General features: G+C 39.8%; 1 long non-coding RNA gene across 1 annotated transcript; it reads left to right on the forward strand.

Annotated features, from left to right (window-relative positions):
- The first annotated feature begins 2,563 nt into the window (after window positions 1-2,563).
- LOC121820150 (uncharacterized) lies at window positions 2,564-29,203 on the forward strand. Its single transcript, XR_006060577.2, has 2 exons — window positions 2,564-2,617; window positions 25,710-29,203. It is a non-coding gene; the product is annotated as an uncharacterized LOC121820150 (long non-coding RNA).
- Window positions 29,204-72,089: the final 42,886 nt, after the last annotated feature.

Below are 72,089 nucleotides of genomic sequence, written 5' to 3' on the forward strand. Positions count from 1 at the left end.
CAGCTTCAAAATAAGGAAAGGGGATTTGTAGGTCAATTTTTCTCTAAGTTCTCTAGAGCTTTCACAGTCGATTATGGTGAAAAATATAAATAACCAATACATTTTATAAATGAAAAGAAAGAAGATATTAGAAACTGAAGGCTCTTGAGCATCATCATAAGGTTAAAGGTTTTTGAGCATGATTATAAGATTCTTTATGAGTCTTGCTCAAAAGTCTGTCAAGACTAAAAGAGGGACTAGGGTGACCGATGTCCTTGAGAGGCATATATAAGCAAAGAACTTAATCCAATCATATTTATTAAATACAAAGTATGTGCAAGTATTTTGTTAAAACTAGGACTATAGCTGCAAACAAGGTATTTTCCTTACATTCCTGGGTGCCTCTCAACAAAGGTAGAAAAAAACAAAACAAAACAGATGATATGTGATCAAAGCCATGATGAGTTGAGGGTGAGGGGGCGAGGAGTGAGGCGGGGGGCAGGGAACCCAGGCTTAAAGTGTCAGGAAAGACTCTGCAGAGAAAATGTAGATGGTGACACAAGAGTTAGTTCAGCAAACAGTAGGAAAGACTGTTGGGAAATTGTTACAACTGATTAAACAATTTCTTGCATTCTATCTCTGTATGACAACCGTCAGTTAAATAGGTGGGCATTTTAATGGCCCATTCCAGGAATTAAAGACAAACTTACTAAGCAACCCATCTTTACTTCACCTTTACCACAGAGAAGTGCTACCCTGTAACAATTTTAAGCTCCTTTACTATATGCTACAGACTAAATGTTTGCACCCCCCCAAAACTCAGATGTTGAAATACAATCCTCAGTATAATGGTATTTGGAGGGAGGGGTCTTTGGGGGTGATTAGGTCATGAGGGTAGAGCCCCAGTGAATGGCAGTTTTGTTATTGTTTAGTGGCTAAGTCCTGTCTGACTCTCTTGTGACCCCATGGACTGTAGCCTACTAGACTATGCTGTGCATGGGATTTCCCAGCCAAGATTACTGGAATGAGTGGCCATTTCCTTCTCTAGGGGATCTTCCCAACCCAAGGATCAAACTCACCACCCCTGCATTGGCAGGTGGGTTCTTTACTGCTGAGCCACCTGAGAAGCCCAGTGAATGGCATTAATGCCCTCATAAAAGAGACTCGGGTCTTCCCCGGTGGTTCAGCGGTAAAGAATCTACCTGCAATACAGGAAATGTGGGTTTGACCCCTGGGTTGCAAAGATGCTCTGGAGAAAAAAATGGCAACCCACTTCAGTATTCTTGCCTGGGAAATCCCATGGACAGTGGAGCCTGGATGCAACAGTCTATGGGGTTGTAAGAGTTGGACAGGACTTAACTAAACCACCAGCAAAAGAGGCTCCAGAGAGTGACCTTGCCACTCCCACCACATGAGGACACAAAGAGAAGGCCAGGACATCTATGAACCAGGAGGCAAGCCCTCACCAGACACTGAATCTTCTGGTGCCTTGATCTTGGACCTCCCAGCCTCCAGAGCTGTAAGAAATAAATTTCTGTTGTTTATAAGCCACACAGTCTATAATACTTTGTTACAGCAGCTCAAATTGACTAAGACATGGTGTAACATTCTGAAGAATAAACTTTTCAAGCAATGCAGTGGAGAGATGAAGGGGCAAAGAGAGAGATGGCAGAAATAGCATTTTCCTGTTCTGTTAAAAATCAGATGAGGAGAGAGTTTTCCAGTAAGACAAAACATTTGACTATAAGAAATAGCAATACCTAAGAAGACCTGTTGAAGACAAACTAAATTAAAAACACCTGAAAGGCAGGATTGCATTCTGTCAAGATATATACAAAAAGATTGATATTTATAAAGTAAAACTGATAGAATTAAAGGGTGAACAATATAACAATACTTAAAATCTTGCAAGAAACTTTTAAAACAGGTCAGAGACTGTGTCTGATCACTGCTACTGCAAGAGGCTTTGAAGATAGAAGTTTCAAATGTCAGACATAAGAATGCAAAAGCTACAAAAAGGTTTTCATGGAGATTTGGTAAACAAAAGAGAGAGAATTAGATGAAACAAGAAAGACTAGGACTTAAAGATCTCTATAAAAGACATGGAAATTTTTCCATACACTTATCAAAAAGCATTGGCAAAAGAAAAATCAGAAGGATAAAACATGTTAGAAATTTACCCAAGAGTTAATTCCACAAATGTGGAAAATTTTAATATTGAGTTTAGAAGAAATACATGCATAATATTTCTGGAAATTTTTATTTTTAGTAAGAGCATTTCCAATAAAGGAATATAGACATTATATGAAAGAAACACATTTCACAAGTGAAACAGTTTAGAAGAACAAATTCAGTAATAAGTGTGAGAACATTTAGCAGTGTATGAAGTATAACACCGATGTATTGTCATTAAAATACATGCTATTTGATTCTCAGGTATTTATAATCTATAAGTAAAACTTGTCATGTACTGTGTAATAGTGCATGGTGGGAAAAAAATGAAAAAGGCCGTGTCTTGTAAACCTCAGATAACACAATGATCAATTATCAAAGCATAAGCAAACAACACAGCCCATCTGCAACCACTCAGAAAGTCAAGCTTCATCAGATCAACAGTTGCAAGATAATGCTGCTTCTGGTAAGACACTTACTTGTTTATTAAAATAAAACTTCCTTTCAATAATTCCTTATTGTTTTGGTAGTATAACATTATCTTCAAGTTAAATTCTAACCAATAGAACTTTCTTTTTTTTTTTTTTTTAACTGGAGGATGATTGCTTTGCAGTGCTCTGTTAGTTTCTCCTGTTTATCAAGATGAATTGGATATAAGCATACATATATCCCCTCCCTCTTGTGCCTCCCCACCCTTCATCCTCCACCATAGAACTTCCTTAGATTAAAACATAGTCATGGCATCTTTGGTTTTCTTCCCCATTGCATTTTTCCTAGCCTCCCCTCTTTGTATCAGACTATACTTCTCTCGTATCCAAGAATAAAGACAGAAACACAGGGATGGAGGGTCTAACCATCTGATTCATTCAGTAGTATCTATTAAATTGCTAATTATGTCAAGCATACAGTTCAGGTACAGGAGAAAGCAGAACAGGAAATACAAGGTCTCTGTTCTACTAAACCACTAAATAATAATCTACTAAATAATAAATGAAGATGGAATGATAGGCAGGTAGGTAGATATAAATGAGAAGAATATTAGAGGTGAAGCTATGAAAAGAATTAAAATAGAGTGACCAGAAGACTATTTCAAATGAGGTGGTTAGAGAAAGCCTCTCTGAAGAAAGGCCAAATCTAAAGTATAAGAAGGAATCAGCCGTGTAAAGATTGGGAGGAATTAATTCATGTAGTGAGGAAAGAGGGCACAGGTCCTATGGTGAGCAAAGATCACACTTTTAAGAAGTACAGAGCGGGACTGGAATATCCCAGAATAGAGGATGAGTGGTACGGTGGGGTTGAGGAAAGATCACATAGGGTTTTATAAGCCAGAAAAGGGCATTTGGCTTTTATTCTAAGAGTAACGTAAAGCATTCTTGTTCAGCTGCTAAGTTGTACCTGACTCTTTGGCGGCCTCATGGACTGGAGCCCGCTGCCCCTCTGTCCATGAGGCTTTCCCAGATAAGAATACTGGAGTTGGTTGCCATTTCCTTCCCCAGCATCTCTTCCCAACCCAGGGATTGAACATGGGTCTCCTGGATGGGCAGGTGGAATCTTTACAATGGAGCCACCAGGGAAGCCCAATAGAAAGCACTGCTGGGTTTTGAACAAAAAAGCAGTAGGATGCAGTTTAAATTTGTTTTAAAAATGTTTCTTTATTTATTTACTGTGACAGGTCTTAGTTGTGGCATACGGGATCATTAGTAGCAACATGCAAACTATTAGTTGCAGCCTGTGGGATCTAGCCTCCTGACCAGGGATCGAACCAGGGCCCCCTGCACTGGCAACACTGAGTCTTAGCCAATGGATCCCCTGGGAAGTCCTTGGTTCGGTTTAAATGTTTAAAAAATGACCCAGGCTGCTAAGTGGGACAGAAGAGGAGGCTTGAAGACAAAGTAGGAGGTACTTTCAGTGTTCAGGTGAGAAAAGATCCAGTGACGCCCCTTGACTGTTTATAGAGCAGACAGAGGAAGGAGACAGTTTGGGAGCTTCTTAAAGGTATATTATCCAGTCCCATCACTTCATGGGAAATAGATGGGGAAACAGTGGAAACAGTGGCTGACTTTATTCTTCTGGGCTCCAAAGTCACTGCAGATGATGATTGCAGCCATGAAATTAAAAGACACTTACTCCTTGGAAGGAAAGTTATGACCAACGTTGACAGCAAAAAGCAGAGACATTACTTTGCCAACAAAGGTCCATCTAGTCAAGGCTATGGTTTTTCCAGTAGTCATGTATGGAGTGAGAGTTGGACTATAAAAAGGCTGAGCACCGAAGAATTGATGCTTTGGAACAGTGGTGCTGGAGAAGACTCTTGGGAGTCCCTTGGACTGCAAGGAGATCCAACCAGTCCATTCTAAAGGAGATCAGTCCTGGGTGTTCATTGGAAGGACGGATGCTGAAGGTGAAACTCCAATACTTTGGCCACCTGATGTGAAGAGCTGACTCATTGGAAAAGACCCTGATGCTGGGAAAGATTGAGGGCAGGAGGAGAAGGGGATGACAAAGGATGAGATGGCTGGATGGCACCACTGACTCAATGGACATGAGTTTGGGTGGACTCCGGGAGTTGGTGATGGACAGGGAGGCCTGGCATGCTGTGGTCCATGGGGTCACAAAGAGTCAGACACGATTGAGCGACTGAACTGAACTAAAGGTATTTTATTAGGAAATATATCATTTAGTGCAATATGTCAAATTGAGATACACCAGAATCAAAATAAATTCTAGAAAGTATACAAACATCATTTGCCCATAGAGCTTTTTGTCACAGAGTGTCTTGCAGAGCTAAAGTTTGGCTCAGACCATAAAGAATCTGCCTGCAATGCAGGAGACCTGGGTTCGATCCCTGGGTTGGGAAGATTCCCTGGAGAAGGGAATGGCAACCCACTGCAGTTTTCTTGCCTGGAGAATCCCATGGACAGAGGAGCCTGGCAGGCTATGGTTCATGGGGTCGCAAAGAGTAGGACACAGCTGAGTAAGAACACACAGTGAAAACTGAAGAAGCTACTCTTCATCATCTAACTTGCATATTGAACAACAGACGCATTACCAGTTTTGTCAGAGCAGCAGAAATTATCAATTGGAAGAACTGGTGTTTTAGATTACCCCTCTGAGTCCAGTTTGGTGGCCCCAGGATCAGATATATTAAATTATCAAAATTGATAAAAGCATATTCTTTGGACTAGTCAGTGAGATCACACAGGTGATTTTTATAGTGATTTCTTGTTTTTCAGTAGTAATTAAATTCTTGTGACTAATTCTTTAGCTTATTGTTATTTTCTGTTTTTTAAAACCATTCCATTGCAAAATAATTTTCTACTTATTATAAAATTAGACTATGGTAATTATAGACTAGAAGCTCGCATTTAGTCTGGTCTTATGTAGTCTTAGAGATATGCTCAGTGGTGTTTATATTTTTGTCATGTTACTGTAATTTCTTTTTGAATTGTCATAACAATTACAATTACAGGTAGAAAAGTTGTATTATTAAACTTAATATAGGAAATATAATTTTTATATTGGGAATCTGAAACTTTGTAGCCCCTAGTTTCCCCTCACTGAAAAATATTCATTTTTACAAGATAATATCTGATAATACAAATATTCTGAGGAGCCCAATTGTCACAATATAAACATTACAGTAAAAAAAGTTACCATATATTACACCAAATGAATCAGCAGGTACACGCTATACAACCAGGAAGATTATTTATCTATAAATACATCATCAGGCATATATTAGATTACAACTTCTGAAATGTAATCCGAAGACATGGAAACATAAAGGCATTTGATGACACGTAAACTTATAGCCAGGCTTCCCAGGCGGTGCTAGTGGTAAAGAACCTGACTGCCTCTGAAGCGGACGTAAGAGGCAGGGGTTTGGTCCCTGGGTTGGGAAGATGCCCTGGAGGAGGGCATGGCAACGCACTCCAGTGTTCTTGCCTGGAGGATCCCTTGGACAGAGGAGTCTGTCGGGCTACAGTCCATAGGTTTGCAAAGAGTCAGACACGACTGAAGTGACTTAGAATGCTCGAACAGACTTACACCCATGCATCCTCATTCAGGTTCTGTTGGAGTTGATGCTAGATTTGACCAGCACATATGTGTACTGCAATGGCTCAATCCTTGGGATGTTGTTAACACAGAAAGAATTCAATTAATGCTAGTTCCACACACACCTCCCCCATTTACTTGATGAGGGCTTCCCTGATAGCTCAGAGCAGTTCTCCTGGGTTCCCTTACCCTACTGCTCTCCACCCGGGTGCCCTTTCCCAATAAAATCTCTTGCTTTGTCAGCACATGTCTCCTCGGACAATTCATTTCCGAGTGTTAGACAAGAGCCCAGTTTCGGGCCCTGGAAGGGGCCCGCCTTCCTGAAACAAATGGTGACTCTGGTGGGGACTCTTCTTTGCTGAGACTGACATCCTGACCACTCGGGTACTCAGGGGCCAGCTTGCCTGCCAATGGACCAGACCCAGCGGCCGCAACTGGGACCCTTTTGTCCCTGGTTTCCTCCTGGCACGGACAACTGGCCAGAGTGCCCCGACAACTGGCCAGAGTGCCCCGACCAGTAAGGAACAAGAGACTTTATTGACCTCTCTCCCCTTCCCCCTCTATTTCCTCTCCTAACCCTTCCTATCCTTCCCTGTTTTTCTAGTCCCCCAGTCCTGGATGCAGGAATCTGGTCGAAGGGCCCTCAGCCTGAGCTGAGGATTGGAGACTGATCACCTCCTCTTGGCAGAGAACTCAAATTCTGCTTCTGGTCTGGTCTGATTTCTGGTAGGGCTGAGTTCCAGTCCTTCCTTCTCTGGAGGCCCAGGGAAAAGTCCCATAACGCCTGGGCATCTGTAGGTGGCAGGAGACGTCTGTAAGGCCACTCCTTTCGCACCCCCTTCCTGCCTCCTCCCCCTTCTTCTTTCAACCTGGCTTCCTTTCCTCCCTTGAAATTTTTGATGTTAGTACTTGGATCTGAAGTTCTGTGTCTCTATAGGAGGTTTTCTGAGAGACTGTATTCTTGTATTTAAAGGGCTTCTCTGGTGGTGCAGAGGTTAAAGCGTCTGCCTGCAATGTGGGAGACCTGGGTTTGATCCCCTGGGTCGGGAAGATCCCCTGGGTCGGGAAGATCCCCTGGAGAAGGAAATGGTGACCCACTCCAGTATTCTTGCCTGGAGAATCCCATGGACAGAGGAGCTTGGTGGGCTACAGTCCACGGGTTGCAAAGAGTCGGACACGACTGAGCGACTTCACGTTCCCTGATAGCTCAGTTGGTAAAGAATCCACCTGCAATGTAGGAGACCTGGGTGTGATCCCTTCCCCTGGGTTGGGAAGATCCCCAGAGAAGGGAAAGGCTACCCACTCCATATTCTGGCCTGGAGAATTCCATGCGGTCACAGAGTCGGACACCACTGAGTGACTTTCACTTTATTTACTTAATGAAGAAATGTTTGAAAATGCATAAAGAAACTTAGAATTTGATATTACAGTGTGTTCAGTAGTTTGAAAGTGTTCAATAAAGTCATTCTAAAATTCCAAAAAGATTTTTTTTAAACGGTCTTCAGTCATGTACGTATTACTAAAGTGACTCCTTTCTTAAAAATCTTTTCACCACCTGCTCTTAGATACTTGTATTTCTTCTCTTCATTGCTTGGTTTTTTCACTTCTTATCTTCTATAAAGACAAAAATCATCTTAAGCAACTAAATAAGCACTGTGACTATGTTAACCACAGCCACTAATTTGCTGACACTGCTTCCATTGAGAGATTGCCTTGGTCCCCTCCCTTTAAGTTATGGTGGGTTTTTTTAATTACTTTTATCAATATAGTATGTTGGACATGATACTATGTGAGTCCCAAGGCTAGTTCAGAAGAGACCATGCATGCAACTTCCCCCTGGACTCAGGGAACACTCACTCTTAACGAGCATTGAGGTGCCTTGTAAGAAATCCAATTACAGTGACACTTCCATGCTAGAAAAGCCACATGTGGGCGCTATTGTTGGCTATCCCAGGTGAGCGTAACCCTCAGACACCAGACAAATGAAGAAGCCGTCTTGAGAGTGATCCTCCCACTCTCAGTAGTTCTGGCCCTGACGTCCGAGTTACCCCCAGCTGTTTCTGAGTCCTTCTAGCTGAGATCCCAAACTTATGGAACAGAGAAGAGCAGTCCTTTCTGTGCCTTTCTGAATTCTTGATCTTCAGAATCCACAAGGATAATAAAATGGTTTTTACTCCACTCAGTTTTGTGGCAGTTTGTTACTAGCAGTCACCAACTAGAAGAAGCATTTTTAGTCACTGACATCTCAACATTTAACATTTGCAAGCATGTGTGCTAAGTTGCTTCAGACTCTTTGAGGCGCCATGGACTGTTGCCTGCCAGGTTCCTTTGTCTGTCCATGGGATTCTCCAGGCAAGAATACTGACGTGGGTTGCCTTGCCTTCCTCAGGGGATCTTCCTGACCCAGGGATCGAACCTCTTAAGTCTCCTACACTGATAGGTGGATTCTTTACCACTAACACCACCTGGGAAGCCCCTCACTTAATGTTTGTTGTTGTTTAGTTAGTTGCTTAGTCATGTCTGACTCTTTGGGACCCCATGGACTATAGCTGGCCTCTGTCCGGCTATAGCTCCTCTGTCCATGGGATTCCCCAGGCAAGGATACTGGAGTGGGTTGCCATTTCCTTCTCCAGGGGATCTTCCGAACCCAGGGATCAAATCCATGTCTCTTATGTGGCAGGCGGATTCTTTACCACTGAGCCGCCTGGGAAGCCCTGCATTTAATGTTTATCAATGGCCTAATGAGGAGAGATTTATTTCAGGTTGGATGAATTTCTCTGATTCCTTCTGGAAATCAGGTTTTGCTAGAAGTTGCATTGCGGAGGCACTGGGCAAGATGCTAAGTATATCAGAATTCTAGGCATGAATAAGCTGAGAGGCAGCAAGGAAGATAGAGCAAGAATGAGAACAAGAAAAAACAGAAGCAAAAAAGGGAACTTCAGATTTTTTTTCTTCAACCTAATCTGACTACAAAGATTGGTGTCTGGCCCAGAAAGTCACCTTGAAATAGCAGAGGAACCTTGGTTTCACCCAGGGAGTAACCTAGTTACTGAACACAAGCTTCACTCAGCAATTATTTCTGGATGACAGAGAGAGATGGTTTATTAATTTAGCATATTTGTCGTAATCACTAAGGACTGAAGTGTAATGTAGCCTAACTTTGTGAAATGAAAAAAAGTCACTGATACTTCACTTTTCATAAACATAAGTAAATAGTCAGACATAGTCAAAGACCCCTCAATCTTGCGCAATATAGAGACATAATTACTTCTCAGTAGCTTTAGAAGCCTCTGTAGAGAATGCCTATAAAAGGCATACCTGAAAAGGTAAACTAAAGGGAGGAAGGTGGAAGAGAACTTAAAATTGCAAAACTAAGCCTCTATGAAACACGTGTTGCATGCTTTCCTCATCCCAAAATGGAAAGATGTAGATATAATATTTTCTTGGAAAGTCTTTATGTGACCATTTCATTCTCTTTATATTTCATGATCCTTTCATTTTAAGTTAAAGCTATTTAATACAACACAGTCTATTTTAAAATCAAAGTGATTATTAAACAATTATGCCCTTTTAACTTCCACACACTCTCTCCCTTCCCTTGTTCATTGCAACTTCTTGAAAATAGTTTACACTTGTATCTGCTGCCCCTACTCCCCTTACTCCTCATCGAGGGTGTTTCCCTTGCAACCTTACTGTGTTCCTACTGTTGGTGGAAACTGCACCCATTGGGTCTCTTCCCAGTTGCCAAATTCAATGAACTCTTGGTGCTTCTAAGATTTAGCATTTACTTTTGTTGCCTTTACACCTTCTTATATAATAATATGTACATGAAAGTGAAAGTGAAAGTGTTAGTCACTCAGTCGTGTCCGACTCTTCGTGACCCCACCGTCTATAGCCCACCAGGCTCCTCTGTGCGTGGGATTCTCCAGGCAAGAATACTAGAGTGGGTTGCCATTTCCTTCTCCAGGGGATCTTCCTAACCCAGGGATCAAACCCAGGTCACCTACATTGCAGGCAGATTCTTTACCACCTGAGCCACAGGAAAGCCCCTATATGTGCATATCAGTATATATATATATATATATATATATATATATATATATATATGATTTTTACTCGGTAACAAAGTATGCTCATTGCAGGAAAAAAATAAGTGAAAACTATACTGAAGAGTTTAAAAAGTCCTCTCCTCACTATCCCTCCATCCCACTTGGGGGAACCAAAGCTCATAGCTGAACTCATCAGACCAGACATTTTTCTGTGCCTATCTAGTATATAATCTAAAATTTTAAGCCCAAATTGAGAGGATTTGAGACCAAAGAATTAAGTACCCTTTACCGTCCTTCTTCCTGGCCTTCCTGGTAGCTCAGTCAGTAAAGAATCTGCCTGCAGTGTAGGAGGCCTGGGTTCGATCCCTGTGTCAGGAAGTTCCCCTGGAGAAGGAAATGTCTACCCATTCTAGTACTCTTGCCTGGAAAATCCCATGGGCAGAGGAGCCTGGTGGGCTGCAGTCCATGGGGTCGCAAAGAGTCGGGCACAACTGAGTGACTAACACTTTCACTTTCTTTCATTCTCAATCTTACTCTTCATTTCGGAAAGCCACTTATACAAATTTATGTTGCTTTTGGTGGTCATATCCATAATGGTTATATTTATTCATTTATTTGTCAATTTAAACTATATCTGACTGCTACTCCTACCATGAAGAAGGAGGAGTTATGCTGATGAACCCTGCTTTCTCACCTTCCTATTCCCACTGAGGTTTTATATCTCAAACTCTAAAGGCATATTTTTATTTATTAAGTTTTTAAAACTTGCTAATGTGTGTTTTCAAATAAAACACAACCTTCTTTCTTGACATCCGCTTTAGGCATTATCTCATGCTTTTTAACATCCAACCTTATATCATTCATCTTCTCCTCTTAGAACTAAAAGTAACTAACTCTTTTGCCTGCTGCTGCTGCTCAGTCGCTTCGTGTCCGACTCTGTGCAATCCCACAGATGGCAGCCCACCAGGCTTCCCCGTCCCTGGGATTCTCCAGGCAAGAATACTTGAGTGGGTTGCCATTGCCTTCTCCCTTTTGTCTGCAGGTTAATCAAAAAAAAAAACAACAACAACAAAAAAACACAGCATTTACAGTATTATAATTATTTAAATGTAGTTCCCTGAAAAATCGAACAGTGACTGGATAGTGAGTGGAGATGGAGATGGCAGGGGCCATTAATTTTGTTCAGCTGGAAGGAGTACAAACAAACAGGGACAGGGGCAAGGCACATTGCTTATGTTTGTTTATTTTTATGATTCTATACTTCCTTTTTATCACCAAAGTCACTTAGCTTCTTAATCATGTTTTATTACAGGAAATTATTTTTGGAGCCATCTTATTCTCTGTTCTAATTTGCACCCTAGACTTCCTACATCACTGTCATCCTGAAATTATTTTTCTTTTTATAAAATCTTCTGCTACCTATTTTTATTGATATCTGTTCTAAAAGAAAAATAACATAGCAAAACATCTGCTCAGTACTCTTAAGATTGTGATCTAGCATTTGAAGTTTTCCTCCCTTGGACTGACTGGCAGAAGACATCTCATTTTTAAGAAAATCTTCTAGAGGTTTAATCATCTTACAAGTTGTGTTGGAATAGATTTCTTTTCATGTAGAAGTTGAAGTGAAAATTTGGAATCTCAAATAATAGGTAATATTGAGTAGTTGCAATTTTAATATTTGGAAAGCATTAATATTTTATAATAAGAATGAAATTTTACTTATTACTATAATAACAATAATATTAATAACAATAATAACAAGATTATTAGTTCATTCAACAAAGATTTATCAAGAACTCAGTGTGTTCCTGGCAGTTTTCCATGTTTGGGGTATACAGCAATGGAGAGTGGAGAAGGCAATGGCAACCCACTCCAGTGTTCTTGTCTGGAGAATCCCAGGGACGGGGGAGCCTGAGCTGCCGTCTGTGGGGTCGCACAGAGTCAGACACGACTGAAGCAACTTAGCAGCAGCAGCAGCAATGAAGAGAGCTCCTTGTGAAGTTTATTCCAGCAGTGAGGCAGAGGCAAAAAATAAGAAGCATAAAAATAAATAGTTTGTTATGTAAATCAACTCTTGATTGATGCTGGAAAGGTGGGATAGAGAGGTGGAGGATGGCGGTGGAGTTTTTGGTAGGCCATGCTCTGGGTGGGGGCTCCTGCTAGAAAGGAGACTTGTGTTTTTTGTTGTTGTTATTTGCTGGAGTATAGTTGCTTTACAATATTGTGTTATCTTCCATGTACAGTAAAGTGAATCAGCCATATGTATATACATATCCCCTCCCTCTAGGGTCTCCCTCCCATCTCTTATCTCCAAAATATACAAATAGCTTATGAAGTTCAATATCAAAAAACAATTCAATCAAAAACTGGCAGAAGACCTAAATAGACACTTCACCAAAGAAGACATACAGATGGCCAAGAGGCAGATGAAAAGATGCTCAACATCGCTAACTGCTAGAGAAACGCAGATCAAAACTAAAATAGGGTATCACCTCACACCAGACAGAACGATCGAAAAAATCTACAAACAATGAATGCTAGAGAAGGTAAATTTGTTTTTTAACCTTGTAGAGTTTCCTTTCTTCATTTTAATTTTTTAATTTCAAAATAATCACAAGGTTACAGAAAAGTTGGAGGCACAATACAAAGCATGTTTTTTCTTGATCTATTTGAGAATAAATTGCTGACTCATTGTTCTATCATTTCTGCATGCTACAGTGTACATTTCCTACAAAACAGGGATATTCTACTATACAGCCATAGTAAATGCATCGATACAACAGATCAGATATTGTGTTTAATGGATCTCGTTTTTTCCCTCTTTCTTCCATTCCTTTGTTGTTTTGCTGGATACACAGAAAGTAAGTCTACCAAAGAGAATGGCTGGATTTTACCAATACAACATTGTAAGGTAAAAACATAAATTAATAAAATAAAAATGTCCTTATTTTATTGGAACTCTTAATTGATAGTTTGGCTGAGCGTTTACTTCTAAATTATACATCACATTTTTCTCAGATCTCAGCCTTCGAGTATGCAATGTCTCTGATGAGAAGCTGGTTCCCATTTATTAGAGGCAGTAGTGGAGGATTTGAGGATCTTCTCTTTACCTGAATCTCTGTCGTTTTCAGATGTGTTTTCTGTTCTTCATTCATGTCCTCTTCATTCTGTGTGCCCTTTCAAGCTGAGGATGCATGTGTTTATATCTCAAAAATATTTTTTCCCATTATCCCTCTGATAATTTCCTTAAAATACTTTCTGAAAAGAGGGAAAATCCTTTTTCTTGAAAGATGGTAGTTCTCCTAGATAGATCCTCTAAGATTTTAAAGTCTTTTTCTATACAATCTAACAATTCTAATTTTTTAGCCTAATTTCCAGATTTCTTCAGATTTTTATTTCAGCACTTTTTATTTTTTCTTAATTTCAGACATTGTATTTTTAAATTTCCAATATTTCTTTATTGTTCCTTAGTATCTGTGTGTTTGCTAAGTCACTTCAATCATGTCTGACTCTTTGTGACCCTATGGACTGTAGCCTGCCAGGCTCCTCTGTCCGTGGGATTCTCCAGGCAAGAATACTGCAGTGGGCTGTTATGTCCTCCTCTAGGGGAATCTTCCCGACCCAGGGATCAAACCCTGCATCTCTTATGTCTCCTGCGTTGGCAGGTGAGTTCTTTACCACAGGAGACATGGGTTCAATCCCTGGGTCAGGAAGATCTCCTGGAGAAGAAAATGGCAACACTCAATATTCTTTCCTGAAAAATCCCATGGACAGAGGAGCTTGGCAGGCTACATACAGTTCACGGGGTCACAAACAGTTGGACACGATTGAGCAACTAAGCATATTACCACTACTGGCACCTGGGAAGCCCCTCTTTAGTATCTATGAAGATATATATATATAAATTATATTCTGTGCCCTGAATAATCAGGGTTTTTTAAGTTGATTCCTTGGTTCATATTGGCACTGTGCATATGTGTGTATGATTATTTTTCATCAAATATGATATTTGTCCATTTAAATTCATAAAGTGGACTGCTTACTTGGCACACTTTGCTGACCTGGCTTCCTTCTGCTGGCATGCAGTCCTCTTCCCCACCTGCCCTCTCTTCAGAGAGTGGGGTGGACTCTGACCTCTGAGCTCACAGACAGTTTTCCTTCAAAATGCATGAACAGATAGCAGGGAACAACTAGGCCCACACTACCTGGGTTTTATTATATTTTGGAAATCCCAAACCAATGTCTTTGACAAGCGACACTTACAGAAGAGGTGCTACCTTGTATAACCTTTTAGAGACAAACATTGACCTCGATCTCTGAGCACTACCCCTTCATGAAACTGAACTTTGACCTCCAGGTTGGGAGCATTTTGGAGGCACCACCAGCAGGGAGCTTGGTTTCTGCCTCTATTGCAGCTTCTGTGTGTGCACATCCGACTCTGCTCCTGCCCCTATATCCTTAATTCATCATGTATTTTCCATCTTCCTGAAATTCCTCAAGGCTAATTTTGTGTACGTCTCTGCATGGTTGGAAAACTGTTATAAATTTCTTATCCTTGGTAATTTTAAATTTTATTTCAATGGGATTTGCGGAAGGACAATGTCCAACCTGCCACCTTGCAGTGCAAGTCTCACTTCCTCAGTCTCGATGTCCTCTGCTCCCAAGCCGGCTCTCTACCACTGCTCTGATATTTATTTGTCCCACTCAGTGCTGCTTTCTTTTCTTTCGCTTCTCCTTTAAGGTTGATGCTCCATCCCCCTCTCCTCCTTTTCTCTTATTTATTCTCAGTGAACAATTTTCATCACTCCCATGGATTCAGTGATCACTTACGGAAGCCAGTGGACCCTTCTATACACCAGCTCTTATCTCTCTTCTGGACTGCAGTGTTGTGTTCTCTGCTCACTACTGTCATCAATACCATGTTAGTTTTTCCATCCTATCAGGAAATAGTATACAGTCAGTCATACCTTAATCAATCAGTTAGTTAACTAGTGAGTGCTAAAGGATTTAGAACTGGTTTTAAGATAATCTTCCTACTACACCAAACTATTAACCAATTATTGTTCAGCAGTTCATCAATAACTGATGAGTTATTTGTTCATCTTGGTATGAGATCAACTCTGGGGCTTATCTTTACCAAAAAAAATTAATATAACCTATTTTCCAGTGATACAATATACTCAAACTTCACATATGTCTCCTCAAAAACTGGAGGCTGCAAAGCTTGAAAGGAGCAGAGAACCACACCTGTTTTCAGTTTCCAATTATAATGTAGCACTGTAATTCTATTTCTAATTTCAGTTATTATAATTGAACTTCTGTTATATCAAGCTTTTGGAGCTAAATACTCAGAGCAGAAGTTTTCACTTACCTAATTGGCTACCAATGCAGGAACAGATTCAATCCATGTGTCCCTAAGTAGGTATGTGTTTCTTTGCCAGTCTTCCCTTTGTTTTGGCTTTAAATTATCATTGTTAAGCCTGATTTCTCATGGAAGAAAAGTTAATAACAGTTACTCTTCTAGTCTGAGCATTTCAACTTTAATAACTTTTGATGCTGGGCACAGATTCTATCCAGTTTTGTTAAGATGAGGAAAAAATTCAAATTAGCTAAGATTCCCCACAACAATGGATTCTTTAGATGCTGAACAACAAACAGATAAATGAACAAAAACAAGGTTCTTTGTTCACATGGATCCCTAATAGCGTGGTGGACTGTAGGCAGTGACAGCTCTTATTCTAACTTTAATCATTAATGGATCCCGTCGATCTGCCCTCAACATTCAGCGGTTCCAGGAATGATTACACACATATTGTCCCAATCACATCAAAAACCTTTCTTAAATTTGAGAAACTATACGCAGATGGAATTTTCACAGATCTGGAATCATAGGTCAGCATTTCTCTGGACAGTCAAGATAGAAATCACTTCACATGAATAATAGTAGTAATAATAAGCTAAAGTATGTTGAGTGCTAGTCACTACTCTAAACTCATTACATAGAATATTCCATTTAATTTTTGCAGTAACCTTTGGGGTCGTTCTTATCATTAACCCATAAAGAATTGAGGCTTAGAAAAGTTAAATGTCTTACCGAAACCATTTCCCCAGTTCCTAAATAATTGAGCACCGGTAGTCTGATAATAGAGCACACTTTTTTAACCTCTAGGCAAGGATATCGAACAGATTTCATCTTGTATGTAAACTGTGATTGATAGGGACTACATGGGATTGCTGTTGAAAAAACTTGGCTATGTGACCAAGTTCCAAAATGATCAATGATGTCAATGACGAGCACCTTAGATTTCTGGGCCATATTCTAGGTACTTGCTCTCCCGAGGGATGAGAGAGAGAGAGATTGACCAATTATAAAAACCTGTGTGTTTATAAACAACTCTCATAAAAAGCATCATTTAGCTTTTAGGGACATTCACAGATTGTACCAAATCCTGCCAGCAACTTGTCTTTCTCTATGCTCGTTCATAACAGAAAAACTACTAGTGATTTGAATTTTTGTTCCACTTTATTTTCTTTCTTGCACACACGGATGGAGTTTGTTTTTCTGTAATTTATCTGTTTGGCTGCGTTGGGTCTCAGATGCAGCATGCAGGATCTTCGTTGTGTCACGCTGCCACATCACATGGGATTTTTCACTGGGGCCCATGGATTCTCTCGTGGCGGCTCGAGGGCTCAGTAGTTGCAGCAGGGGGCTTTTAGTTGCTTCATAGTGTGTGTGATCGTAGTTCCCTGACCAGGGATTGAACTCACATCCCTGCAATGCAAGGTGGATTCTTCACCACTGGACCTCTGGGTAAGTCCTTGTTTTTGTTTTAAATGAAAGTAGTAGTGTAAGGAAGAAAAAGAAGACACAATTTGCTTAGAAAACTATCACTTAGATGATTGAATCAACTGTGTTCAATTACAAGGAAATTTTTTAAAAATAGAAATGATTTTTAATTTTCTTTTCAGAAGGCTCAGATGTGGTAACATATAGATACTTAGGATCTAAATGTGGTGGGATCATACTTCTGTGATATTTACCCATGTTCCTTTTTTCCCTCTGGCATTTCTTACTCTCCTTTTCCCTAATTTGAACACATTGTCTGCTCCCTGTTCCTTGATTTAAGGGAAGTTTTTCTAGTTTTTGTTTAAGAGATTTTTAAAAATTAAAGCTAATTTTATCCAGATTAGAGAATCTTTTCACCAGCAGGGGAGACAGAGGAAGACGGAAGGGAAGTCGAATGAGAACAGGAACCTCCCTGGATCTGAGAGCAAGGACTTTGTGCCCTACTTCTCAGAGAAAAGCCCAAGGGAGGCAAAAAGATCTGAGATATTTTTATGATACATGGAAACAAAAGCTACCTGGATCCCAGGGAAAACTTCGAGAAACAACAGTCTGTACTTGTTCTAAGAGTTGTTTATAGATACACACTCAGTAATCAGTCTCCCTCTCGCTAGGTAGACAAGTACCTAGAAATGAAAAGGCTCTGTGACACCTTCAATTGAAGAGAAGCCAATGTCTCAGTATGGTTGAGGCAAGCAGAAAGATTTCAACATAGGAAAAAGAGCCCCCATAGCCAAACAAGGTACGCGTAGGAAGCCAAGGACATCTCTGCAGCAAACCATGTGGAGTGATAGCCCAGGACCAATTAGGATAGATCGCTCATTTGCTGTCTCCATGGCAATAGGACACAGAGATCACATGGGTTCTTTTCCCCAATGTCTTGCATCCTTTCCAGATTCTTAGATGTATCCCTAAATATATGCCCTAGAGAAGTGTGAAGGAGAGGAAATCCCAAATTTGCAGAAATATTGGGCTTCCCTGGAAACTCAGTGGGTAAATAATCCGCCTCCAATGCAGGAGACCAGGGTTCGACCCCTGGGTCAGAAAGATCCCCTGGAGAAGGAAATAGCAACTCACTCCAGTATTCCTGCCTGGGAAATCTCAGAGAGGAGCCTAGCAAGCTACAGTCCATGGAGTTGCAAGAGTCAGACACGACCTAGCAACTAAACCAACCCACCATAAGAGAGAGTGCAACATAGAGTCAGATGAATTACATCATCGTTACACACAATTTTATAATCAGAGAGTCAGCCTTGCTATACCTATTTTTACAATCTAAGAAATGATTAGGAAGAATGGGTGTTCATACTATTTAATGATAAGATAATTTATCAGCTTAAAGAGACTGAATTTCAACAAGTTAGATACTAAAAAGTAAAATTAAACTTGAATATTAATCAAGTAGTCTAGTAAGGTAATACTAGATTATCAATACAAAATGTGAAATCATATTCATGATAAAGTGGAGCCCATGCCACTCAAGGACATAAACATTAGACCGAAGAAGGCAATGAAATGTTTCAGTGAGAATTCATCCCTGAATTCTGCAGTTTGTTTAATCTTGCTTTTCTATACTGTTCTTTAGCATATCCCATGTCAAATACTTCAGGGCTAATGCAAACATTTTCTAAACCTAAACTTCCACATATGAGAAAGTTTACTTCCTGAGTACAACTGGTTAAGTCCATTTAGAGGAATTCTTACTCAGGTCACAAGTGTCTACTTAAGGAATCAAAGTAATAAATTACTGAATAAGAGCCCTGTGACATGTGCAAATATACATGCCTCAGGTACCAACACACGGAATAATTTAACAAGCCCTGTCTACAGAGCCAAGGCAGAGAGAAGAGGGGCTCAACTGTCAGACGTATTTTCAACCCACCAAATTCATGCAGATGATTCCAAATAGTCAGGCCAAAGAAAACAGCTCTCCTTGCCTAGTTGGAAGAGACTGGTTAGGGCCATTAAAACTGCTAAGTACTACTTGGTTGCCAGGAAAAAAAAAAGAGTGAATTTGTTAATTTTTGAGAGCAGGAACTCAATTTTGTTTAAAATATCCAATTATCAAAAAGAGTCTTTAAAAAGCAACATAATACTCAGGCATTTTGACACCTGCCCTTCTGCAGACACAGGAACATGTTGCAGATAACCTAAGTTCTTAAGGATGCAAAACCTAGATAATGTACCCAGATGTACTTTTTGTTTCGTACTGGAAAAAAAAAAAAAAAAACCTTTGGTAAGATTTTGGCTTAGGTGGGCTCATCTCTAGATATAATCATGAGATTATAGAGTCTCCTCCTAAATCATGACCCTTTTCATGTAATGAGCATCTGGCTATCTTCTAACTGTGTGAGTGTCTCAACCGGCTCACCTAAGTATTCATACCATATGGACTATTCATGTTCTGGAGCAATGTTAGACACTTATAGTGATACTTCTCAAACTCTCTTACTGAAATAATTTTAATGACAAGCAAAGTAAGAACTCTATAGGCACACCCAAGAAATATCATCCACATGCTGAATTTCTTCGAATTATTTTCTTTTGTTTGACAATTCGTGAACTATCTCATTCTACTCCATAAAATTTTGTATTAGACCTTAATATATTGCAACACACCATGTATTTGTGTAAATATAACACAGTAAAATTTACGTCTCAGAAAGATTTACTGTGTTGACCCTGTGATTTCAACTCATCGGTATATATTAAGACCATACACTAGCTTGGTATGCAAGGCTTTGGAGTAACTGAAAATTATTAGTTTTAATCACAGTCTTTGAAGAAAGCATGAATAGGCTGTCATTTGAAATGCTAATATGATTGAAAAAATATAGATTTATTTTTAAAGTTTTCAATATTGATATTTATGGAATATTACATTAATCCTAGCTTATTCAGTGGCACAAATAAATTGCAATTATTGGTTAACATTTTTGGAAAAAACAGAGAACAAGGGTGATACAGACTGTCATTGTAAATATGGCATATATATATATATATGGGTTTCCCAGGTGGCGCAAGTGGTAAAGAACCGTCCTGCCATTGCAGGAGATGTAAGAGACGAGGTTTGATCCCTGGGTCAGAGGAGAGCATGGCAATCCACACCAGTATTCTGGCCTGGGGAATCCCTTGGACAGAGGAGTCTGGCAGGCCACAGTCCATAGTGCAGCAGAGTCGGACACGACTGAAGCGACTTAGCGTGCATGCCCATGTACATATATATGCATACATATATTTGTATACTTATGTATACATATGTATATATATAAATATATATTTACATTTTTGGCCACATCTCTTGGCATATGGAACTAATTCCCTGACCAGGGATTGAACCTGTGCCCCCTTGCATCTTAATCACTGGGCACTGGGGAAGCTACAAATCTGGTGTATTTAAACATTTTTTTTTAACTGATTTATGTTTAGTTGTGCTGAGTCTTTGCTGCTGCGAGGGCTCTTCTCTAGTTGCAGAGAGCGGGGGCTACTCTTCATTACAGTGCCTGGGCTGCTCATCTCAGCGGCTGCTCTTGGTGTGGAGCACAGGCTCTGAGGCACAGGGCTTCAGTATCAGGGCCTGTGAGCTCAGCAGTCGGGGTCCCGGGCTCTGGAGCACAGGCGCAATAGTTGTGGCCCAGGCTTAGCTGCTCTGTGGCATGTGGGAGCTTCCTGGACTAGGGATTGAACCCGTGTCCCCTGCATTGGCCAGCGGGTTCTTCACCACTGAACCACCAGGGAAACCCCAAATCTGGTATATTCTTGATTCCCTTCCAGAAGCAGCCACATTTATTCCTTGATTCCTTATCCCTCGAACCTGTTCTCAGTCAAGAGACAGCCATCTTACTCAATGAAACAAATTCTAATGAGTTGTAACTGCTGATTAACATATTTAAATTTAAAAATTATAATTATTGTGTGTTTCTGGTTATAAAAATCATCTAAATTATTTATTAAATTATTAAATATGAAACTAGAAATAAAATCACACCCTGTCATGGAAATTTTGCACACATTTATCTTTTCAGGTAGATAAAGACCTAATATTTCACATTCTATTTTGAAATGTTTTGTCTCTAATAGGGCAAGTCTGTAGATGCGAAATTTAGAGACAAACATGCTTTTTGGTAGACCTCAAATTAGGCATTCTTAGGTGACACTAATGGTAAAGAACACGCCTACTAAGGCAGGAGATGTAAGAGATATGGGTTTGGTCCCTGGGTTGGGAGATTCCCTGGAGAAGGGCATGGCAACCACTCCAGTATTCTTGCCTGGACAGAGGAGCCTGGCAGGCTATGGTCCATATGATCACAAAGAGTTGAATACAACTGAAGAGACATAACACACACGCACAAATTAGGCAAACTGTCTCCCCATTAAAGATATGGATAAGACTATATATGGGAGAAGAGATTTATTGGAGAATAAGATTAAGGGCACTAAATTTAGAAAAGTTAGCATCTTCATAGTAAACTCATACAGCAATGATAATATACGGATTAAAGTAAAAAATCACAATGAAGGAAAAGTAATCATCTTATTTTGTCTACCTTTAAATACCATGCATGCATGCTCAGTCACTCAGTTGTGTCCAGCTCTTTGAGACCCCATGGACAGTAGCCTGCCAAGCTCCTCTGTCCAGGGAATTCTCCAGGCAAGAATTCTGGAGTGGGCAGCCATTCCCTTCTCCAGGGATGTTCCCTATCCAGGGATTAAACCAGGTCTCCTACATTGCAGGCAGATTCTTTACTGTCTGAGCCACCAAGGAAGTCCAACTACTGTGCCTACTGGCTAATATATGTCAATCCTACCTATCACAGATAATGCTAGTTAAGCCCCCAAAGCTAGTCACCTCTTCTTCTAGAATAATGAAACCCCCAGTTTTTAACCAGGGCTTCCCTTGTGGCTCAGCTGGTAAAGAATCTGCCTGCACTGTGGGAGACCTGGGTTCAATCCCTGGGTTGGGAAGATCTCCTGGGGAAGGGAAAGGCTACCCACTTCAGTATTCTGGCCTAGAGAATTCCATGGACTGTACGGTCCACGGGTCTCAAAGAAATGGACACAACTGAACGACTTTCACTTTCACACGGCCATCTAATATAAGCTCTACAGTTTCCAGCTCCTTTGCAGCCTCGTGTGGCCAGATACCAAGTTTCGTCAATGAAATGTGAATAGGAGCAGTGGTTACAACTTCAAGGTAGTACAATTTTCCCTGTATTTGGGATTCAGTAGTGGGAGTGAGTCATTCAGGCCACGGAAATGGGGACAACATTCCAGGGAGGCTAGAACAAGATAGCAAGAACCTGGGTCTCTGACGTCTCGTGGAGCCCTGATGCCTTCCCAGAGCAATCCCAAAACCAGGTTTTATGCGAATGAGAAATAAATTTCTATGCACTTTGCTGCTGCTGCTGCTGCTACATGCAGCCAAACCTAATTTCAAAATAATAGCACCCCCTTTTAGACTAAGGAAATTGAGGCACAGATATGACTTTTTCTCAGTGAGATTTAGCACAAAGGATAACATAGCAAAGGTCAATCCTGATCTATTCATATTCAAAACCCATGCTCTATTCACGGTCTTCCTACATTGCCTTCTCAGACAATGTCCTTCAGAGAAACAAAAAGCATGGAGAACAAAAAGCAATTATGAGAGAAAGAAGATCATAAACTTTATGAAGCAATGAGTGTCATCAAAAGAAAATCCAAACAAAAAACAAATGGAAAGGAAAAAAATGAAACAGATTTAATGTGGATTTTTGCCAGTACCACATGACTTGGCAATTTGAATTACGACTACTTACAGGAAGTATTAGAAACTTTCCAAGAAAGGAATAGCTCCCATAAATGATGGATTCAGTACATTTTGCTTATTTGTCAGTTTTGACAATAAGCGTAAATATTATTTTTTTTTGGCTCTTATAATTTCTGATTTTAAATGACACAGAGCATCATACTGAGATTCACAAAATATATCCGGACAAAACATCTGAGAAGTGCTGCCAAATACTGGAGGAGGAAATGGCAGCCCATTCCAATATTCTTGTCTGGAGAATCCCACGGACATGGGAGGAGCTTGAAGGGCTACAGTCCATGGGCTTACAAACAGTCGGACATGACTAAGCACGCACACACACATTTTCCAAAGACAGATCCCGTTGTTTCCAGTGCTCAGGGGCCCTCCTGAGCACTTTCCTGCCTGATCAATGCGTCCATCATGGCAAACAGGATCTCTGCCCAAACAATCACTTCTGTTCTTTGAATACACTAAACTGTCTAGTTACTAATGGAGTGTCACACTTTAAAAATTAAGATATTTCTTATATGGATCTAAGTCTAGGGTCTTTTCTTTCAAAGTATCTAGAAAGAAAACAAAGTTTCCTACCATTCTACAAAAGCCATATTTTATTTGAAAGGGAGTCTTTCAATGAAACTGGAGGGGGATTTCTTCCATTCATGGCTCATTAATGTAAACAAAATGAAAGAACACAGATGTCATTTGCTCTCTAGGTATATTTTACATTGTTTAGGAGAGATCAGCCTAGAAGTTTTTTTTAAGAAATGAGCTTCGCCCTCATTTGTAAAATATGCAGCATTCAGTTCTATTTGTTGCTGTTCCGTCACTAACTTGTGTCCCATTCTTTGTGACCGCATGAACTGCAGCACGCCAGGCTTCCCTGTCCTTCACTATCTCCTGGAGTTTGCTCAAACCCATGTCCATTGAGTCAGTGATGCCATCCAACCATATCACACTCTGTATCTTCAATCATACCTCCTGCCTTCAATCTTTCCCAGCATCACGGTCTTTTCCAGTGAGCCAGCTCTTAGCATCAGGTGGCCAAAGGTTTGGAGCTTCATCCTCAGCATCAGTCCTTGCAATGCATATTCAGTACTGATTTCCCTTAGGATTAACTGGCTTGATCTCCCTGCAGTCCAAGGGACTCTCAAGAGGCTTCTGCAACGCCACAGTTCAAAAGCATCAGTTCTTCAGTGTTCAGCCTTCTTTCTGGTCCAACTCTCAGATCCGTACATTTCTACTGAAAAAACCAAAGCTTTGACTAGATGGACCTTTGTTGGCAAAGTAAAGTCTCTGCTTTTTAATACGCTGTCTAGGTCTGTCTGTCATTTAGTTCTCCTTTCTTCCGTGGAGCAAGTGTCTTAATTTTGTGGCTTCAGTCACTATTTGCAGTGATTTGGGAGACCAAGAAAATAAAATCTGTCACTGTTTCCACTTTTTCCTCATCTATTGGCCATCAAGTGATGGAGCTAGTTGCCACAGTCCTAGTTTCTTGAATGTTGAGTTTTAAGCCAGCTTTTTCAACTCTCCTCTTTCACCCTCATCAAGAGGCTCTTTAGTTCCTCTTCATTCTGCTACTAGAGTTGTATCATTGGCATATATGAGGTTGTTGACATTTCTCAGCAATACTGATCCAGCTTGTGAGTCATCCAACCCAGCATTTCGCCTGTTGTGCTCTGCATAGATGTTAAATAAGCAGGATGACAATATACAGTCCTGACTTATTCCTTGGCCAATTTGGAACCAGTCTGTTGTTTCACGTCTGGTTCTAAGTGTTGCTTCTTGACCTCCATACAAGTATCTCAGAAGACAGGTAAGGTGGTCTGTTATTCCCATCTCTTTAAGAATTTTCCAGTTTGTTGCAATCCACACAGTCAAAGGCTTTAGCATAGTCAATAAAGTAGATGTTTTTTCTAGAATTCTCTTGCTTTCCCTATGATCCAATGGATGTTGGCAATTTGATCTCTGGTTCTTCTACCTTTTCTAAATCCAGCTTGTATATCAGGAAGTTCTTGGTTAACATACTGTTGAAGCCTAGCTTGAAGGATTTTGAACATTACCTTGCTAGCATGTGAAGTGAGTACAATTGTATGGTAGTTTGAACATTCTTTGGCATTGCCTTTTTGAGTGATGGGAATGAAAACTGACCTTTTCCAGTCCTGTGGCTACTGCTGAGTTTTCCAAATTTGCTGACATATTGACTGCAACACTTTAACAGCATCATCTTTTAGGATTTGAAATAGCTCAACTGGAATTCCATCACCTTCACTAGCTTTGTTCATAGTAATTCTTCTTAAGGCCAACTTAACTTCACACTCCAAGATATCTGGCTCTAGGTGAGTGACCACACCATCATGGTTATCAAGTCATTAAAACCCTTTTTGTATAGTTCTGTGTATTCTTGTCACCTCTTATTAATTTCTGCTTCAGTCAGGTCCTTACTGTTTCTGTCCTTTATAGTGCCCATCTTTGCATGAAATATGTCCTTGGTATCTCCCATAAGAGATATCTAGTCTTTCCCATTCCATTGTTTTCCTCTGTTTCTTTGCACTGTTCACTTAAGAAGGCTTTCTTATCACCCTGCTATTCTCTGGCACTCTGCAGTCAGTTGGGTATATCTTTCCCTCTCTCCTTCGCTTTTAGCTTCTTTTCTTTTCTCAGCTATTTGTAAGGCTTCTTCAGACAATTTGTTTGCTTTCTTACACATTATCTCTAGTAATAAATGTTTTCAACCTCCAATATTTTTTTCATTTTGGATATAGCAATAAGAGTATCACCAGTAGGCTTACTTTGTGATTACATACTTTTATCTCCATAGATGAGAGCTGATCCACAGAGAGAAAACCACTAACTGAAATTTGACATTGCCTCTCCTGTCACAAAGACCATGGCCAAAGTCAGAGCTTAGTAAAGGAATGTAAGGCAAAGACATTCTTCTCTTCTCTCCACAACTAGCCCCCGAAGTGGCCTAAATGTAAGATAATTTGTTATGGTATGGAGGAAAATATTACAACTTTATCTTTTATCTAAGAAGTGGCAAGAATACACAGAAGAACTATACAAAAAAGATCTTCATGACCCAGATAACCACAATTGTGCGTCACCTAGAACCAGACATCCTAGAGTGTTACATCAAGTGGGCCTTAGGAAGCATCACTACAAATAAAGCTAGTGGAGGTGAGATGGAATTCTAGTTGAGCTATTTCAAATCCTAAAAGATGATGCTGTGAGAGTGCTGCATTCAATATGCCAGCAAATTTGGAAAACTCAGCAGTGGCTACAGGACAGGAAAAAGTCAGTTTTCATTCCAATTCCAAAGAAAGGCAATGCCAAAGAATGCTCAAACTACTGCACAATTGCACTCATCTCACACACTAGCAAACTAATGCCCCAAATTCTCGAAGCCAGGCTTCAGCAGTGCATGAACCATGAACTTCCAGATGTTCAAGATGGTTTTAGAAAAGGAAGAGGAAGCAGAGATCAAATTGCCAACATCTGTTGGATCACAGAAACAGCAGGAGAATTCCAGAAAAACATCTACTTCTGCTTTATTGATTACGCCAAAGCCTTTGACTGTGTGGATCACAACAAACTGTGGAAAATTCTTAAAGAGATGTGAATACCAGATCAACTTACCTGCCTCCTGAGAAATCTGTGTGCAGGTCAAGAAGTAACACTTAAAACTGGACATGGGAGGGACAACAGACTAGTTCCAAATTGGGAAAGGAGTACATCAAGGCTGTATATTGTCACCCTGCTTATTTAACCTATATGCAGAGTACACCCTGCAAAATGCCAGGCTGTATGAAGCACAAGCTGGAATTAAGATTGCCAGGAGAAATATCAATAACCTCAGATATGCAGATGACACCACCCTTATGGCAGAAAGTGAAAAGAAACTAAAGAGCCTCTTGATGAATGTGAAAGAGGAGAGTGAAAAAGCTGGCTTAAAACTCAACATTCAAAAAATGAAGATCATGGCGTCTGGTCCCATCACTTCATGGCAAATAGATGGGGAAACAATGGAAACAATGACAGATTTTATTTTCTTGGGCTCCAAAATCACTGCAGATGTTGACTGCAGTCATGAAATTAAAAGACGCTTGCTCCTTGGAAGAAAAGCTACGGCCAAGCTAGACAGCATATTAAAAAGCAGAGACATTACTTTGCTGACAAAGTCAGTCTAGTCAAAGTTGTGGTTTTTCCAGTAGTCATGTATGGACATGAGAGTTGGACTCTAAAGAATGCTGAGGGCCAAAGAATTGATGCTTTTGAACCGTGGTGCTGGAGAAAACTCTTGAGAGTCCCTTGGACTGGAAGGAGATCAAACCAGTCCATCCTAAAGGAAATGAATCCTAAATATTCATTGGAAGGACTGATGCTGAAGCTGAAGCTCCAATACTTTGGCCACCTGATGTGAAAAATGGACTCATTGGAAAAGACTCTGATGCTGGGAAAGAGTGATGGCAGGAGGAGAAGGGGATGACAGAGGATGAGGTGGTTGGATGGCGTCATCAACTCAATGGACCTGAGTTTTATCAAGCTCTGGGAGTTGGTGACAGACAGGGAATCCTGGCGTCCTGCAGTCCATGGGGTCGCAAAGAGTTGGACACAACTGAGCAATTGAACTGTACTGAACTGATTTTTTATCTAAGCAACAGGAAAGTAACCACATTTTATTACATGGATCAACAGCATTTCCCCTATTCAGTCTGTATGCAGACTTCTGCCACATGCAGTGAGCAAGACATCCAAAAATCAGAAAGGAACTCATTTCAAAACACATCCAGCATAACAGTAATATAGTGTCTCATGTGCTGGTTTCCAGTGTGTTCTATTATGCTGTAATTTTTGTGGATCCAGTTAACCGAACTATAAAATTATTGGATTTTGAATGAATGTACTCTCTAAAATGTCAAGTAGATTAAAAAGTTTCTGCAAATATCCCATGGCCACCAGAAAATGGCAAAATTAATATTTTAGCTCCCATTACAAATTTTTAATCAGTCACATTATCTATTTTTTAAATCATCAATTTTTGTATAAGAAGTTTGAAGGCTTCAAAATTATCAAGAAAACTATTTGAAATATGAGTCTACTTTCATTATTTTTAACAACTGCCACAATTTTCATCAATGAGTCTTATGCTAAGGGAACACTGTACATTAGGATAGCAGCTTACGATGTAAGCATGTAAAATATGGCATAATCATTTTTTTCAACACATGTTTAAAGCCATGCCATTCTCAAAACAGCAGTTTATAACATTTTACTAAATTTAATGATAAGTATTTAAGATTCACTTCTGTGGTTCCTTAGTTAATAGTGAAAGTAGTAGTAGTCATCACTCTTTGCAAGCCCGTGGACTACAGCCCTCCAGGTTCCTCTGCTCATGGGATTCTCCAGGCAAAAGTACTGAAGTGGGTTGCCATTCCCTTCTCCAGAGTTAATAGTGAAAGCCACATACAACTGGGGAAATACTTTCTCTTCCTAGTGAAAATACATACAATTTATATAAATTAATATACTGAACAAGCTACAAAGCATTCTTTTATCAACAAAAAGATTTGGAAGGTGCATTGAAAACATTGTTGAAGAGTTGGCCGAACAAGGCATTCCTTTGCTTGACAAATGAGCATTGCGCTCCTTTGATGTTTGTCAGAAAGTAGCATAGCTGCTTCTCTTCATACATTTTTTAAACTAGTAATTGCATTTTGGAAAGCAAAAAGCAACTTTAAAAGTCTGTTTTAATTCTGTAACAGTTTTCTCCCCTCGAAACTGTCCTGTGAGTCTAGCTGCTGCTCTCCCATTTCTCTTAAATCTGAGTATTCTCCATGTCCCTACGCGGAGATACTACAGATGTGTTTAATCGACTGGACAGTTCACCTATACTGTGTAGGAAATTACCTCCTTAATTGCCCAGTAGAATTAACTGTCAGCAAATATGTTCATCTGATTATATTACTGCAGTTTTATATCAATGATTTGCAGACTTTTATCTAACCTGCACTCATGTATAGATTAATAAAGGTTTTAAAATGTAACTGATTAATCAATATTTGATCAATCATTGTCTTGATTTTTTTAAGTAAAATGTATATTTCTAATCATATTTTATAAAGCTGAGAGAACTGGCTGAATGAATGTTTATTTTCCTGAAGGTATTTTTAAGATAAAGCTTCATAATGGCCTGTAAACTTGGCATATCTATGTAGTTTGATACATATTGTCACATTTGTGTATTGTAAACTGGTTTTATACAAAATGTTGAATAATGGAAGTTGTATAATTATAATCATGTCATTAAAAGTATTAACCAAAGAAAAAAAAAAAAAAAAAAGAAAACATTGTTGAAGAGTTGGCCGAACAAGCATCAGATCACATTTAAGTATAAGAAGCTTGCTGTAAGTTGGATGAACAGAGTAGTGGCCCTCATGCAAAATATATGGTATTTGTCAGGTTTTGTCTAAATGAAATACACAAAAACCTACCTTTTTATCAGCTATCAAAGCAAAGAGGAAACAGAAAAGGCAGATTCTCAATAGTACAAAAATTCTTTAATAACACAATGCTTTATACAACTGTATAATATAATCATTGCTAAAGCCACTGCCTCTACTAGAATATAAGAAAAGATTTCAAGATTAATCTTACAGCCTTGTACAAAGCCTTGTACAAAGGACTACTTCCTGCACACTTCATAAGCCAAGTGTGGTGGTGAAAAAGTGAAAGCCAGAGGTGCCTTTCAAGATACAGGATGTCAGGACTTCCCTGGAGGTCCAGTGGTTGAGATTCTGTGCTTCCAATCCAGGGGGCATGGATTCAATCGCTGATCGGGGAACTAAGATCTCACACACTGTCCAGCAAAAAATAAAACAGATATAGTGTGTCAAAAGCATGATAATTTGTATAGAAATGGTTCGATGCAGGATACAGGATGCTTGGGGCTGGTGCACTGGGATGACCCAGAGAGATGGTATAGGGAGGGAGGCAGGAGGGGGTCTTCAGGATTGGGAACACGTGTACACCCGTGGCAGATTCATGTTGATGTATGGCAGAACCAATACAATATTGTAAAGTAAAAAAAATAATAATAATATAATAAAATATGAAAAATAAAAGGATGGAATTTTTAGAATATTCTGAATGAAGTAGGAATAACCAAGAAAGTCTTTGGTTCTCAAAGTTTTGTTGGTTAGCTCATGCAAAGTTCTTAAAAGAACTGTTGAACTTAAAGGTAGAATATCTTTGAAATGTAAAATTTACCATCCTTTTCAGAGTGCTTAGTGCTTACAATGACTGCCTGCAGTGTCCTCCCAAGAAGATTTTTTAAAAATATAAACACATGTAATCTGTCGGATTTGAAGTTGGATGTTTCAACAATGAGTATAAGTAAGTATTTTTCAAAAGCGAACCCTGAAATGGTGACAGCATTTTGCTATTTGGAAATATTTCTACTCTTATAGAAATTCATTACTAAAAAAGTGTCATCTATTTTTAAAATATCCTTACATCTTTATATGTTGATCAGACTGGAAAACAAACTGTTCAATACATTTAAAGTTCTTCCAAACAAAGCCTTCCCAGTCAATTTTGAATGCCTGCTAAAAATATTAAAATGTAACATTTTTATTAGTTCACAAGAACCCATTGTCAGAAAATACAGACATATAGTATACCAAATTTCATTAAAAGATTATATAACTAGAGAACACTATTTAAAACATGAGTATGTTGAGTTAGAAACACAGCCTAAATATGCTGCATTTGGAGCCACATGGCTTCATCAAGTATCTATTTCCTGCTATGGTGGTGGTGGTTTAGTCTCTAAGTCATGTCTGACTCTGTGATCCTATGGACTGTAGCCTGCCAGGCTCCTCTGTCCATGGGATTTTCCAGGCAAGAATACTGGAGTGGTTTGCTTTTCCTTCTCCAGAGGATCTTCCCAACCCAGGGATCGAACCCATGGCTCCTGTGTCTCCTGCATTGCAGGCAGATTCTTTACCACTGCGCCACCGTGGAAGGCACCAGAAGATGTAGCAGGGTTTAGACGCATCAGAAGTAACTTGAACTTAGAAGCTAACAGGGAAGAATCACTGCATCACAAAGGGTTAAACCAAGAGTTTTTCAAACTTTCGTGAGAAAGAAGTTGATAGTAACTACAGGAAACCTAAACCTGTGTATTCTTTTTAACTGTCAGTGCCCAAATGCTTGTGAAGCTCTGAGGGCTTGCTCTAGTTTATTGGAAATCATTAAAACGGTGCCCTCTCCCCACCTGATATTAATAAGGCCACACCATTCTTGCTGCCTGCAGCGCCTCTGTGTAATTTGCCACGGCCCCCAATTATCTGTGGGTGATCTGCAGGCCTGCGAAGGGGGTTCCACATGGGCAGGCGCTTAATGAACAGACTGGCTTATAAACATAGTCTAATCTCTCCCACATGAGCACCTGAGGAGGATCACAAGTGACAGCTGTTTAAATTTTCAAGGAAATTAATGATCCCTAAAGAGGCAGTGCTTATCAGGCTAGGAGTAGGTTTGATAGGGGAGAGTCACCACGGGGCAAAATGTTTATAATCGTCCATAAGTGCCTCATTCTGTGGCTTCACCTTGGGAACTTTTATTGACACGCTCATTTCTATGAATGCTCGGGTTGACTGAGCTTCTTGGTTCAATCTGTTCCTGATAGCGGGCTCCTGCAGCCGCTAATGAGCATCTCCACATCCTCAGATCACAAGCCGTTTAAAACGATCAGGACTGTGGTTGGCATCCTGACCACTTAGGGAGAATCCCATCAGATGCAGTCCACAAGGCATTTGTAATGCATCAGCTGAGCCCCAGAGATGGGCCTCACAGAGGGAACAGGGAACAGCCTGGCCACACTGGTTGGCTGCCTGGGAAATAGGGCAGGAACAGGTAATTAAGTGCAGATTGGCCAAAGGGCCTGAAGTGACTTTTAAAAAACAGATCTGGGGAGAAACAGCACATGGCGAAATTTACCACCCTCTTCTCCCTCTTCTCATACACATGCAACCCCCTCCCCCAACTGCTGTTCTGGTATTTTATGACTTTTATGTATCTTTACTGCAGGACATGCTACTTTGTTCGCAGTTGTCTTTACGCGCCAGACCCCAGGATCACTTAACAGGAAGAAGCCTCATCTGCAAGGGGGGTTTTACAGAGTGTAGTGTCATGTGAAAGGAGATAACAACAGAGAGACAGACAGACAGACACAAAGACAGATGAGAGAGAGATATGCTGGTCTGTGAATAGTGTTAAAGGCCGAAAGCCTTAGCTAAACTAAAATAAAAGGACCAGCACCTTTGGGAGAAAAAACAAAAAACAGAAGTATATTGGATCTGCTGGGGAGTTCATTTCAGGAGAGAGAATTTTATTACTATTAGAAAATATGAGATTAAACACTATTGGATTTTTATGTAATTTTCTCAAATAGTTAAGTGGCCAAATGTTCTACAGAGGTATGTAAGTATGTTCAAATTCAGGCTCCATGGAAATAGAGGAAAACAATAGGATGGGAAAGACTAGAGAACTTTTTAAGAAAACTGGACACACCAAGGGAATAATTCATGCAAAGATGGGCACAATAAAAGATAGAAATGGCAAGAATCTAACTGAAGCAGAAAAGATTAAGAAGTGGGAAGAATACACAGAAGAACTATACAAAAAAGGCCTTAACTACACGGATAACCACGATGGTGTGGTCACTCACCTAGAGCCAGACATCCTGAAGTGTGAGTCAAGTGGGCCTCAGGAAGCATCACTATGAACAAATCTAGTGGCGGTGATGGAATTCCAGCTGAGCTATTTCAAATCCTTAAAGATGATGATGTTACAGGGCTGCAGTCAATATGCCAGCAAATTTGGAAACCTCAGCAGTGGTCACAGGACTGGGAAAGGTCAGTTTTCATTCCCATCCCCCCAAAAGGCAAAGCAAAAGAAAGTTCAAACTACTGCACAATTGCACTCATTTCACATGCTAGCAAAGTAATGCTCAAAATCCTTCAAGATAGGCCTCAGCAGTACATGAGCCAAGAACTCCTAGATATACAGATTGGATTTAGGAAAGGCAGAGGAACCAGATATCAAGTTGCCAACTTTCATTAGATCATAGAAAAAGCAAGGGAATTCCAAAGAAAATCTACTTCTACTTTAACGACTATGCAAAAGCCTTTGAATCACAACAAACTGTGGAAAATTCTTAAAGAGATGGGAATACCAGACCACCATACCTGTCTCCTGAGAAAGCTGTATGCAGGTCAAGAAGCAACACTTATAACTGGACATGGAACAGACTGGTTCCAAACTGGGACAGGAATACGTCAAGGCCGTATATTGTCACCCTGCTTACTTAACTTATATGCAGTGTACATCATGGGAAATGCTGGGCTCGATGACTCACAAGCTAGAATCAAGATTGCCAAGAGAAATATCAACAATCTCCAGATACGCAGATGATACCACTCTAATGGCAGAGAGTGAAGAGAAACTGAAGAACCTCTTGATGAAAGTGAAAGAGCAGAGTGAAAAAGCTGGCTTAAAACTCAACATTCAAAAAACTAAGATCATGGCATCCATTCCAATCACATGATGGCAAATAAATGGGGAAAAAGTGGAAACAGTGACAGAATTTGTTTTCTTGGGCTCCAAAATTACTGCGGACAGTGATTGCAGCCACAAAATTAAAAGACACACCTTGGAAGAAAAACTATGATAAATCTAGACAGCATATTAAAACACAAAGGCATCGCTTTATCGGCAAAGGTTCATATTGTCAAAGCTATGTTTTCTCCAGTAGTCATGTATAGATGTGAGTTGGACCATAAAGAAGGCTGAACACTGAAGAATTGGTGTTTTCAAACTGTGATGTTGGAGAAAACTCTTGAGAATCCCTTGGACAGCAAGGAGATCAAGCCAGCCAATCCTAAAGGAAATCAACCCTGAATGTTCATCGGAAGGACTGATGCAAAGCTGAAGTTCCAATTATTTGGCCACCTGATGCGAAGAGCTGACTCACTGGAAAAGACCCTGATGCTGAGAAAGATTGAGGGCAGGAAGAGAAGGGGACAACGGAGAATGAGATGGTTGGATGGCATCACCAAGTCAATGGATATGAGTTTGGGCAAATTCTGGGATATGGTGAAGGACAGGGAAGCCTGGTATGCTACCGTCCATGGGGTCACAAAGAGTTGGACACAACTTAGCAACCGAATAGCAACTGCCACCTGGATTTCTGGAATACCAAAGTACTGACGATGTCACTAAGAAAAGACAGCTGGATCTCTTGGGTGCATTTCTCTCCCTGTGGAGAGGAAAAATGGCACAGTTCCCCACCTTAAGGCACACTGAAGCCTGGGATATAAGCCTTTATTACGGAGCTATTTTGGGCTTCCCATGTGGCTCCGTGGGTAAAGAATCCACCTCCAATGCAGGATATAGGCAAGTTTGAGCCCTGGATTCAGAGTATACCCTGGAGGAGGCCGTGGCAATCCACTCCGGAGAATCCCAAGGACAGAGGAGGCTGGACGTCTACAGTTCATAAGATTGCAAAGAGTGGGATGTGACTAACTCATGCACGGAGGTATTTTAGTCCTTTATGAGTTTTTGCTATTTTAGCATTTACCTAAGGATAAATATTTTAAAATAAAGAAATAATCATCTTACTATTTGGTCCATTAAAAATGTACATGTGTAAATTAAGAATTCAGAACTTAAAAAGAAGCATGTTGGCAACAAATCAACACATGTATATGAATAATTTCTTCAGTATTTCCAGATCTTATTGAACTTTGTCTGTTCCTAGTGAAAATATGTCCCAGGTATATTATTCAACTATTATAATGTTTGCATTCCTATAACAGGCAGCAAGTTTCATAAACATTTCCATGTAGGGATAATTATAATCCATATCTGTTTGTTATCAAAGAATGAAAAGTAAGAAAAATTAATGAGCACAGAAGACATTATTAGTAAGCAATATGACAATTTCAGCAAAGCACTAACGTTTATCAAATGTTCATTGAATACATAACAAAACATATCCTTAATTAGTTGAGACTGGAGTTAGTAAGGTTTATATATTTCTTGGTTTGAAATTCTGTACTTTAAAAAAGGCATTTTCTGTTATTAACAAAATAAATCCTAATAAGTCATGAGTATTTTTTATATTACTCACAGATTTATTTTCCATATTACTCAAAAGCCAGTGCATGATTAATAAAAGCACACTCAAGCCTCCTACTCATTTCTCTTGTCCCACAGTTAAAAAAAATTTAAAAATACTAACTTTTGCTTTATTATGTAAAATACTAGTTTGGGATTTTATTTTCATAAAAGTCCAAATGAACTTAGAGTTTCAAAGATAATTATTCATCCTGTTCTCAAACTCATCTAATTGTCCAAAGTAACATTACCCAAGGAAATGTTTTTCTGACTGAAAAATAGAAAGTATAACAGACTCTTGCAAACCAAAGGTAAAAACAACCAGAAAAAAACTTTATTAAGATCATCTGTGTTTACCGTTCCTGCTTCAAGATAATATTTGGATGTGTACACTTGACAGAATCATTCTTTATCTACAGTGTTTTTATGTAAGAGTGATAGAAGTAGGCTCTTTCAAAAGAACGAAGGGGGGAAAAAGACTGCTTGGGTATCAGCTTCTGACCATGGTCTTCCTGAAAAAAAATCTTCATTTTTGTTATCTTCAGGGAGTGAAACTCTGGCTAAACAGCAACTGGCTTCACTCCTCTCTTTTGGGACCAAAGGCAATGATGGAAACATGGTTAACCATCTGTTCCTAGAATGCTCATCAATGTTTAGGTCCCTGTGTGGACAAAGAAGAAATACAGAGAAGACTAGGTTGGGGCGGAGGAAGCCAAACTCCCCAGATTCAAACCCTGGCTTCTTCACTTTCAAGCCAGTTGTTTCTGTCTATGCCTGCTTATTCATTTAAAAATGGGAATAATAAATGTAGTACACCAATATTTTATCCAACCACCACTATTTCTGATTCTTTTCCTGCCAGGAATCTGGAATGACTGCATATCTCTGCCCCTTGTCATTAGACATAGTCAGGTGATTTGCTTTGCCCAGGTGTGACAATTCTGGACAAAAGCATTTAAAAACAGGTACAGGGTTCTGCATCATTTTTCCTCCTGATGCAGTAATTGTGGAAGCATGTGTCAAGATGAGGCATTTAACCTGGTTCACTGAGTAACTATGATAAAGACTTCTACCTGCTAATCATAATTCTACATGGAGCATAAGCATGAAGCATTGGCTGACATTATCTCTCGATTTTAGATGGCCCAGTAGGTAAAGAATCTGCCTGTGATGCAGGAGACACGGGAGATGCAGGTTCAATCCGTGGGTCAGGAAGATCCCCTGGAGCAGGCAATGGCAATCCATTCCAGTGTTCTTGCCCGGAAAATCCTATGGACAGAGGAGCCTGATGGGCTATGGTCCATAGGGTCACAAACAGTTGGACACAACTTAGCAACTAACACACACATCCATTACCACAGCATTTGCCTAGCTTATCCTAACTGATAGGATAATCCGACCCATCTCATAATATCTTTGTAAGGATAAACTGAGTATGCGTCACTTAGAAAAATACCTGCTGCTACTGCTAAGTCGCTTCAGTCATGTCCGACTCTGTGCAACTCCAGAGATGGCAGACCCCCAGGCTCCCCCGTCCCTGGGATTCTCCAGGCAAGAACACTGGGGTGGGTTGCCATTTCCTTCTCCAATGCATGAAAGTGAAAAGTGAAAGTGAAGTCACTCAGTCGTGTCCGACTCTTCGCAACCCCATGGACTGCAGCCTACCAGGCTCTTCCATCCATGGGATTTTACAGGCAAAAGTACTGGAGCAGGGTGCTATTGCCTGGAACATTATAAATAGTTCATTTATTAATTATTCAACAAATATTTATCGAGTACATACTGTGTACTGAACCCTGTGCTAGGTGGAGAGAATATGATGCAAGTACAACCAAAAAGTACCTGTTCACATGGTACTGACCGTATGCTGGGAAAGGCAATTGCTAATCAAATGTTGTTGCTGTTGTTTATTTGCTAAGTTATGTCCGACTCTGTTGTGACCCTGTGGAATATAGCCAGGTTCCTCTGTCCATGGGATTTCCCAGGCAAGAATATTGGAGTGAGTTGCCATTCCCTTCTCCAGGGGATCTCCCATACCCAGAGGTGGAACCTGCATCTCCTACATGGCAGGAGAGCCACCGCTGAGCCACCAGCAAAGCCCCAATCAAATGATGACACAAATACAAACTTGCAACTTGGCAAACCGGAATCCCTAAGGGGAAGAAGTCACAAGAAAGCACGTGAAATAGTTGACTAAGGTTGGGAGGTCAACACAGCTTCCCTTGAGGAAATGCAATGTTGATTTAACTTAGATCTGGAAATCACACAGTGATGTTAATTAGGGAAAGAAGAGCCTTCCTTGAGGAAGAAAGTGAAAGTAAAAGTGACTCAGCTGTGTCCAACTCTTTGCGACTCCATGATCTATACAGTCCATGGAATTCTCCAGGCCAGAATACTGGAAGTGGGCAGCCTTTCCCTTCTCCAGGGATCTTTCCAACCCAAGGATCATACCTAGGTCTCCCACATCACAGGAAGGTTCTTTACCAACTGAGCTATCAGGGAAGCCCCCTTGAGGAAGCAAAGTTGTATGTAAAGACTTGTGCAGGTGAGGAGCATGGTACCTACAAGGGACTAGAAGTCTCCAGCTGCAGTGGTGTCTAAGGGAAAAAGAAGTACAAAATTAGGATAGATGGTGGTAAGGGCCAGGCTTTACAGGCTAGTGAAGATTTGGTCTTTATCTAGAGAACAGTATGGAGGTATTAAACATGTTGAGTGGGAGAGGATTACATGTGGAAAGATCGTGCAGTCTGAAGAGTATAGAGCAGATTATAAGGGTTATAAGAGGGCATGGTGGATACAGAGGTTAATCAGCTAAAAGGCTATTGCTAGAGTTCATGCCATAGATAATGACAGCTTATAATAAGAAGGTGGTAATGGTGGTGGTGGTGGAGAGGGAGTAAAAAGATAGATTAGCTGCCTTTTAAAAGTATATATCCATTCACCTCATCTATTGTAAGCAAAAAAAGGGACATATCTCAAGGTATTAAGTAACTTACAAATTTCTAAAGGGGTCGAATCACCAAGATGGAATGGTGCATTTCCAGAAACACTGCAACAACGGGAAACGCCCAAGCACACAAGACTATGGTTCCAGTGGAAAGCTTGTGGCCTTCAAGATGCTAAAGACCAGACAGTACAAATACTGCTAAAGCTGCCCCAGAAAAACCAGTCATCTCCTGTACACACTTGCTAGGTGGTCTGTACTTCTCATCCACTCCTGCCACCTCCCACTGCTCACCTTACAGAATTCACATAAATCCATCTGTCTCACAGAAGCTAAGCACCATGAGAAATCTCAGCTACAAAGAAAGAGAAATGTTATCTTTAGCTTGTCATCTTTCAAAGTAGAGGGAAGGCATATTTGATGGGAACAGAGTAGATGTTGAGTGAATCAGACTAAAGTACTTTCCTCAAGGAAGCGAAATAAACTGGAATTCTTGATGCACTGGATATAAAGTACAAAGCTGAGAAAGGTATAAAAAATGACTCCTAGGTTTTTTGCTTCTTAACTTGAGGGATGATAAATGCTATTCACCGAACTTGGCTCAAGACAAATGGACATGAGAGTCGTATCGAGCACACTGAAACTGAAGTACCTTCGAGACAGCCACGAGAAGATGTCAAATAGACAGTTGGATATGCAAGAGAAGGTCTTGCTGGATATATAAATTTATGAGTCATCTGGTGATAATTGAAATCAGGCTGAATTAATTTTCTGTTGCTGCATCACAAATTACCACAGTTTAGGAGCTTAGAACAACACCCATCTATTATGACAGTTTCCATGAGTCAGGAGCTCAGGCAGGGATACACTGGGTCTTCTGCTCAGTGTTTCCCAAGGCTGCGAAGTGTCAGCCAGGACAGAAATCTAATCTGAGGTTCAGGGTCCTCTTCCAAACTCACTGGTTGTTGGCAGAATTTACTTCTTTGTGATCATAAGGCCTGAGGCCCTCAGCTCTGAGAGGCCCCTGACTGTTGTCGTGTGACCCTCTCCAGAACATGGCAGTTTGCTTCTGCACCACCAATGAGAGAGCTTGCATCTCTCTCACTGCAAAGCACTCTCAATTCAAACCTCTAGACAAGTTGAATTTTCAAGGGCTTGTTCAATTTGGTCAGGCCTGACCAAGCTAATATCCCTTTCGATTAACCAAAATGGAAGTTATTAGGGACCTAAATTATATTTGCTTAATTCTTTCACCTTCACCATTTAACATAACTTAATCATTGGAGTGAAATCCTTCATGATGCTCACCAGCCCCACCTACCCTGAGAGGTGAGGACTGTACAGCATGTGTAATCCCAGGGAGTGGGCATCTTGGGGGCCATCTTTGACTTCTGCTTAATAGAAAATTAACGTCCATGGGCAAGATACCCTAGGGAGAAATTAAAGAGTGAGAACAGTATAGCACCTAGGAAAATGAGTATTATGATTTTCAATATTTAATGATGTGATAGAAGCATCTGAGATTGAGATAGGGAATAGAAGTCTATCATTTTTATTGTTATAACATATGGGCTTCCCATTTTATTGTTATAACTTAGTATCTAATATGGGCTTCCCAGGCAGCATTAGTAGTAAAGAACCCTCCTGCCAATGCAGGAGATGTAAGAGACACGGGTTCAATCCCTGGGTTGGGAAGATCCCCTGGAGGAAGGCAAGGCAACCCATTCCAGTATTCTTACCTGGAGAATCCAATGGACAGAAGAGCTGGGAGGGCTACAGTTCATAGGGTCACACAGGTGACCTGTTGCTATGCAAGCCAAGAAGGAACACTTAAAACTGAACATGAAACAGCAGACTGGTTCAAAACTGGGAAAAGTGTACACCTAGGCTGTATATTGTCACTCTGCTTATTTAACTTATATGCAGAGTACATCATGCAAAATGCTGGGCTGGATGACTCACAAGTTGGAATCAAGATTGCTGGGAGAAATACCAATAATCTTAGATATGCAGATGATACCACCCTTATGGCAAAAAGCAAAGAGAACTAAAGAGCTTCTTGACGAAGGTGAAAGAGGAGAGTGAAAGAGTTGGCCTAAAACTCAACATTCAAAAAACAAAGATCATGGCATCCAGTCTCATCACTTCATGGAAAACAGATGGGAAAACAATGGAAACAGTGAGAGACTTTATTTTCTTAGGCTCCAAAATCACTGCAAATGGTGACTGTAGCCATGAAATTAAAAGATGCTTGCTCCTCGGAAGAAAAGTTGTGACAAACCTAGACAGTGTATTAAAAAGCAGAGATGTTACTTTGCCAACAAATGTTCATCTAGTCAAAGCTATGGTTTTTCAGTAGACATATATGAATGTGAGAGTTGGACCATAAGGAAGTCTGATCGCCAAAGAATTGATGCTTTCAAACTGTGGTGTTGGGGAAGACTCTTGAGAGTCCCTTGGACTGCAAGGAGTCAAACCAAATCAATTCTAAATATTCATTGGAGGGACTGATGCCGAGGCTGAAGCTCCAATACTTTGACCACCTAATGCTAAGAGCTGGAAAAGACCCTGATGCTGGGAAAGATCGAAGGCTGGAGAAGAAGGGGACAACAGAAGACGAGATGGTTGGATGGCATCGTCGACCCAATGGACATGAGTCTGAGCAAGTTCTGGAAGATGGTAAAGAACAGGGGAGCCTGGTATACTTACAGTCCATGGGGCTGCAAGGAGTCGGACACAACTGAACAACAACAACAACCATAACATACACAAGGCTTTGAAATAATTAACCTATTTCAGATTTTGCAACTCAATAAGGAAGTTTTATATGATTGAGGTTACCAATATTTTAGACTCATAAATAAAATTTAAAAATGATGTAGTAAAACCTTATTTTATCAATAAGGATATGGATAATAATGATTTTGCCCAAGTCATATAGTCACAGGTCTTCTGACTCTAAAATCAGTAAATATTAGTTTTTCTTTTCTTTAACTAGTAAGTCTGTTCCATGAGATTAAGATTGGTCATAAAGCTTTAGACAAAAATTATATTCAATAAAATTTAAGTTATTTCAGAGATACAATTCCTTATTTTATCTATACCTTAGGATTCATCATGGAAGTCCGAATATTTTCTGTTTTACAGACATGTTCCTCATAAAATTACCTCTCTCATCTTACCAATTATACTTTCAAATGGCATGGAAAGGGTCATACAAATATACTATTTTATAGAGTTTTTAACATACTCTAAACTGATGATTTGAAAAGACTGAAGATCTTTTTTCCTTACTGTTTCAGGACATTTTCCTCAATAATTTCCCCTCTATAACTCATCCAAGGAGCCATAAACTTTAGTTTATGTATATTACTCTATTCTATGGCAAGAATGTTATCTGTTGTTCTGCTGAAAACACTTTTACTATGTTGTAAATTTCTTTCTATTGCAAACATACTGTTATCTATTTCTGGTCCAAACACTTGAATTGTGTTATAAATTATCTATATTAGTCTTTCCCAGTCCTTTTACATATATATATATATGAGCATTCAGTAGCTATTTGTTGCTTATCTGTGGAGGACTTATTGGCTTGGATACAGATAATAGTAGATTTGAGTCCAGCCTCTATTACATAACTGTGTGATTTTGAGAAAGTTGATAATCTGCGTCTGTTTTATCTGTTAAATACATGTAAGAATGTCTAACTTGTAATGTTTTATGCTACTTAATGACAGATGTAACATACCCCATGGAGTCCATCACAGGTTCTCAGCATGCTGAGAACACACATTCTTTCCTTCGCTTTTTTTGGTTCTTTCATGGGCAGCTATATCCTTTTGTCATAGACTTGTAGACTTTTTTTGTAAATAATGGAGCCATTCTGTCTTTGTTTGCATTACGTATTCTTTATAAATTACTCCATTTTTTCACTAAATAAGAACCAGCTCTCCTGACTCTGAATTTATCAGCCTTTATTAAAATTCTACACATCTGAGAAACATTATACCTTCCTATCAGTAACTATTGTTCCCTTATTGAGTTCTCACCTGAGAGTGGTATTTGGCATAGGAAAATAATACTCCCTAGAGAAGCCTATGAGGGACTTCCTGGTGACCCAGTGGCTAGGACTCCATGCTTCCAATGCAGGGAGGTGGGGGGGGGGGGGGTGGAGCAGGTTCGATCCCTGGTCAAGGAACTAGATCCTACATGCCACAACTAATATCTAAGATCCCATGTGCCTTAACTGACACCCAGTGCAGCAAAATAAATAATTTTTTTTTTTTAAAAAAGGAAAGGCTATGGGAAGCTCCAAAAAGGGAGGGAAATCAGCATGTCTGGAGAGCCCTCCAGGCGACTCAAACATCTACCCCCAAGGATGTGTTGCTGCTTCTCCTTGCCCTCTTCCTCACTGAGGTCCCTGGATACTATTAATACATGTTCTGATGCGTGTATTATTGAGACTGAAATAAACTCCAGAGGACTTTTTCTTCCTTGTGGCAAATGATCAACTCACCAACCATCCTTGGTTTCCATTAAAATTAGTCTAAGATGCTTTTCTTTTTCTATATTCAAGCTTACAATGGCCTGACCTCATTTACTTTTTGAACCAGGCAGATTTATTTTTCTATTTCTTTATAGTCAATGGCCTTAAAAGTTCATTTCGCACACTTTGTATTCAAAATATTCATCTTCATTCAAACTTGATGTGAAAATAACTGTGATTATTACCTTTTATTTTTCTGCCTTTTGGTATCACTTACTAATGTAATGCACTTGCTGGCAAACACAGACTGGTTTCAGTTCTTCTTCATTCATTCTGATTCTTATTTGAGTTTACACATACTGACAGCAAGATGGTCATGAAGAATAGCAGCCTCATGGAGATACTGCTTCAGTGTACTGTTCTAAAGAAATGTGTGTTAGATATTTAATAGGCTTCTTTCATTTATAATAGTTCAAACACCAACTCAAACTGACTTTACAAATAGGAAATTAATGGCTTGTGAGATCTGAGAAGCTCAGAGATTTGTAAGAAGAGCTAAAGGGAATCAAGACAACTCTGAGAGCTCCATGACTTAGAAACATTAACTCAATGCCCCTTGCTCTGTCTCTGCCTGCCCATCTCTCATCTGTTTGTCTCTGAATGGCTTTCTTCTCTCCAACAGAATCAGTATCGTCTTGCTTTCTGATTCACCTCCTAGCAGCTGCATGGCCCAGATACAATGCACTACGCATGCACCAGCAAACAAAACAATTCCCAGGAGGCCTCTACTTGGCTCAGATGGGTCACTTGCTTCTTTGGACAAAATCATTTTAGACTGTAGTGTACAGGGATGCGACTGGTCATGTTCATGCTTGTGGATATGAGGCAGAGCACCACAAAAGGAAGCCCTACCCACGTCACTTGACTGCAGGGAGAGAGAATAAGTTCTCAAAGGAAGGGAGGACTGCATGGGACAAACATTATAATCACCACAGATAATAAACATCATAGATGTGAGAGTTAGCATTACATTACATGGCATGAGACCTTCAACTTCTCCTGCCAAGAAGAACCAAAGACAAGGATACTTGGCTAAAAGATACTGCTTTAATATACATTTTATTTCTTCAGTGAAACAATTTCTACTTTATTACGTTCAGTAAAAGAGTATAGGTAGTTTACAAATCAAAACAGTTTAATTCAAAGCTATGCTAAATTAAGGACTTTCCCTTAAAGACACATGTGCATGTGTGCTAAGGCGCTTTAGTCATCTGTGACTCCTTGCGACCCTGTGGTCTGTACCCTGCCAGGCTCCTCTGTCCATGGAATTCCCCAAGAAAGAATTCTGGAGTAGACTGCCATTTCCTACTTCAAGGGATCTTTCCAAACCAGGGATGGAACCCAGCTCTCCTGCATTGCAGGCTGATTCTTTACCATCTAGCCACCAGAGAAGCCCCTTAAAGACATGACTAGTGGTCGAATATACCCTTACATTGACAAGGTACCCAGAAGCCTATTCATAAACACCAGTGAGCTTTGGAGGAAGCCTTGATTTGACTTAAAGACCAAATCCAACAGAGATCTAAAGAATCCCAGAATTATTATGAGTTATAGACTAGCAGCAGTCAGCAAAAAAACTCACTGCAGATTAGCTTCTCCACCAGTGTTGTAAGCGAAAATACGACATGTTTTGAGGATTAAATGACTAGGCACAGCCAGGCTTCATGCAATCCTTTTCACATACCAATCCTACAAGATACTGAGAATACTAGGAACAAGATAACTAAACAGCTCTTGTGCTGTGAACTAAAGTGGAGCAATCTAACCCTAACTACTCAAAGTCTGTGGTCCATAGATTGGCCACATCTGTAGTATCTGGGAGCTAGTTAGAAATGAAGCATCTAGGGCTCAAAGGTAAAATTCCCAAAGACATTCAAGTTTGAGAGTAAGGGCCTCCCAGGTGGTGCTAGTGGTAAAGAATCCACCTGCCAAAGGAGGAGACGCAAGGGATGCAGATTCGATCCAAGGGTTGGGAAGATCCCCTGGAGAAGGAAATGACAACCCATTCTAATATTCTTGCCTGGAAAATTCCATGGACAGAGGAGCTTTGAGGGCTACAGTCCATAGGGGCACAAAGAGTTGGTCAACTGAGCACAGCAGCAGCAGCATCAGACCCAGAATAAACCTAGGGGGTGAAGGCACCAACTTAAAGGCAGGTTAGGTTATTATGTCAAGCAATCTAGACTAGCCTAGACTTTGCCAGCCTGACAAGGAACAATCAGAAGAGTTACATTGCAGGTTTTAAAAGACAGCACTCTAAACAGAAACAAATCCCCAGAAGATATCAGTGATCATTGTTATTAAGATAGTATTTTATGCGGACACATCTGCTTCTGACATAGCGAACCACAGTTAATAACAGTACTTTCAGTGGGAAGCTCGATTCCGTGCGTGTGTGTGTGTATACGCATGGTCATTCATGTTGGAGTGTGTTATCTGTGTCTGTCTGAGGTTTCTGCCATCTTCTTTTATCCTCTCCCACCCCCATCTCCTAAATGAATTCCATAACTGCCAACTTCTGGCACAACTTTTCCTCCAACTTCTGCCAGGAAGAAAACAGACACAAGGATACCTGGCTAAGTAATGTTGCTCTGATTTATCCTTCATCACACCCAAAAAGGGCTTACTTGGTGGCTCAGACAGTAAAGAATCTGCCTGAAATGCAAGAGATCCAGGTTTGGATCAGGGTCAGGGTCAGGAAGATCCTCTGGAGAAAGGCATGGCAATCCACTCTAGTATCCGTGCCTGGAGAATTCCATGGACAGAGGACTCTGGCAGGCTACAGTCCATGGGGTCACAAAGAGCTGGACAGAACTGAGTGACTAACACATACAGACCCAAAAAAGGAACATAGATATTTTCTAAATCAAAGCACAGTTTCAGTTCAGTTCAGTTGCTCATTCATGTCCGACTCTTTGCGATCTCATGAATCGTAGCACACCAGGCCTCCCTGTCCATCATCAAGTCCTGGAATTAACTCAGACTCACGTCCATTGAGTCAGTGATGCCATCCAGCCATCTCTGTCGTCCCCTTCTCCTCCTGCCCCCAATCCCTCCCAGCATCAGAGTCTTTTCCAATGAGTCAACTCTTCGCATGAAGTGGCCAAAGTACTGGAGTTTCAGCTTCAGCATCATTCCTTCCAAAGAAATCCCAGGGCTGATCTCCTTTAGAATGGACTGGTTGGATCTCCTTGCAGTCCAAGGGACTCTCAAGAGTCTTCTCCAACACCACAGTTCAAAAGCATCAATTCTTCAGCGATCAGCTTTCTTCACAGTCCAACTCTCACATCCATACATGACGACTGGAAAAACCATAGCCTTGACTAGATGGACTTTTGTTGGCAAAGAAATGTCTCTGCTTTTCAATATGCTATCTAGATTGGTTATAACTTTCCTTCCAAGGAGTAAGCGTCTTTTAATTTCATGGCTGCAATCACCATCTGCAGTGATTTGGAGCCCAACAAAATAAAGTCTGACACTGTTTCCACTGTTTCCCCATCTATTTCCCATGAAGTGATGGGACCAGATGCCATGATCTTCATTTTCTGAATGTTGAGCTTTAAGCCAACTTTTTCACTCTCCACTTTCACTTTCATCAAGAGGCTTTTGAGTTCCTCTTCACTTCCTGCCATAAGGGTGGTGTCATCTGCATATCTGAGGTTATTGATATTTCTCCCAGCAAACTTGATTCTGGCTTGTGCTTCTTCCAGCCCAGCATTTCTCATGATGTACTCTGCATAGAAGTTAAATAAGCAGGGTGACAATATACAGCCTTGTACTCCTTTTCCTATTTGGAACCAGTCTGTTGTTCCATGTCCAGTTCTAACTGTTGCTTCCTGATCTGCATATAGGTTTCTCAAGAGGTAGGTCAGGTGGTCTGGTATTCCCATCTCTTTCAGAATTTCCCACAGTTTATTGTGATCCACACAGTCAAAGGCTTTGGCATAGTCAATAAAGCAGAAATAGATGTTTTTCTGGAACTGTCTTGCTTTTTCGATGATCCAGTGGATGTTGGCAATTTGATTTCTGGTTCCTCTGCCTTTTCTAAAACCAGCTTGAACGTCTGGAAGTTCACGGTTCATGTATTGCTGAAGCCTGGCTTGGAGAATTTTTAGCATTACTTTACTTGACTATAATTCAAATTACATTTATGATAAATGACAGCAAAATTCCCTTGATGACTAATGAACAATCATCTTTGAAATATCATGTGCTCTTAATTTTTTAAAATAAATGAAAAATGACTCAGTCTTCCTCTTCTATCTCCACTCACTATAAATGCATCTACTGGGATCTGAGTACAATAGCACTAAAATTCTATTGACTTATTGATAATTGCTAATTGCACTTAAAAATAATTTATTGGAGTATTGATTTACAATATTGTGTTCAGTTCAGTTCAGTTCAGTCACTCAGTCATGTCCGATTCTTTGCAACCCCATGAATCACAGCACGCCAGGCCTCTGTGTCCATCACCAACTCCGGGAGTTCACTCAGACTCACATCCATTGCATCAGTGTGCCATCCAGCCATCTCATCCTCTGTCGTCCCCTTCTCCTCCTGCCCCCAATCCCTCCCAGCATCAGAGTCGTTACCAATGAGTCAACTCTTCGCATGAAGTGGCCAAAGTACTGGAGTTTCAGCTTTAGCATCATTCCTTCCAAAGAGATCCCAGGGCTGATCTCCTTCAGAATGGATTGGTTGGATCTCCTTGCAGTCCAAGGGACTCTCAAGAATCTTCTCCAACACCACAGTTCAAAAGCATCAATTCTTCAGCGCTCAGCCTTCTTCACAGTCCAACTCTCACATCCATACATGACCACTGGAAATACCATAGCAAGTTTCTGCTATACAACAAAGTGAATCAGTTATACATGTACATACATCCACTCATTTGTAGGTTCTTTTCCTATATATGTCATCACAGAGTACTAAGAAGAGTTTCTTTCACCATTAGTATCCTTATTAGTTATCTATTTTATATATTAGTGCAAAGTATAATATTAAAATAGGATTTTCAAGAGAATCCTAATACATGAAAGTGTTAGTTACTCAGTCATGCCTGACTCTTTGCAACCCCACAGACTATAGCTTGCCAGGCTCCTCTGTCCATGGAATTCTCCAGGCAAGAATGCTGGAGTGGGTAGCCATTCCCTTCTCCAGGGGATCTTCCTGACCCAGGAATCAAACTTTAAATGCAATACAGTCTATAAAAATATTGAATCACTATCCTGAAACCAATAAAATATTGTAAATTAACTATACTTCAATTTTTAAAAAGCAGAGGATAAAAGAAAGGGGGCAAGAAAGGCAATGATCTGACCCCCAGAAGAAACACAGATAATCCAGAGAATAGAAAAAAAAGCTTAAATAGATCAGTTAAACAATGAATGCTGAAGACTAGCTTGTCAGATTGCTTCTTGGCAAATGAGTGTATAAGTACTTAATCCACTCTGCTATAAACATAGAAATGATGGATTAATATAAAAAGGGGTGAGATACAAATAGATTGATATGTTCTACGGATCTCTATTGATTGGAAACAGAATAAAATGCAAATCAGTGAGGAGGACAGAAGTTGTAAGCTTGCTGGGTAGGCCTGTTGGGCTAGGAAGGTTACAGGGCCTGGGCGCAGCATCTCAGTTAGGGACTGAGCCAAGCCATCTACTGGATTTTTGACTGGTGTTGCCACCACCCTTGGGCTTCCTTGGTAGCTCAGACAGTATCCACCTGCAATGCAGGAGACACAGGTTCTATCCCTGGGAGAAGGACAAGGCAACCCACTCCAATATTCTTGCCTGGAGAACTCCATGGACAGAGGAGCCTGGTGGGCTACAGTCCATAGCAAAGAGTCAGACACAACTGAGCAACTAAGCACCCACCAATGCACATTGCCACAGCCCCAATATTACTACAGAGTGGCGACTCTAAATTGTCGTTCTGAGACCTGGCTTTGATCTGGGGCCCCGTGGGCCAAGTAGAAGCAGTTTTAAATACATTCCAGGATAGAAGATGGTAGTGAGTACAGAGAGAGAAAGAGAAGATGCCTAGGTGTATACCTTGATGAAAGGTGTGATAAAAGTTTGATAGGATTGACATGAAGGGGAAAAGCTGGAAATAGTTAAGAGCATATTCTGTTGATAACCATTTCAGATAGAAGCTGGGGGAAGACTGGGCACCATGGAAATTGGCAAGTATTACATAAGGTAGATGCATCAGAGAATTAGGCAAACACGAGTGATGGAATGGACTTCTCAATTTGTGCTAGTTGTAAAGAACCCGCCTGCCAATGGAGGAGACATAAGAGACGTGGGTAGGTTCAATCCCTGGGTCAGGAAGATCCTCTGGAGAAGGAAGTGGCAACCTACTCCAGTATTCTTGCCCAGAGAATCTCATGGACGGAGGAGGCTGGAAGGCTGCAGTCCATGCGGTCTTGAAGAGTCAGACACGACTGAAGATTCGGCATGTATGCACGCAGACACAACTGATGGAAAGCATAGGGAAGAATGTATCTTGTAGCTCAGTTGGTAAAGAGTCTGCCTGCAATGCAAGAGTCCTCCCACAATGCAGGGGACCCAGGTTCGATCCCTGGGTTGGGAAGATCCCCTGGAGAAGGAAATGGTAACCCATTCCAGTTTTTTTGCCTGGGAAATCCCATGGACAGAGCAGCCTGGTAGGCTACAGTCCATGGGGTTGCAAGAGTCAGATAGGACTTAATGACTAAACCACCACAAAGCAAAGCAAAGATAAAATAGAGGTGGGTACATCTCTTGAGATTAATTGTGAAGTAAGTAGGGAGTGGTTAAGGGCCAGGAATAGGTGAGAAGCAGCGTGAAGGTTCTATAAGCCCAACTAAACTACACAGGAAGAAAACTGACACTCTGAGGAAGATGCTTCCAAAACATGGCAATGTCACCTCAGCAGACTCAGGGAACTGGAATTCTTACAAGTGTGGTGTAATCTATACCACTGTGATCCAAATGAATATAACAAGTATGTTCTGTTTGATTTCAGCATTTGAAATACACATCAATTCAAAGACAATAAGAAGGCATATGTTAACAGGGAAAATGAGAGGATTTATCTTTTCATCATCAAGTGCTGTTTTTTGCATACGATGATTCTGAGAAGAGCTCTGAAATGCAAATGAGGAGGAATAACATCAACTAGGCTAATTATAAATAAAAATTGTAAACGGGAAAGAAGAAACAGAAGAATAGTTAAGTAACATTATTTCTGCTGTAAGTTTTGTAGATACTCCTTATCAAATTAAGAAATCTCCTTCAGTTACCTAATTTGCTACTTTAAAAAATTATGAATAGAGATTAACTTTTTCAAACACTTTTTCTAAAGTTATTGAATCACTGTACTAATTTTCTCCTTTAACATGTTAATGTGAAATATACTGAGTTTCTAATGTTAAGCCAACCTTGCAATCCTGGAGTAAACCCACTTGGTTATGGAAAACAATATAGAATTTTCAGTATTCATTAAAATATATATATATTTTGTTTAATATATATATATATTTACCAAACTTCCTCAGATGCCTTTTTAGAAAAAAAAAAAGTCTAAGTAGATTGAATGGAAAGATATAATATCCCTAGTTATTAAGATGTTATAATAAACATTAAAAATCCAGTTACCATAGAGATTCTATCAAAAAGCCAATATGTTTAGGCAACTCGATCTGCCCAACTTGCTAACTAATTTTTGACTCAAACAGGTGTTGCCAGAGCTAGAACCAAAGCCATAGGATACGCTACTGTACTTTAGTTAACTACACAGTGCATATAAGACATGCTGGCAGAAGTCTCAGGTACAAAGAAAGAACCATCATTCACCTCCATCAACACCCAAGGCAATGAGATTTGGCTTCCACGAGACAGGTTTGTGTTCTCACCAGTCTATCATATTAAGCTATAATTGACCTATGGAATCAAGATCTGTTAGGAGGGAACACATACTTATAAGTACAGACAGGATGATGTAATAAGTTTCCAACCTTGTCACTGCCTTCGTAGGTAAAATTCAGAGCTACATGGACTGTATCCATCAGGATAGCCTTGGTAATAGGGAAAGCTGAAAGAATATAATCCTCTTAGGCCTTCTAGTGCATATATAGTAACTTCTCCTCCTTGGTGGCTGTGAGAGAGAGCCATCATCGAACAGTGGAAAATAAGGATCTGGTCTGGAATTCTTTCGTCAAATTGGCAAGCCATGCGCCTCACAGATGGGGGCTTTGCCACTTCTCTCACACCTTTATGTTGTAGCAGCTGAGCTGACGCATTCTGCACCTGCCACAGTTTCTGAGGAAGGCTAAAAAACAGCAAATTATAGCTGACTAGCCAAAAGCAAATGAAGACAGTAATGTCTTCAAAGGAAAGAAACTATCCCATTGAAACTTCCTCTTTAACACACGGCTGTTTCTTTAATGCCTATAGTTCATGAGGAAACACTAAAAATTTATACCTTTCTTGAGCATGGAAACAAAGATTAGCAATAGTTGATTTTCTTTCACTGGCTTTTTCTTTTTGCCATTGTCTGTGTATATGTTTTGTGTTTTTTTTAATTGACATATGGTTGATTTATAACATTATATTCATTTCAGGCATAAAACCTAATTCAATATTTTAATAGATGATACTCCATTTGAAGTTTTTATAAAATCATGGCTATACTCCTTGTGCTGTATAATATACCCTAGTTGCTTATTTATTTTATACATAATAGTTTGTGTCGCTTAATCCCATACCCCTATCTCACCCCCCTCTCCCTCCTCTGTGTGTGTGTGTGTGTGTGTGTGTGTGTGTGTGCGCGCGCGCGCGCACACACACACACACACACACACACGCATGCTCAGTCCTATTTGACTCTTGGCAGCCCCACGGACTGTAGCCCACCAGACCTCTGTCCATGGGATTTCCTGGGCAAGAATACTGGAGTGAGTTGCCATTTTCTTCTCCAGAGTAATGACTGGTCTGTTTTTTTAGATCTATGGATCTATTTTGTTATATACATTCATTTTACTTTTTAGATTCCACATGTGCCTTGCGTATCATTTCACTGAACGTAATACTCTCTAGGTCCATCCATGGTGCTGCAAATGGCAGAATCTCATTATTTTTTATAAATATTTTTGCTCTACAAACAATCTAGAAAATTAGAATATATAAATAAGCTAAAAAATCTTATCCCATCACCCAGAGATAATTATCTTGTGTTAGACAACTTTGTGAACTTTTTATCTATGCATAGATTTGTACATATATGATATTATACAGTATACTATACTGTATAATATATAGTATTATAGTATATATATTTTATAGTATATTATTATATAGTATAGTATTATTTATAATAGATAGTATTATAATTATGTAACAGTATACTGTTATATAATTTTCATATTTAGTAGTATACATCTACAATATCATTGTAATGGCTGCTTGATATGCCCTCAAGCAGCATGTAATTTAAGTATTCACAGATAGACACTTAAATCATTTCCAATTATATGCTGGGCTTCTGTAGTGGCTCAGTTGGTAAGGAATCTGCCTGCAGTACAGGAGACCCAGGTTCAGTCCCCAGGTCAGGCAGATCTCCTGGAGAAAGAAATGGCAACTCACTTCAGTACTCTTACCTGGAGAATTCCATGGACAGAGGAGTGGGACAGGCTGCAGTCCATGGAATCGCAAAGCGTCGGACACTTTCATGAGTAATATTGTAAAGAATGTGTACAAACAGCTTTGCATCATTTATCCTGTGGTGGAATTACTGAGGTAATAGTTCTGTGCATTTCAAGGTTTTTGAGATATACTAGTACAAGTTGGTTTTGAGGTAAATCTTTCATTAACACTATATAAATTGCTATTCACTGCCCAAGAGATGGGTTGCTCTCAACCAGTGGTAACTAGGGTTGACTGAGGTAATAAAACAGACTCTTGGTAAATCTGGAAAGTCTCAGATAAAAGACTACAGCTTTACTGATATTTCTGCTCACCCTTTTGGAATCTTCCTTATGCTCTTAAAATGGTTATGGAAAACCCAAGTAGTCTTCCTAACTTTGAAGATGGTGTGAAGGGTAAGTCTCAGCAGAAGCAGCTAGATAATTTGCAAGACTCACTGAGAATGAAAATATGGAAACCTTTGTTCAAAAATTATTGAGAATTTTTTTTTAGTTTTTTATTTTTTTAATTTTAAAATCTTTAATTCTTACATGCATTCCCAAACATGAACCCCCTCCCACCTCCCTCCCCATACCATCTTTCTGGGTCATCCCCATGCACCAGCCCCAAGCATGCTGCATCCTGCGTCAGACATAGACTGGCGATTCAATTCACATGATAGTATACATGTTAGAATGTCATTCTCCCAAATCATCCCACCCTCTCCTCTCCTCTGAGTCCAAAAGTCCGTTATACACATCTGTGTCTCTTTCCTGTCTTGCATACAGGGTCGTCATTGCCATCTTCCTAAATTCCATATATATGTGTTAGTATACTGTATTGGTGTTTTTCTGGCTTACTTCACTCTGTATAATCGGCTCCAGTTTCATCCATCTCATCAGAACTGATTCAAATGAATTCTTTTAACGGCTGAGTAATACTCCATTGTGTATATGTACCACAGCTTGCTTATCCATTCATCTGCTGATGGACATCTAGGTTGTTTCCATGTCCTGGCTATTATAAACAGTGCTGCGATGAACATGCAATAGCAAAGCAGTAAATAAAGGCCAGGGCCCTTCTGCTGTGCAACTGTACAAACATCAGGCGCCGGAAATGGACCCAGGAGCATGCTCACCCAGAGCGTGTCTGCCATAGTCACTTACTTGGTCATACAGAACCAGTTTTCAGATCGCTCTTTTATATCTCAGACATTCATGCCTAAAGAGCACACAAAATTCTTTATATAATTGCTCATGTAACCATTTGCTACTTCTCATTGATAACATCCAACTACACTTTCCTTATATTTCACATAGGGGAAAATAGCCTTAATTCTATAAATGAATAGTGTCCTCATGATAGTGAATAGTTTAAATTTTCTAGTGCATGCCCTTAACCTAGTAAAGATGAAGCTTCCATAAAAATAACACTGAAACACAAACCTCATTCACTAATGCTATTTTTCCACACCCGTATGTTGTAAGTATATGTTTTAACTCAACAAACACAGTATACTTTTTTAAAAGTTTAATTTAAAAGGTCTTGGTCTGTGTGTTCACATTGAATTAGAGAAATCAACACAAAACTAAAGAAAATCAGGCAGTGGTCTGAAATTTGGCAGCCAAGAGACATTTTATATTTAATGCCTTCTTTTCCTATTGGTTTTGGCTTGGTTTCCATGGAAATGTATATTTGCTAGAAGCCAAGATTTTTTGTGGTCTTAGCTACAGGAAAAAATGTAGGAATACATGTAGATAGATGGTCAAAAGAAATGTTGATTTGAAATATGGGTGAGGCACATGCAAGCCTTATAAAATGAATGAAATTCTGAGTGCTCCATCAAGTCCTAAATACCTTTTGAGAGTAAACTAATTTCTGAATATAGGTACATCAACCTAAAAAAGACAAAAAATAAGTTTATGTGCTCAGCAGTATGTTAAAACAGGCTTTAGGTGTAATCTTTGTCTTTGATTATTTATTTACTGAACAGATCTTTATTGGGTGCCTACTATATATCAGTTACCATATGTACCAGGATTACAGTGGTGTTTAGACTAGTTCATTTCCATGGCTGCCAGAAAGGTTAAAGAATGTTAACTGATTCAGCATTCAGCAAACATTTATAAGGCATCTTTTCTGTGTGGACTTGGGGAAAATACAAAGACAAATATAAAAGCAAATAAGGGTATAAAATGAAATAGTGGAGGAGAAAGTACAGCATTCATAATTACAATTTAATGCTATAGGATAAGGCTCTACTGAAGGAGCTATTCACGTCCATGGTTACATTCCTTACAATTTAATGCAGAGTGTAAAAGAAGTTTAAATTAGAGGAGGTTAAAAAGAAGAAGAAGAAATGAGTCATGTGAGTAAGAAAACGAGAGGATGAGGAAGCAGACAAATAATTTAAGGGGAAAAGAGAAGAAAAGAGAAAATACAAGAAAAAAATTCTAGAAGAGTAGAGAAGAAGAAAAGGAACAAGGAGAAAGGGACCAAGATATAAATTATTGGGGTCAAATGCTTTAAAAAGGAGAGAAATAGAGAAAAGTGGAGGTCTGTGAAATATCATTTGAACAAAAACAGGACAGTGGGCTTATTCTATAATTTCCTTGGTCCATTGTGGAATTGATAGAATTAGAACCAGTTCACAGGGAAGGACATCTGTGGAAGAGCTCTCTAGTTCTTGGAAGGCGATGGTCCCACATGGAGTGTGGAGGATAACGGCACATTGAACAGGCAGCCTGCAGGATGTACAGCCTGAAGACTGCATTCCTGACAACTGCCAGCTTTTACACCTTTGTTTTACCTACGGACGCAATTTGATCAAAGAAAAATTTCGAATGAAATCTATGTCAGGTTTTTCCTATCAAGATTTTCTTTTTCATGAACAGAAGCACATTTGAAACAGCATTCATCATTCAAAACCAATGGCCAATATTCAACATTTCTATGATGAGTGCTGTCATAGCTGTGCCAGATATAAAGAAGCACGTGTCCATGGACCAAGCAGTTACCAAGGAGATTGCATCAATAAATATATCATTTGTGAAAGATGCCAAGATTTCTTATGGAATATGATATTGGCAGGCAGCTCATCTTGGAAAGTTACTTGAGTTTGCATTTAAAACTCTTGTTAGCAGACAAATCCTCACAATCTCTATCTAAACACTCCCTGTTCTCAATGCATCAAGAATGTGTGTTTGCACCATTACCTAAAAACCACTGCCTCAATAGAGAGAACTACTCACAGTCAGAAAAATCAGGACAAGCCAATGATGAGTCAGTGTTTCTTTATTAAAGCATATTAGATCCGAATGGAGATTTCAACACTGAAGCGTTGTATTTTATCACTATATATGCTCCTTAGTAGTGGACTTGTAACTGGGTATAAACTCCAGAGCTTAAAATATGGTGGCGGATCTCCATTTCTCACTTTGTATTTTAAAATAACATAACATTGCTGCTTTCCAGAGAAGAAGGTGAACACTAAAGCCAGAGAATATTGTGATAATTATAACCTATCATACAACGTGATTCTTTTTCCTACTATACCAGCCACACACGTGCCCTCTCAACTACCACCACTGACATCAGGGCTTTTTGCTAGTTTTAATTCCTCCTTGATTTATAGGAGATTAGTATCCCATAATATATATCCATAACAGTCACTTTTCACTGAAGCAAAGTTCTGTTCTGTGACAAACTAAATTCTGTAATTTATAACACCCTTTAAGAGCTCTGGATGAATATAACACACTTGGACACTGAAAGCAACTTCAAATTGTTCCAACTTGGAAAAGCAGAAAATGTGAATATTGGGGTGTGTATCTGATCTTTGACCAAAGCAAACATGATCCTTGAGGACATTCAAAGAGCCGTCTGAGGATTGCAGGGAAAACAAATCCTCCAGAGTATCTTTCATATAAACACAGAACTGAAATGGAATGTCTGTCACCAAATATATGTATATGGATGTTTCTACTACAGTGGTTTTCCTGTAAAGCAGGTGCTCATGACATCAGGTGATTGTGACAGGATATTAGAAGTACTCAGCCTTTAAGTCCTTCACTGGCTTCGTGCTCACATCTGTTATAGGAACTTTTCTCTCTTAAGCCATTTTTATTCCCAGCTGCACACCAATTATTTAATGGCTGTTCAGTTATATGAACATGCTATAGAAAACCATCCTTTGTTCCTCCTCCTAGAACTCAAAGTACTTTGGTTAAAGTCCGCCCAGTATTATTGTCACTGGATCCAGAAATAAAAATTCTTTAAACATGGGGCGAAGGGGCTGAGTTGGAGGGTGGACACTGGGGTGAAGCCCCTTTCTTGGTAGTCTTAGTTACACATGTCAAGATTCTTGGAGGTTGTGCTGCTTAAATTTTGGAAGGAAACACTGTGTGCTCTTCTCCGTCATGATGATGATTCGAAGAACTCACTGTAGACATCCTTCACCCTGGGAAATATCCCTGAGGTTTCTCAAAGAAAGAGCGCTTATGACAGCGAGTAGTTATTTCCTACCCATAGTGCAGAAAGTTCTCACATTTAGTCGGCAAACTGCATTTGCTGAATTTCTGTGGCAGCCTGTCAGACAAAGAAAGAAGGGGTTTTGTAAACTGAGATTAACTAAATAGTGTGGTCTAATCCTGCCTAGTTTGTGTTTATGCTTGCTTCACTGTGGGATTTACCAACTGAGCTCATGGAAAGACAGAATAAGCATGGGGAACACAAAGAATCCAGGCTTTGTGTTTCTGGAATTAGGATCAGGTTCAGGTGGGAACCTATTGGAAGATTTATCCAAAAACAAGATACAGAAGCAGAGCAAGGTAGAAAAAATCAAACTTCTTCTCAGCTTTTATAAAGACCCACTTTAAATGATCCAAAAACACAAACAGCAACAACCTTTCATTTGCTCACCATAAGAACGGACACAGTGACAAATTCTTTTTTTCAATACAAAGGTTTTCTCAGGTCCTTCTTTCCCTGCAGTGGTTTCCTCCCTTTCTGGTCCTAAGTTCCTACAACCAGAAGCACCACCCTTGTGTTAGAGGTCTGTTTTTTTCTCTGCCATGCATCTGGAAAATTCTTTCAGGCTTGTCACTGAAGAGATGGCAGTAATTGACAGAGGGCAGTGACTGTGTCCTGAAAGGTTAAGAGTAGAATGTAAGCTATGTCTAAAATGTTCCCATCAAGTCTATTCTGTCTTATTAAGCTGCTTCAAAGGCTGCATTCATTCCTCTCCACTCCAGATCAAGTTGACTGATAAGCATCGTTTATTATTTCTTCTCACCTGGATGAGACATAGTCTACTTGTTATGAGAGGCCCTTTTGTTAGACTAGGGCATGTCCTTTCTGTTCATGGTTTCCCCTAGTCCTTCACTGCCTTCTGGATTTTACAAGCTTTCACCTCGGAAGAGCTGGGGGCAGCTGGGAAGAAGAATCGTGATACTTTTAACCACACAAAAGTGGTAGGATATGACCGCTCATGGGAAAGTAGATTAAACAAGGAAATCTATATATTTATGTCCTTATTGCATTCCTATCCATAAATGACCTTGCCTGTGGTATAATCAAGTTGATTTATGTGAAAGGAAAGAAAATGAGCAGGTCTGCTTTGTCTAATACAGTAAAAATAATGGATAAAATGCTCTAAGGAATGTATAGAAACTAGTCATTAGAAATTGTACTAATAATCTCCGATAAGGTGAAATACTATGTAGTCTTTAAAAGATGTGATGATCAAGGACATTTAACAATGTGAGAAAATGTTCCTGTTATATGTTTAAGTGAAAAATATAAATTAGAAAGCAGCCTGACAATCTCTGCATAAGACACAGCAGACTAAACAGTTCACTTATCTTTGTTTCAACCTGAAATCCCATTCAAATTACAATAAAACTTTTTTTTGAGGTATAAATACAAAAAAAGTTGTCTAGAGCCAATCAGTAGTTCATTCTAGGTTTCAGAACCCTAATGATTACATTTGTTAATGTTATCTGTAAATCAGTCAACATCAGAGAGTTGAGATGAATGAGAAGTTTTCAAGGAATATGCAGGAGGAACTGATTTTGTGAAGAAATAATTGGGTTGTCATATAAATGATCAGTGATGTGTACCATCAATGAAATGGTGAGTAGCACAAAGGAAAGAGTGACCCCTCAACGATGTCTCCATTGCTGGGAAAGGAAGGACTTAACCTCAGTCACCAGAGCAGAGAATAAAAAGCAGCTCTGCAACATCAATTCATTTGATGCCCCCCAAACCCTAAAGTGATGAAACTGAAACAAGGAAAAGATTAAATGACCTACTCATGGTCATAGAGCAAATATGCATCAGAACTGAAATTTGAACCCAGGTGGTGGGTATGTCTTTTAAATGCTATTAATACACACAACATACTGCCTCAGCTACGCTAGGTATTAGATAGACGGAGGCAGTGTGGCACACTTAGAGAAAAAAACAAAACAAAAACAGTGATTTAATGACTAGGTGGACCAGAGTCTGAATCCTGGCTATGTTACTTAATCTTAAGCTATTTTCTTAATCTCTCCAGGGATCTAATTTTAGTCCTCAATAAAATAGAACACGAAAAAATAAAGAAAGCCCTTGTAAAGTTTAGAGGCTACGTCTGTCAAATAACTAACACAAGACCTTGGCCAAGAGAAGACACTGATAAACTGCTCTGCAAGAAGCACCTGCAGCAACAGAGCCCTAAACTGACGAGTGCTACAGAAATACCACATTAAAAACAGCAGAGATACAGATGGGGTTTAAAAGAATGCCAGCTATCACATAAGCTCTTCCAGATGCCCAGGTCCTCTAACAAAAACAATTTAGAAGATAAAGTGCCATGCAATCCGTAAAAACACAATACAGTTATCTACATCTCATTAATGACCACAGTAAAAGATGTCAATAAACACCAGGGATTAGAAATATATAAACAAATAGTGAGTGGATGTTTTGAGGAACAAGTAGGAATTTGAGATTATTAATGTTAAATTATTACACTTGCATTTAACTTGAAAATCTATCCAATATGCTATTACACTGCTAGGTCAGAACTATACCAACCTTACCGAACCACAAAATAACTCTTTCAAAAGAGTCAATGACAGGAACTACAGGCAAAGTAAAATCTGTTCCCACATTTATTGGCCATTTAAGGAATGGAAACCTCAGTACCTGATGCACGAACATGGGGCCTCCTTCTTCTTAGGCCTCAGGGAAATAAATAAAAATATTCTCATTTTCTATAAAATGTTACTGGGAAACACAAAAGAAGATTTGAATAAATAAAGCAATAGAGTGTTCATAGATTTATTTTTTTAAAGAACTGTAATATATCTTTGCCTGTCATATTTACAAAGTTTATAAAGTAGAACCAACACCACCTTCTTTAGGATTTGAGGCACTGATAATCATGTTGATAAAAGAAAATTTATAAGAAAACACAAATAAATCTTTGTGAGCATTTGTAGGCATGAAGTTAGACAATGAAAAAGTTGTATCATGAATGTTCCATTGTAGGGATGGGTGTTCTACTTAAGCTCCATTCAGCCTTCTTAAACTCAAGACCAGTGATTTCTGATCCCTTCTTGTCCTAGTATGGAGAAGGCAATGGCAACCCACTCCATACTCTTGCCTGGAAAACCCCATGGACAGAGAAGCCTGGTAGGCTGCAGTCCATGGGGTCGCTAAGAGTCAGGCACGACTTGAGCGACTTCACTTTTACTTTTCACTCTCATGCATTGGAGAAGAAAATGGCAACCCACTCCAGTGTTCTTGTCTGGAGAATCCCAGGGACGGAGGAGCCTAGTGGGCCGCCGTCTATGGGGTCGTACAGAGTCAGACACGACTGAAGCAACTTAGCAGCAGCAGCAGCTTGTCCTAGTAAATCTCACAGTAACAAACAGTAACATTCATCATTGTCAAGCCACTCAAGCCATTGTCACTGGCTTTCAAATTACATTCAGAATTAGAGACTTTTCTCAAACTTCATTGCCTATTTGATATATTTACCAAAATCTTCGAGTGGGAAATGTTGACAGGGATTTTCCATGGTTATTTCTCGAATTTTCTCCATCTACAAAGTAACACACACACACACACACACACACACACACACACACACACAGAGGAAAGGTCTGGAAAAGAGTTCCTGGTTCTCATCAGAGCTGTAGATTGAGTGGCCACAGGCTTTGCCTGCTTGTCAGTCTTACCTCCCACTGTGTGTGCTAAGCTGCTTCAGTTGTGTCTGACTCTTTGCGACCCCATGGACCATGCCCTCCAGGCTCCTCTCTCCACAGGATTCTCCAGGCAAGAATACTGGAGTGGGTTGCCATACCATCCTCCAGGGAATCTTCCTGACCCAGGGATCGAACCCATGTCTCCTGCATCCCCTGTATTGCAGGCCAATTCTTCACCTGCTGAGCCATTGGGGTACCACCCACTAGGCACTCCAAACCCATCATCATCAGGCAACATGCTCCTTTACACATTTTTTCCTTTTACATTCTGCTCCCTCGTCTGCAATGACCTCCCCTCTCTGTACTGATCAGCTCCTTTCCTTCAAGGATAAAAAAGCTTATCTTTATTATTCAAGTTAAATTAAGAACTCACCCCGCCCTCATGTTTCCATTGCATTTATCACATTGTATTGTAAGACTACTGATCAGTCTTCCCAGTATATCATACAGTCTTTAAAAGAAAGGACCAAGTCATCATCATCTTTGTATACTCAGTATCAAGCGAAGTGCCTTAACTTGGCCAAGGCCCCAACTCTGGTTGTTCAATGAGTAAGTCAATGAATGCCAGTGATGACATACACGGGGATATCATGAAGCCCCGAGGACCCCTGACATCCCTGACATTTCTTAGAGGTCACCTAGCTTTCCTCTTCACCCCCTGAGAAGTTTCTTTCCTCAGTAAAGTCCTTCTTTGCAGGTATCTCTCATTTCAAGAAAATAATTTACATCTCAGAAGAAACTCTAATCCCTATCCTTCTCCCCACAACCCTATAGGACATATGTAAATACAAAGATGAAGCTGAAGCTCAAAAAATTTAAGCCTCTTGTTTGTGTGATCAAAAAGCCACAAGAGAGCCAGTGATAGAAGCAGAACTCTTTTGTATACAAATCCAAAGCCACTCACACCATATACTAGTATAGCCTGTTTCCAGATACACATTTATGGTTTTGTTTGGTAAATCCTCAGTGTGATTTGTGGCATAACAGACTAAAAATCCCTGGATGAAAGAGACTGACTTGGCCAAATCTGTGTGATTTTCTTTGTTCGGTGTTTGGAAAATGCCAAGATAGGAAGTTGTTTAACCAAACATATAATCATGAAAAATAAAATTAATATATTCTGGAAAGAGACATTTAGTTCTCTGGGGCTGTATCTATTTGCATATGCAAATACAAGAAGCTTTATTCATCTCTCAAACAAAAAAAAAACAAAAACCCTCAGACTCTTGACTTTCAAATCAAAGGCTCTGCTCTTAGTCTCTGTGTGAAAGAAACTAGAAAGAAACAACCCCTAAGTATTAATTGATTGGCTGATTAAATGTAAAGATCTATAAGTCCTATGACTATTGCTTTTAATCAGAAGGAGATAGTCGTTCACTTTAAATTTTTTAAACTTTCAAATTAATTTCCTCCAAGGAGAACAGCTGGCCTATTTGAATTTAACAGCTAGATTTACTGAGTACATATGCTCAACTGTATATCATTGATTCAATATATCAAGTATATCATTGATTCAATAAAAACTCCTTTGAGATCAATAAGTTCTCAGATTTATTTTGAAATTGCTTGGAAGATAATACATGTGTTCAGGAATCAAGAAAATATGGTAAATTATCCTAGCTATCTGGTGGCTAACTAAACAAGTCTTCTATTTGCAAACTGTCTATATGTTCCTTAAAGACAAGAAGTTTGTTTTACCCCCCCTCGATGAACTCTAAATATATAGCTGTTGGATATGTACATGAATGAATAAACATTTTCTAAAGAAAAAAAATCACAGAAACTGAATTGCTTTGAACAGAATTTAACATGATCAGAAATGTAAACTTATTTCACAATAACACCAAATCAATTGGAGAAGACTCTTGAGAGTCCCTTGGACTGCAAGGAGATCCAACCAGTCCATTCTGAAGGAGATCAGCCCTGGGATTTCTTTGGAAGGAATGACACTAAAGCTGAAACTCCAGTACTTTGGCCACCTCATGGGAAGAGTTGACTCATTGGAAAAGACTCTAAGCTGGGAGGGATTGGGGGCAGGAGGAGAAGGGGATGACAGAGGATGAGATGGCTGGATGGCATCACTGACTCAATGGACTTGAGTCTGAGTGAACTTCGGGAGTTGGTGATGGACAGGGAGGCCTGGCGTGCTGCGATTCATGGGGTCGCAAAGAGTCGGACACGACTGAGCGACTGAACTGAACGGAATTAGTTACTCCACATCCTTACCAATTTACAACTGGAAATTGTCAAACTTTTATTTTAGCCATTCTAACAGGTACAAAGCGATATCACATTGTGGTTTTAAAGTGCATTTCCCAAATACTAACAATGTTGAATCATTTTTATATGTCTATTGGTCATTCTTATATCTTCTTTGGTGATGTGCTTGTTCAAGACTTTTGCCCTTTTTTTTTTTTTAACTGAGTTGTCTATTTATTGTCAGTTTGTAAGAAATCTTTAATTTCTAGGAAATCCTTATCTATTCTGGAAGTAGGTAATTTGTCAAATGTATGGATTGGATTGTGAATATTTTCTTACAGTCTGCGGTTTACTTTTTTTTTTTTTTTTTGGTTGGTGTCTTGTAAAGCGGTAGTTAATTTTGATGAAGTTAACTTTATAAATTATTTTTTTCCATACTGTGTACTTTATATGTCCTAAGAAATCTTTTTACCTCAAGGTCAAAAAGATATTCTCCTGAATTTTCTTCTAGATGTTTTATAGTTCTAGCTTTTACATATAAGCTTGTGATCCATCTCCATTTTTATTTATACCGTGAAGCTATAGAGGCTGAGGCTTATAATTTTCCCTATGAATACCCAGTTACTCCATCTCCTTTGTTGAAAAGACTTTCCTTTGCCCTAAGAATTTCTCACTGACCATGTGCCTGGATGGAAAATCAATTGATTATCTGTGTGTGAGTCTATTTCTGGGCTCTATTCTGTTTTATTGATATATTTATTCTTAAAACAGTGCCTTAGTGCTGCCAATAATTGATGCCTCTTGATTATTGTAGCTTTATAATGTGTCTTGAAATCAGGTCCTACAAATCCTCACACTTTGTTTTTCAAGATTGTTTTGCCTATGTTAGATTCTTTTCTTTTCCATATAGGTTTTAGAATTTGTCTAATTTTCCAAAAGTTTTAACATTTATTATTTCTCTAAAAAGTTTATTTGGACTGTGATTGAGATTGAGTTAAATCTGTAGATCAGTTTGGTAAAAACTTAACAATGTTGTAGTTTAAAACAGTCCACAAATATGGTATTTCTCTATTATTTTATGTTTCCTTTCATTTCTTTTAGTAATGTTTTATAACATTCAAGGTAGGGTTTTGCACATTTTTCACTACACTTATTGTCAAGTATTTGATTTTTTTTTTTGGTGCAGGTGAAAGTGGTATATTATTTTCAATTTTGTTTTCTAATTGTTAACTGCTATTTTATAAAAATTCAATTGATTGTTTCATATCAATCTTATATCTTGCATTTTCATTAAATTATTAGTTCTTGTAGTCTTTTTGTAGATTCCATAAAATTTTCTTTGTATATTATTATATCACCTACAAAGAAAAACAATCTTATTTCTTCCTTTCAATTCTCTATACATCTTTTTTATCTCATTATACCAGCTAGGATTTTAGTTGAAAAGAGGTAATGAAAATAGATATCCTTTCTTCTATCTCAATCTTAAGGCAACAATATTTAGTATTCCATCATTAAATAAAATATTAACTGTAGGCTTTTTTTAATAGATGCCTTTATTAGGCTAATAAAATTTCATTTTTGTTCTAATTTGCAGAATTTTTTTTATTTTGAAACAGTTTTGACATTTTTACTAGATGGGCATTTCTTAATTTTATCCCTGAAATTCAAAATTTAGGCTTATTTTTCATTATAGCCATTTTGCTGCTGCTAAATCGCTTCAGTCGTGTCCTACTCTGTGCGACCCCAGAGACGGCAGCCCACCAGGCTCCCCCATCCCTGGGATTCTCCAGGCAAGAACACTGGAGTGGCTTGCCATTTCCTTCTCCAATGCATGAAAGTGAAAAGTGAAAGTGAAGTCGCTCAGTTGTGTCCGACTCTTTGCAACCCCATGGACTGCAGCCCACCAGGCTCCTCTGTCCATGGGATTTTCCAGGTGAGAGTACTAGAGTGGGGTGCCATCGCCTTACATTGTTTTGTTTTCAAAAATCATTATTTGGTATAGCTTTTTAATTTCATATCCCACTTCTTGAATCAAAATACATTTTAGGAATGCAGTTAAACTGGTTGGTTGATTTTGAATTTCATTTAACTATTCTTGTATATCCCTAAGCAAAAAGTTTTTGCAATTTAGTGAAGAAAATCCCACTGCATGCTTAAGCTAGATGAAATGAAATAAAGATAGTTATTCTGTGCCTAGAATATGTGTCTAACTAAAATAAATGGAGGTGTTCTGTCCTCTTTATTATAAACCAGTAGGCTACCTACATCATATTATGTGGTAAGCCATAGAAGATTTCAAGACCTCACCCATCCCCTCAAAATCACAGGACCCAAAGTCTCATAATTGAAGTTAATCTTTTGTATTAAAGCATTTCCTTCAGAAGACTCTTTAAAGCACACAAGCCAATATGAGGGCTAACTAAACCCTAACACTGTTACCTTAAATTATGGAATCATTCATTAAATCAGCAAGCTTTATCATGGGAAGCAGAAAGGAAGAGGTTAGAAGAACACTAGGTAGGAAAATTAAGTATTAATGAATAGGAGATTTTTTTTAATTAGAAAAGCATACCAGCAAGAGAAAATAAGTGACTCTCCTTAAACTATACAGGCTCAGCAGATTTGCAATATTTATTTGGAGGTAGACAGTTGACAGTAGCCTAGGGTTAGGACATGCAGAGGAGGGCTGGCTCCTCACCAGATTGTTGATCATTCCAGAAGGTGAAGGGTATTCAAAAAGGAAAGTAAAGAACACCAAGGGGAAATTTGGGATGGCATTCTAAGGAAAACTGAAAGAACAGGATAAACTTTGCTGACCCAAGCAGTTTATCTAAGCCAACCCTACTGACTTTACTCCTCACTTAGAAATAAATCATATAACCAAACAAATATTTCAAACCAAATCTAAGTTATCCACAGAACATTTTGAACAGAGAAAGAAAGGTGACTTATTTCCAGGGACTGTTCCAAAATACTTCCCTAACTCATCTATCTCATTTTATCGTCCTTCCCCACATTCAGCAACTTCAGTTAGAATCATTCCCTTGAATTAGAACAATGTTCCTCAAATTTCAGTGGGCCATAAAGAAAGAGATCATTTCAAGAGCCCCAGTGTTGATACTAGATATACTTGTTTGCTTGCTTGTTCAGCCACTTGTGTTCGACTATTTGCAACTGCAGCCCACAAGGCCCCTCTGTCCACGGGATTCTCCAGGCAAGAGTACTGGAGTGGGTTGCCGCGGCCTCCTCCAGGGGATCTTCCCAACCCAGTGATCGAAGCTGTGTCTCTTGACTCCTGCATTGGCAGGAGGATTCTTTACCACTAGCGCCAGCTGGGAGGCCCCTAAATATACTTAATGTTCTTTAAATATGTGCCATCATAAAACGATATATAAATATTTCATATTTATAACTCAAACTTTAAAGCACAAAGTCAATTTAAGCTATGAAAATACAACTTATATTAAGTTAAATGAAAGAATAAGCCAATGAAAATCAAGTTTGCAACCTTAATTTAAATAGTAGCCAAGTTACTATTCCCTGGTAACTCAGCTGGTAAAATATCTGCCTGCAATGCAAGAGACCCTGGTTCAGTTCCTGGGTTGGGAAGATCCTCTGAAGAAGGGATAGGCTACCCACTCCAGTATTCTTGCCTGGAGAATTCCATGGACAGAGGAACCTGGCAGACTACAGTCCATGGAATCACAAAGAGTAGGACATGACTGAGTGACTTTCTCTAATTTAAAGGGATGGACACTAATTGCTAGTCAAACATCAGAAAACATTTATTCCTATGCAATTGGTTGTTTTGAGTCCAGCATGCCTGAAGTGTAGGGCACTGAATAGTGGCTCAATTTCTCCATCACTGGTCTCTACAGGAAATACCGTGAAATCGCCTATAGAAATATGTATCACACTCTACAATGTGAGATATGTAACTAATTAAAATTATACTTTCTATACCTCATATTACTTTACGAGTCTAAGAAGCTTCTTCCACCAGGCTGGTAGCACAAGTAAAATCTCAGACTTCCAGGAGCTCACACCCTATAACAGAGATACAAACTGTTTCCTTGTGCCAATGCATCAGGGAATTAGGGAGATGGAGCCAGCTCTGGACCATCAGTCCTCACAGATCGCCACTGGAAGCTTGTCACACCTTTCTGCTCAATCCCAAACAAGCTACCAACCCTGCGTCATGCCTTTCTGAGGTTGCCTATGGTCTGACTTCACCCTACTTACTATGCAGTCTCACTTTCTAAGCAAATACTTGCCCCCCATAGCAAAACTATAGTAGACCTAAGTAGAGTTTCCCCAGTTCCTGGAACCCACGCTTCCTACTGAATCCTCCCATAACATGGACGGGACCTACACCCTGTTCTAGGTGTGTTCCTCCAATTCAGAGAACCAGAAAGTGAAACTGAAAGTGAAGTCGCTCAGTCGTGTCTGACACTTTGCGACCCTGTCGACTGTAGCCCACCAGGCTCTCCGCCCATGGGATTCTCCAGGCAAGAATACTGGGGTGGGGTGCCATTCCCTTCTCCAGGGGATCTTCCCAACCCAGGGATCGAACCCAGGTCTCCCACATTGCAGGCAGACGCTTTAACCTCTGAGCCACCAGGGAAGCCCAAGAGAACCAGAGAGGGTCTGAATTCTGAGCTGGAGGAAACACTGAGAGAAAGAAATACACACACGTGCACACACACACACAGAAGGCTGGTCTCGTCCACATGCCATTTCTTGCCACTGAGCTTCAGGTGCGTCTTCTTCAAAATGAATAGCACACAAGATGATGTGTAACGATTCTGGCACAGTGTAGCAGTTCATAAAACTATCATTACTATCATTATTATACCATGGACTTCCAAGTAAGATCACTGTCACCTAAGCTTCAGTGAGCAGCATTCATGAAGCTGTGGAGAACTGCAGCTGGATCCGCAGCAGCTGCACAGTGGAGACACAATGTTCTCTCTGCTGTCAAGCATTTAAATGGAAGAACTCTAGACTATCTAAACTACAATTTTTGAGAGGTATAGAAAGAGGTAGAAATCAAAATGCCCGAGTCCTTGACCCAGTTTGCATTAGGTATTTGCTACAGTTTGTAAGTTCATGACCTGCCTGCTCTGAGACTCAGGTTACTCCTCCTTAAGCCGGAGAGACCCTGATGCTGGGAAAGATTGAAGGCGGGAGGAGAAAGGGATGACAGAGGATGAGATGGTTGCATGGCGTCACCGACATGAGTTTGAGCAAGCTCCGGGAGATGGTGAAGGACAGGGAAGCCTAGTGTGCTGCAGGCCATGGCGTCGCAGAGGTGGACATGACTGAGTGACTGAACAACAATAAATGCTTTCTATTTCACCTACCTCCAGGATTATTATAATGCCACATAAAGTGTGTCAGGGCACTCAGAAACATAAGGAATTAGTAGTGATTTTCAAAAGCAAAGTGGTATCTTGTCCAGCTCCCTTATTTTACAGAGGACAAGACAGACTCCTGGAGAGAGAGCTGGGGCTTGCGCTGAGGGTTAAAGGTCTCTCCCCAGGTTGTGGGCATCAACCATCCCCCAACCTCGCCTTCTCTCTTTCTTTCTTCCTCCCTTTTTCTCTCTCTCCTCTCTCCCTCCCTCTCATTAAACAGACAAAGCAACACATACACACTAAAAATTAAACTTAGATTTCTTGTTTGAAATGCCAAGGTGATAGAATCGGACAGGAAACGGAGTTTACAGTTAGGGAAGGTTTCATAAAGATGAGTTCCCTGAGCAGGTGTCCTGCAGTTCACAGGATCTCCTTTCAATTCCCTGTCCACAGCCATTGTTTATGGGCACAGCAATAAACTTCCCCAGCACTTAGCACTCCCTGGGACCTCTTTAAAGGGCTCCCCGCTCTCCTACGCTGCCTGAGAAAGCTAATTAATCAGCCTATCTCAGCTCCTTTACTGGAACCCTTCAGAGAGCCGCACACTTTATGAACCCATCAGTCGTTTCCTACTTTTCATGAGGTGGCTTATTTTGGTCAACGCGACACCCTGACACCTCGGCCAAGCCGTGAAAGCTTTCACCCCGCTCTCGTTTGGGCCTTGTTTACAGGAGAAAGTTTTACTCTCAGTACTTTGGACTTGGAGCACTATTTGGAAAGACAGCTCATAAAGTCTTACAGTTCCTTTGTTGGCCTTATCGTGACCTGAACATCTTGTTAACAAAGCGCCCTATTAATGTTTTGACCACAAGAACTAATGTGCTGGGGGCTGATGGTGCTGCCAAAGTGGTGCTTGCTCCTAAAAAGGGAAAGTTTTAATTCTATTTTCAAAGTAAGTCATCTCACCCCTGCTATATTAGGAAATGCCATCTATCAGTCCAAGAAGCCTGCAGGGTGAGGGTGAGCAGTGTTGGGTGAGGGGTGCATGAATTCCCTTGTTGTCAAGGCTTCCCAGTGTCACCAGCCTCAACATCCTGCAGGGGGATAGGTGGAATGCAATATCCCCAGCTTTAAAACAGGCTTGAAATTGGGCCTTTAAATTATAGAATACATAAAGGTTTTCTCAATGGATGCAGCCTTGCTGATACTCAAGAGACTGGGGAGAAACTGTAAAATAATAAAGGCGATCTGCAGGTAGAAAGACACAATGATTCAATTCATTTCCTGAATAGTCACTCTCAGCTGAAGAAATGGCCTGAACAGAGTCCTAAGCATGATTCCTCTAAGAGTGAATTTGCAAAGCTGTCTGCCTACCTGCACCAGGAGTGAAACAGCAATCTCACAGGAAGTATATTGCCCTGTTGCAGGTGCCCAAGGGAAGGAGTTCAAATCCTCAGAAGAGGAGCCATATTACAGAGCAAGGGGCTCAAGAAACCATTCTATGTCAAGCACAGACCGTGTAGTAGAAAATGAGATGAAGAGAGTGCTCCAGAAAGAGACTGCTGAAGACAATGCTCAAGTCCCAGCAGCCCATGTACAAGCAAAGCGATCCTGTTGCAGATACACCTGAGCGGGAAGTGGAGTCCAAATTCTCTGGATAAAAGGAACCAAAAAGCGGAGGAAAGAAGAAAGTCTGCCCCAAAGAGCAAGGCTCTGGGTACAGATTAACTCCCTTGACCCTTCTGCTCTGTGCAGATTTGCAGACCACCGAAGGATCCCTCTGAGCTTCCCTGGTGGCTCAGTGGTGAAGAATCCTCCTGTCAATGGATGGGATGCATGTTCGATCCCTGAGTCGGGAAGATCCCCTGGAGAAGGAAATGGCAACCCACTCCAATATTTTTGCCTGGAGAATCCCATGGACAGGGGAGCCTGCCGGACTATAGTCCATAGGGTCGCAAAGAGTCAGACACAACTGAGCTGACTAAACAGCAAGGATACCTCTACCTCATGAAACACCTCATCCTTCCCCCAAAGCTTCCTCTCAATCCTGAAAAATCATATTCTTTCCTTCTCTTTTGCAGAACTGTTTCAACCTCATCCTGCTTTGATGAGTCTGTGCATTCTAGAGTTTACATCACTGTGTAATACTTCATTCTATAAAGTTACAAAAGCTTTCATGCGTTTTATGAGTTGCTTGTCTCTTGTCTCCACCAGTTTGTAGATTCATTGATAGTATCCAAGGAGTTTGTTCTTCAAGTATCTGCTGCCTGACAGGATGACTTGCTATGTTTTTAGCAGATCTTATTTCTTACCTTTGCTGCTGCTAAGTTGTTTCCGTCGTGTCCGACTCTGTGTGACCCCATAGACGGCAGCCCACCAGGCTCCCATGTCCCTGGGATTCTCCAGGCAAGAACACTGGGGTGGGTTGCCATTTCCTTCTCCAATGCGTGAAAGTGAAAAGTGAAAGTGAAGTTGCTCAGTCGTGTTCGACTCTTCGCAACCCCATGGACTGCAGCCCACCAGGCTCCTCCATCCATGGGATTTTCCAGGCAAGAGTACTGGAGTGGGGTGCCATTGCCTTCTCCAGTGTTGACAAAAAGTCATTACAATGAAGGAATCCATGAAGAAAAGAAAGTAAGAGTAGTGAGAAGCCTGGCTCAGTAAGCTGTCTCAGTTGCCTCAGTTTTCCTGAAAACGGGCCAGACCCCAGAACACTCTTGAGTCAGGATATTGACATTAACCAGTCTCCATGCCCCACGCTCAGGGCCAACATGGCTGACAATCTTTTCTGTTAAGTACCGTAATCACAATCCCATGGGAACAATGGTACCCTTCTCTTGTAGGTCAGAGTTCACCCTGGTCAATTTACATTCCTGAACCTTTTAAGATTAAGCCTTCTTGCTTCATGGTCCAACCTACAAAACACTTTGATAGGTAGGAATCTGTATTAAGGTGAAAATAGCTGGTAATGACCCAGGCATGACCCAAGATGCCTAAATTGAATAGAAATTTCCCCATCACTGGGAGTAACAAAACAGAATTTGGGTGATGTATTTAGCAAAGTAATTGTCAATTAGCAAGGTAATATTCAGCAAGGCAATTGTCAATATTAGCAAGGTAATATTTAGCAAGAAATTAAAAAACAAAGACAAGAATGAGACTACAGGTCATCACATGCATTTCCAACGATTAGGGTTATGGATTATGAATCTTTCTAACAAAAAGAAGATAGCAGATTTAGGTGAGACATTTCTACCAGCTGAGTTATTGAGCCAGAAGGAAATTTCACCCATATACAAAATTTAAATTTAAAGTAGTAGTTTAAAGAAGTAATTGATAAAAGTATTTTATATTATTAATCTTACAAAAGAGATTTTTAAAAATTATCTAAGGCAAAACATCTAATAAAAGAGTTACATTTTGATCCAAAAGTAATCACTAAAATATTTTTTTAAAAAAACCTCATCTTTCTAAATGTGTGTCCTATTTATGGAACAATGAGCAGTTTAAATCTTGAGAAAATTGAGTTCTTGTAAATTCTTATTATGTAAATAATGAAACATAGACTAAAATATAATTTGTTTAAAATTTTCCAAACAAAAGATTTTACTGCTTAGGGAATGCCCTTTGCGCTTTAAACTATTAAATTAAATTTTGTAATTAGTTGGGTTTTGTCATTCAAGCCTTGTTTCTGTTACATGAAAAAACAATGGGACAGAGCTTTAGTGGTCAGATTAAGACAAGCAATTCCCATGATTTGTAAACCATAGAACTGTGTGGCCAAGTGACTGAAGATTCAACACCTGTCTTAGACTCATATCAACCACATGTACATACAGTTGTTGAAGAGAGATAGACAACTCCTCAATAATTTTGCAATAGAATTGAAAACATATGTATTATTCTAGCTTCTATGTGTTACAGCTCTGGACTAAACTTGTTCCATTCTCTATATTAATCTATATTAACTAACATTTTAGGAAATTGCTTATAAACATAACACTAAAGTTTTCATGCCAATGTGTCTTTGCTGTAAACAAAGGGGC

The sequence above is a fragment of the Ovis aries genome, chromosome 8 (genome assembly GCF_016772045.2).
Source record: "Ovis aries strain OAR_USU_Benz2616 breed Rambouillet chromosome 8, ARS-UI_Ramb_v3.0, whole genome shotgun sequence".
In the NCBI taxonomy this organism is placed as follows: domain Eukaryota; kingdom Metazoa; phylum Chordata; class Mammalia; order Artiodactyla; family Bovidae; genus Ovis; species Ovis aries.